Here is a 69,941-nt window from a genome sequence, read left to right as displayed (position 1 = left end):
ATATTTGCTTCTCTTTAGTACAGTGGAAACATTTCATAAAACAAATTCAACTTTTCTTCTTTCACTTTTGGAAACACATCTACCAACACTTCCTATCTTCATTTACTGATGAATAAGGAAGGACTGAAATGAAAAGAACTATGCGATACTTTTTTTCTCCCACTTTCTTTTTGAGTCACCATTTTCAGCTTAAGTGGTTGACTAATACAGAGAAGTAACAGTAAGGAAATATCATAGGGGTCCTTGGTCACTGATGTTTCTTAGAATGCCATTGCCTCCTTTCTGTGTTCGAAGCAAGTTCTGGTTGGAACAGAAAATGTAGCCTCTTGGGGCTACTATAAATCTCTCCAAATCCCCGTGGAGGAAACAGAAAACCTCATTGTGCTAAAGAGGAAACGAAGGCTAAGATAGTTATAGAATATAGCTTTGCTATTCTTGTTTGATTATCGATAGACACTGGAACCTGGGAATACTTCCCCTTTTATTTTAAATACATGTAAACTTAATCAAGCAGTAGACACACAACGATACAACCACACTCCACCTGTACAGAATAAGTAAGATGTTGGCTGGGGAGTTAAAAGATGACTTAAAGTCACACCTTAAAGCTCAGGAGAGACCACTTAAACAACTTAGTTTCTACTCCACGTACTATTTTGCACAGTCCTCTTTCTCCCTTATGTCCTCGTTGCCCCCCTCTTCTTCTGGAGCCCAGCTATTGATTTACTAAGAAGAAATCGGCAACCAGTTAACTCCTTGGACTTGATAAAGTTTAAACACTATTTACTCAGAAGTGTGCAGCTTAAGGGCACCGATTCTGGAGCTCAGTGAGTTGAACTCCAGGCTCGCCCACTTAATTTGTTTGGTAACTTGTAGGCAAAGTTATCTAAATCCCTGAGCTTCAGTGTCCCCATGGAAAACAGGAGGCATGGTAATTCCTACCTCATAGGGTTGAGATAATTAAATGAGTAAAATATGTATCAGTAGCATCTGGCAGTTGATCATTTCCTTATTCTAGAAACACTTCTTCATTTAGCTTCCAAGATACCACATTCTTCTGATTTTTCTCCTACCTCACTAGCCGCCTTTTCTGTTTTCTTTTGCTGGTAGATATATCAATTCAGTGAGAGAGGATGAATTATTTAGTAAATGGTACTTCCACTTTCATCCTCATCTTAAATCAAAACAAAAATTTTCAAATGGATTAAAAATTTAATGTGAAAATATTCATATTTTGTGGGAACCAATCTAGGTGACTATGTGAAAGATCTAGGGGCTGGACACATCTTCCCCATGACTGGAAATCTAGAAACCATTAAAGAAAAGATAGAATATTTGAATATGTAAATGTGGCCAAAGATGCTATAAACTAGGTCAAAATGCAAATGAAATATTTGGGAAAATATTTGGAATACAGAGAGAAAACAGAGGGTTAATATTTATAATCCTCAAAGATCTCTTATAAATTAAAACAAGTTGTCAAATACCCCAGTAGAGATGTAATTAAAAATCACGAACAAAGAATTCACAGGAGAGAAAATTCAGATAGGTAGCAAACATGGAAAGACTCTCAAAATCACTAGTGATCCAGACATGCAAATGAAAGTTAACACCAAGATATCATTTAATTACTCAGACAGATGAAATTAAAAAGCACAATAACACCTATTGCTGGTGGAGACACAGGGCAAAGGGTTCTACCATTCAGTAAAGGTAAAAATATGCATTGTTATAGCCTTTTGGTAATATAACATCTGGTAACAATATAAAAATTATAAATATAAAATGATAAACACATATTATAAGTACAATACATATAAATGGACCCAGAAATTTCACTCCAGAGAGTCTATTCCTTATAAATAAAAGCACTACTACTTAAAATATCTATGCAATCATGTTTACTGTAGCATGGTTGATTAGTAGAGAAACTCTAGAAGCATAATGCATGCCCATCATGCAATAGCCAGATTGAGGGATTTTATGCAGTCATTATGAAGAATGAGCTAGATATGCCTATTCCAGTTCAGTTTCATGAGGTAACCTGAGGAAAGCAAGATACCCAAGAGTGTGTAAAATAATCCAGTTTTTATAAAACAAACAATTACAAACTCCCAAGTGTGTATATGATTGATAGGTTCCTCATATGCTTATATGAGAAAGAAGAAATGGTGGGCTAGATTGTTAATAGGGGATGCCTAAGGCAAAAAGGGGAGTAAATGAGGAACGGGGAGTTAATAAGCAAAGAAGAAAAAACATTAAGGTAAAATGAAAGTATGTTGATACATATCGTCACATTTGTGCATTTATGCACATTTCTATATATTTACTTCTAAAAGTGAAATAAAATGACATCAAATGTGATAAAACAAAGTAAGATGGACTATATAAAGTTGTCCCTCCCACACCTTTTCTCTCCTCCCACCAATTTTCTGCCTCTTTTCTTTATTTTGATTTACTTATATAAGTAACTAGAGGCCCGGTGCACTAAATTTGTTCATGGGTAGGGTCCCTAGGCCTAATATGCAAATCGCCGATCAGGGCCCATTTGCAGGGTGACTGGTGGGGTGATCAGGAACCCTGCTGGCACCCACTTTGGTTGGCCTGGAGCCTGCGGGCTGGGGGTAGCTCCTGCATTGAGTGTCTGACTCCTAGTGGTCAGTGCGTGTCATAGCGACTGGTCGTTCCCCCGTTATTCTGCCATTTGGTCGATTTGCATATTAGGCTTTTATTATATAGGATGATTCTATATCATATATTGGTAGTTGCCTAGCCCAGAACTGGGAGTGGGGCTGGGGAAACTCACCTGTTGCATGTAATAGGCTGTGCTGACTTACTGGGAACATGCAGTAGGCCTTCCTTAGTGGTCCTGTAATCTATGCCCTAATTAAACAGGTGCCTTTTTTATAAATCTCATTTGAGAGTTCTGACTGGTCATTCTACATGGGATTTTCAGTCTGTACTCACATTTCATTCAGCAATCATCCTTATTTCCTTAGTGCCTATTGTATGCCAAACATTGGACTAGGCACTATGATTTGTATAAAAATAAATGATGCCCATGGCCAGTTCTTAAGAATATTTTGGCTTGAGGTGAGAGACAATCACTTAACATGTAAATTAAATGGGTAAATGCTAAAATAGAGGTATTTAACAAAGTGGGTGGGAGATGAAGGAGAGTGAGAGACCAGGGAATGCTTTAGAAGCATTGATAGCTGGACTGGCCGGGATGGCTGATGGAACAACACAAACAAACCTTGGAATCATAATGGTACCCCATGGCTTTGGGATATGGGGAGTTGTCCAATGTGTGTGGGTACAGAGCATGTGGACAGGCAACAATTGCAGGGTTGTTTGAGATCAGGTCATGGACAGCCCTGAATTCTATGATAAGGATTTAGAACAGGGACATAATATGATCTGACTCATGTATTTTAGGAACCTCAGTCTAGGTTAGTCTTTGGGATGAATTGAAGAATAGAGGGGATGCTGAAGGTGGACGTAAGCAAGGTTTAAACTTATACAGCAATCTCTGTGATAGACACGAGAGGTGATGAGATCCTGGACCAGGGCTGAAGAAATAGAAATGGACTAGGTAGGAAGAGGTGGATGAGTGGGATTTTGAAATAACTTAAAATAATTTGACAGTTGACAAAGGGATGAAGGGAAGTTTTGTTGGAAGTACATGAAATTTTTGGTCTGAATGAGTGGGAAGAAGCAGATGCTACTAACAAGTATAGGGAAGAGGAGGAGCAGATCTGTGGAAGATAAGGAGTTTTATGTGAGGTGCCAGTGGGGCAATCATTCACGCACTCCTTCATTTATTCCATTCAACAGGTAATAATTGAGTGGCTATTTTGTGCCAGTTATGATTTAGGGATGTAGAATTCAAAAAAGCAGAGAAAATTTCTGCCCTCAGGAGCTTGCACGGAGAAATAGACAATAAACTAGATAAATAAGTAAAACCTATGTTTTACAGGTGGTAAGTGCTATGGAGAACGATAAGGCAGGGAAAGGGAGTAGGGAATACAGAGGTCTGGGGTAGTGTGTGTTGCAGTTTTAAAGAGTGTGGTCAGGAAGATCTCACTGACATTAGAGAAAGATGTGAAAGAGTCGAGGATGTAAACCATGCATATGAAGGGAAATAGTGCTCCAAGCAGAGAACGGCAGGTACAAAGGCCTACAAGTGGGAATCTGCCAGGGAATGCTTTAGAAGCATTGATAGCTGGACTGGCTTATTTACTTCATTAATTTATAAGCTCTGATTATTAAAAATAATAGTATATTCAAAATTATCCTGGAAAATAGCCTATAGATAGGATCTTGTCTAATGAGAGTAAGCTTTGCCAGAATGCCAAGTCCAGCATTGGCAAAGATCCCACCTCCCTGTAATTTCTGTCAATTCCCCATGTGTTCCTTTGCACCTCTTGTTATTACCTTTGAAAGCAGGAGAATTAAGTTAGTCTGAGCAGTTACTAGGTAAGTGTAGATAGTTTTGTGTGGTTGCTGGGTGGCAAGCTCTGTGACACAAATATATACTCATAAATCAAGTTTGTCCAAAGCGTGGAGAATATCACCTCTTTATAGGAGCTCTATTTCACCAACCTGTTTTTCCATTTCTCTCTCCCACTCAACTACAGCAAAGCACCTGAGTGAATTCTCATGTATCATGATCAATAATCTCTTCCTTGCTCCTGGAAACATATCAATTTTTTTTCTGTTTGTTCCTGAGTACTTTTCACATGCAATAAACCCAGCTGACATATGGTTCCATTGACTAGGTGTGTGGAAGCTCAGTGACTGAGAGGACCTAAGGAAACTATTACTGAGGGTCAGGGCTAATAGTGTTTGCTCATAGAGTACATCAACAGCTTTAGTCTCTCTTTTTGGAGCAAGCAAACTAGTTAAATGTGAGTTACAGCCACAAAACCCATGGTCTTTTAGTTTCCTCATTGCTACCTCCTTTGTTAAGAGGAAGGTACTGGTTAAGAACATGTCAGTGGAAAAACCCTTCTTTGGTCCAAATCCTGTCTTATTATTTATAAGCTGTGTGATCATGAGCAAGTTGTCTTTGCTCCTTAACCTCAATTTTCTCATCTATCTCCCAGGGTTGTTTGTACAGGTTAAGACATAATACAGTGTCAGCAGCTGTAAAAAGTTTGGAAGAGGTTATATCTGCCAAAATAAAGTCACACCCACCAAAAAGAAAGTCCAACAGAGTTGCTTTTCTGTCGACCTAATTACTGAATTCAGAAAAAAAGGGGCTATAATTATTCATTACTTGGTAAGAGTCTTGAGTGAGTGAGTTCACGTTTATGTAATAGGAAACCACAGAAATCCCAGATTGAACAGACCTGGCCTTCTCTTAGTTCTTTAGCCCTGAAAGATCTTCTCTCATGCAGGAGGTTCATTGGATTACTTATTTTCACAATGTGAACTCAAGCCTGTGATCACGTAGCACCCAGTTCACTAACTGACAGGAAGTTAGGGTGTTTTAACTGCAGAAAAGCTAGAGTATAATTTCCAACAACTTCCTTTTGTAAGTGTCAGTATCCATGTCTAATAATTATGAAATTAATTTTCGTCTGTTCCCCCCAGAATGTAATGAGCTGTTAAATAATATTTAATCATTAGAAAAGGGGGAGAGAGGAATCCATTTTTCATTTTTTATTGAGTTATGCCCTTAAGTATTTCTTCTATTTTTTCCTCAGGAAAATTTCCTCATCCAATGCACAAGAGAAGTCACTACTCTTTTAATATAAAGGCTTTGGTCTGTTCAACTTGAGAATGTTGGTTTTTATTCTACAAATGGCTGGCGTGTGGTCAGAAGCTTCCCTGATCGAACTGACCTGCCTACCAGACAGCTGCATTTAAAGGGAACGTTTCTTCCTTCTGTTCATTTTGGCATCACGTGAGCAGGGTTTCTGAAACGCTGGTGGAAAAACAGTCTTCAGAGAAGGAGAGGTCCAGTATCTCATTCAAGATTCCACTGAAAATATTAAAGCCCTTTTGTCTTTTAATTCCCCCAAATGAAATGAGCAAAGAAGAGGCAGGACAGAAAACTCGAGAAATAATAACACTGCCTGAAGACTTTGAAATGTGACAAGGATTCTCCCCTGCATATTTGCTTGTGATGAGATTCCACTTAAGTTGTCTATTTGCCTCCTCATTGGCTGATGAGAAGAATAATTCAGTGTAAGTTTTGGTATGGAGGTGAATTTCAGCTTGGAAAAATTTTGGGGGAAAACTATTTAAATAACCAAATGTTAAACAAGAATCACCATCAAGTATGCAAAATTAAAAAAAAATCATCTATATATATAAAAGCCTAAGAGACTGATCGACTGGTTGGCCATTCGACCGGTCGCTATGATGCTCACTGACCACCAGGGGGAAGATGCTCAACACAGGAGCTGTCCCAAGCCCGCAGGCTTTAGGCCAGCCAAGGTGGGTGCCAGCGGGAGAGCCCCCTGATCTCCCTGCCGGTCGCCCCACAGATCGGCCCTGATCACTGGCCAGGCCTAGGGACCTCACCAGTGCACATCTTTTGTGCACTGGGACTCTAGTTATAACTATAATACCATTAAACCAAGATGATTTTTATCTGTGACATAAATGAATAATTTATTTTGGATGTATGTGCTACAACTTAGTTTTATGATTCCCCCTTCCTTCAATTTTGGAAATCTCTAGTACAAAAACAAGACATATTTGGTGAGGGGTGGCGGGGAGGCTTTGATTCAGGGTTAACCCACAAAACTGTCAAATTTCTGAAATTTGAATGTTCTTTTCTTTTCTCTTTGCCTATAGTATGCCATCTGCTTGGTGTATTTAACAAAACAAAGAAAAAGTCTCTTTCTACTGGAAAGCTTTCATTGTTTCACTAGATTTCAAATAACTTTACAAGTAAAAGATGGTGGACTTTGGTGCTTGTATTTCAGCCATCAGTGTATTTCAGCCATTTGGAATACACTACAGCTGAATATTAGTAAAAACAAACTAGTGAAATCTTTTGTATTTCCAGACGCTCATGTATGAGACAATCTCTTTAATCTCTGAATCTCATAATCCCCTTGTGCTTAGGAAAAATTAAAAGATCTAGCAATGACCAATTTAAACAAGGGATCATAAGAGTTGAATTCAAGGGGTAAGGGGAATAGTAGGCTATTATTTGAAATCTCATGGTGTGTCAATTGGCTTGTACTGAATAATGAAGCACTACACAACTTAGTGGTTTAAATCAGCACTCATTTATTTAGCTCATACTTCTTTGCAGGGGTAGTTTGAATGTGCTAGGCAATTTTCCTGGCTTAGGCTTACTCTCATGTATCTGTAGTCAGGTCTGCTTTTGGGGTTGGGGTGGTTCTTGGCTTGGGTGGTAGGGCTGACTGGACCACATGACTTTTATTATATAATAGTCTTGTTTGGGTTTCTTCACACGGTGGTGGTGGTAGTGGCATGAGAGGAAGCCCCAATACACAAGTGATTTTCAAGCCTTTGCTTGCATCAGGTTTGCTGACATCTCATTGGTCAAAGCACATCCCAAGGCCAACCTCAGAGTCAAGTTTGAGGTCATCCAAGCTTACATGACAAGGGGGGAGGTGGGGATATGAGTAAAGTGAGAGGAATCATGTGTAGCCAGTTTTCCAACTTAGTGCATATGGTTTACTAAGTAAGATCAACCTTGAACTAAATGGGAAACCTGTTGTATAATTTGGCACAAACTAAAAGCTATCATTTAAAAAATGTTTGGAGATGAGTCAAAGGCAGGCTTAATGTCAAATAATAGATATGTTCAGCTAAAATAAATGCTTTGCCCCAAAACTTTTGAGAATGCTTTTTGGATTATCAGACTACGTGGAATTCAGTCAGAGGGAGTTTCGAGCTCTCTCTGCTTGGAGTTATCCAGTTTGTATTAGAAAGTGTTGAGAATCTCTGTTTAGATTCTAGCACGGTTATCTTAGGCCAGTGGTTGGCAAACTCATTAGTCAACAGAGCCAAATATCAACAGTACAACGATTGAAATTTCTTTTGAGAGCCAAATTTTTTAAACTTAAACTATATAGGTAGGTACATTGTTATTAACTTAATTAGGGTACTCCTAAGCTGGCCTTTGCTAAAAACGTCCTCAATCTGATTGAGGTACATTCGCTGAGGTCAATCAACCCCTTCCAATTCTCCCATCCACACTCGTCTTGTATACTTGTTTCGTCTATCTCCTTTCGTTCATCCTCTCTATATGTCCAAACCATCTCAACATACCTTTCTCAATCCTCGACACGACATCTTCTTTCACTCCACAACGTTCCCTAAAATTAACTTAATAAACTTTACTTAAAGTTTTAAGTCAACTTTGCACTGTATGTGCTCGCCCGCATGTGGTATTTTGTGGAAGAGCCACACTCAAGGGGCCAAAGAGCCGCATGTGGCTCGTGAGCCGCGGTTTGCCGACCACTGTCTTAGGCAATTCAGTGAAATCCATCCAATCCTTTTTGTCTAGAATTTTAGTAAAATATGTATTTTTAGCTTATATGTTCTAAGTGTGTATATAATTATACCATAGATATATGACCTTAAGTGGGGTGGTAGTTGTAAGGGCAGCTAAAATAAGAGACTGCAATTCTAAAGGGTCGAGAATTGCTGATTCAGAGCTAAAAGGCAATTTTCATCACTGCCTAATCTGCTCAGATGATAGGATTCAAATGAAAAAAAATTCAATCACTATCCCGCTCCCATTCTACTTCAGCCCACTGTACCCAAAATATTACTTTAATACTTCAGAAAATTAAAAAGGTTTGAATTAATTTTGTTTTAAGGAAAGAAACTAATTTTGTTCTGATTATCAGTAATTAGCACCAATTGCTTCTCCACTTAGTATTTCAAGTAAAACTTTTTTTTTTTTTACCAGAAGAGTATGAAAAAATTTATTACTCACATGATGATGTTTTTGGGGAAGAGTAGGGTAGATCTCAGAGTAGGTCCCAAAATGACTGCGAGCCCAGGAAAAAGGAACTAGCTTGTGGTGTTCATGGTGGTTCCTGCGTGCTGTTGGTGGGAGCCGGCTGACGCTAGTTGAAGCTTGCTTGATTGGAGCTTCCCCCCTGCACCCAAGGATGGAGCACCTGGACTATCTCATCAGCTTTCCGAGGTGAAAGGTTAGGGAGGAGAGAAGGGTGAGTCCTAAAAGCTTTCCACATTCAAACATCAAAACTGGAATCAGGATCTTTATTGTAAGTGTTCCTTCAATAACAAGGGAAGGAACTAAGCACATACAAAATTTCCTCAAGGTGTTCATCATTTGATTGTAAGAGATTCTGAAGAAGATGAACTGAAAAAATAAGGTATAATTTTTCTGTAAACGTATCCGTGAATCTATACAAGTGTGAGCTGTTATTCAAATTATAAAATGAAACCTCTCCCAACTCACAGTCCAGAAAAATGCCAATCTTTTTATTTTTTTAAATATATTTTTATTGACTTCAGAGAGGAAGGGAGAGGGAGAGAGAGAGAGAAATATCAATGATGAGAGAGAATCATTGATTGGCTGCCTCCTGCCTGCCCCCTACTCGGGATCAAGCCCGCAACCCGGGCCTGTGCCCTTGACGGGAATCGAACCTGGGAACTTCAGTCTTCAGGCTGACGCTCTATGCACTGAGCCAAACCGGCTAGGGCTAAAAAGCCAATCTTAAGAGCTTTTTTTTTTTTTTTTTCTACAGTAAAACGTTCCTAAGTGACTCTTCCTTTGACTACTGCTCAGTGACCCTTTCCACCTCTTCTACGGAATTTGTCAATTTGCAAAGCTCTTTCATATTTCTCCTTGCTATCACATACTTGTTGGTCCAGAATCGGTTGTGATGTCAAGGATGAATAAAATGCCAGCTGCAGCCGAAACCGGTTTGGCTCAGTGGATAGAGCGTCGGCCTGCGGACTGAAAGGTCCCGGGTTCGATTCCGGTCAAGGGCATGTACCTTGGTTGTGGGCATATCCCCAGTAGGAGATGTGCAGGAGGCAGCTGATCGATGTTTCTCTCTCATCGATGTTTCTAACTCTCTATCTCTCTCCCTTCCTCTCTGTAAAAAATCAATAAAATATATTAAAAAAAAATGCCACCTGCAGCACCGCCTCCATAATTACCATCAGTTGAGAAGATGGGTTTGAAGTAGTGAAAGGTTTGAACTCGAGCCACTTTAGAGAGAAAAATATTTATCGAATGATGTTTCCACACTTTGTTGAACTCTTTGGATGTTTAAAAAACAGTAAAAGTCAACGTTGCCTGACTTGAAGGAATTTTCAGTCCATTATAAGACCTGCTTATGAAAATTAAGTAGGAAGAAAAGCTGTCCTGTGTAGCGGGAGTGGGGAAAGTGGAGCTTGAAATTAAGAGAAGAGCAACTCCTTCAAAATGAGTAGGAAAACCATCCTTTCTTCCAGCAGCTGGGACTTAGAGGAAGTGGGAGTCCTCAAAATGAGAGTGATTAAGGAACCGAGACCCGAAATCCTGGCTATCGGAGTCCTGAGCAAGGGCTACATCTGTAATTTATAGATTCTGCTTTGTGAGAGTCCTCTCCAATGTGTGAGGTCCTTAGGCACTAAGGACAGAAGGGGCAAGCCAGGGATGAACTGCCAGGGATGCCCAGGGGCCACAAGAAGAGTAGCTGATGGAATAGGGGGTCATACTGGGGAGAAATGGGAGCCAGTGGTGGGTACATAAATAGGGCTGGATTAAGGAGGGCCTTGACTATCCAAATGAGGATCTTGGATGTGACTTCTATACATTAAGGATTCAGGAATGTTTGAAAAAAAATATTTTTAAGATTAGAACACTGACTTTATAGTTATTTGGCTGAGGATAGGCAGTGAGTGCTTGAAGGGAGAGACTGTGCTTTTATGACCAGATGAGGGGAATTAGAAACCAGCTCATTACTTACATAGCAATGGCAGAAGTTACAATTTATTCTCTGTTGGCTTCCCAATTTTTCTGCAATCTTATTAATACTTGCAATTGCCTCAGTAATTCCTTTTGCCTATATGGTACAAATGGAAGGTTCAGATTCTTTAGTGAAACAGCACCAATTCCAAATTAGTGGTATCTGAATCGATAAAGCATTACATATGTTGAATAGTTCTCCTAGACCTCTGAAGAGCTAGAGAACAGAATTCAATTCTGCATGCCTATCTCCGGCAGTCTTAGCATTAATTAGGGTGCTGTTATTGTAGAAAAGGTAGCGTTATAGACGGAATTGTGCCCTCCCTATCCCCACCCCCCAGATAAAATCATATGTTAAAATCTTAACCCCAGTGTAACACTATTTGGAGACAGGCCCTTTAGGGGGGTAATTAAGGTTAAATAAGGTCATAAGGGTGGGGCCTTAATCTAATAGGGTTGGTGTCATTATAAGGAGAGGAGGAGACACCTGAGAGCTCTCTCAGTGTGAGTACGGAGGAAAGGCCATTGAGGACACCATGAGAAGGTGGCCCTCTACAAGCCAGGGAGAGAGATCTCAGCAGAAATGGAGTTTTCTGACATGTTGATCTGGGACTTCCAGCCTCCAGAACTGGGAGAAGATAAATTCCTGTTATTTAAGCCACCCAGTCTGTGACACAGTGGCCTACCCTTATCTGCAGTTTTGACTTCTGGGGTTTCAGTTACTTTGGGCCAATGGCATTTTGAAAATATAAAAATAAAAATCCCAGAAATAAACAATTCACAAGTTTTAAATTGTGTGCTGTTCTGAGTAGTGTGGTGAAATTCTCGTTCCCACTCTGTCCGCCTGGGATGTGAATCCCCCCTTTGTCCAGCATATCCTCCCTGCCCATCAGTCACTTAGCAGCCATCTAGTGATCAGACCGACTGCCCTGGCGTCGTAGCCCTTCTTTTACTTAATAATACTAGAGTAGTTTAAACTTTATCGCAGGTATGCATGCATAGGAAAAAGCACAGTTTATAGAGGGCTCAGTACTCATCGCAGTTTCAGGCCTCCGCTGGGGGTTTGGGACATAGCCACTTGGGTAAGGGGACTATTGTGCTTCATCCCCTAGCAAATTAATACAGGTAGTGACCCTCAAAATGAAGAACATTCGGGCATGTGGGCCGTAGCCTACAGCTGCTTAATTTGCCTTGTTGTAAATACTGAGTTGTAGGCATGGGAAGTACGTAGGGTTGCAGGTTCTGTTAGAATTACTATAAAGAGTGGGAGATCCCAGATCTTGACTTTGTCATCATTATGTCCATATAGCTGTCAAGTGTCAGGGGAAAATTTCTTCACAATACCTTGGCAAGGACTACTGTAAATTGTGGTCACGGGTGAGAAATTCATGAGGTAATTTCCCTGAGGAAATCTGCACTTTTGTGCTGATGGGAGTAATTATGCTTCTTAAAGCAGAGTATTGATTCACGGGCTCTAATTGAAGTTGGCAAGTGACTGATTTCTTGAAGGTAGCTGGGACTGACACATCTACTTGCATAGCAAGTAGATTTCCATTCGGTTGATGGGCATTATTTGATACTATGCCAACAAGCTCTTTATCTTGCACAAACCCGCGTTACAATGTCTATTTGCATAATGGTTGGTTTCCAGGCAGAATCAATATGATTTTGAAAGGTGATTCTCACCTATGTATCCTAGAACTCTTTTGGGTTTTCCATTCCTTTCCAAATCAATTTGTGTGATTCTAAGGTTAAAGCTGACCTGCCAGAAACTATGTATTTTTCCCACTGGATGAATAATAATTATAATAATTATAATAATAATAATGTCTCCACTCTTTCCTCCTAGAATGCTACCTGTTTTTTATTTCTTTGGCATGGGAAACAAATCTATTAATTCAAGCAGACCCTATTAAGACACCTTGTTTTCATGTTTTTTTAAAAATTATTTTAGTAGGAAAGTTACTACTTTTCAAGAGCAGTTCTGGTCATTTGGGACAGAAGCAATTCGGCCTCATCTTGCCCGACTGTAACCTGCAATTGGTGTTCTCTGTGTGACTCAGCCCACATGGTGGTTTTTCTCTCATGGAGCGTTTCACGGATCTTTCAGACATCCCTCCTGCTCCCCGGTCAGAGCCTTCAGCCACTCCCTGAAGTCGGCTTGTGGTCCCCTGGCTGAGCCCTGGAATGCCTGCTCTTGGCTGTGCCTGGCGGTCTCTTTGGTCTCTTTCCGTGGGGCTCGCCTCCTCTCTCCAGCAGAGCTCTGTGGGCAGGGCCCTCGGAAGTCGCTGAGGCTGACTCTCTTCTCCTGTGCCCGCTCCAGCCCTTCGGAAACACACTCCCTGGGCCCACTATGGGTGCGAGTGCAGCTTTCTCGAATGCGAGCCTTTTCTCCTGCCCCCGCAGTCAAATGCCACTCCACCCAGCCTCTGACATTCAGATTCTCCAGATAAGAACAGGTCCCAGTATCCGCACTCTCCACCCAGAGGTCAGGGGTTAACCTCTCCCGTGGCTGCACCAGGCAGACATTTTATTCAATTAAACACACAGTTTTTGAGGTCCACCAAGCCCCAGGTCATTATAAAGCATAAGACTGGGGTCAGTTAAACATAGATAATACTTACACCACACATTCTTTTAGGCACTTAGTCTGAAAGCTCTTAAAGGATATGCACATGAAGTGCCAAACTGCAGGGAACATATAAGAGAGTACAACTTGGCAAAGCATTCACATTAATAGTGCAGCATTGATTTTGGGTTTATTTAGTGCCACATCTAAGATAATGAGATTCTTAATTGGGCTTAGAATGAGATACACATAAATGAATGAATGAAATGCACCCACATTTTTATAAGTAACAATAAAAATTTGATAGAACAGTAACAGGTTTTTAAAAATTCTTTTAAAGTAAATTTTTTATTTTAGAATATTTTTAGATTCACAGAAGAGTTGCAAAGATAGTACAGATAGTTCTCACCTACTCTGTATCCTGTTTCTTCTACTGCTACTATTTTATATAAGTATGATACATTTGTCACAACTAGTGTATATATAGTGCATGTAATGCTAATGATACATTAACTAAAGTCAATGTTTTATTCAGATTTCCTTAGTTTTTAACCTATGTTTTTCCTGTCCCAAGATTCCATCCGAATACCACATTACATTTAGTCATCCATCATGTCTCCTTAGGCCCTTCTTGAATGTGACAGTTTCTCAGACTTTATTTATTTTTGATGACTTTGACAGGTTTGAGGAATATTGTAGAATGTTATTAAATTTTGATCTCCCTAATTAGACTGGGGATATGGGTTTTGGGAGGGAGACCACAGAGGTAAAATGCTATTCTCATCGCATCATATTAAGGGTACATGCTATCATTATGACTTGTCACTGTTGATGTTAACCCTTGAGCATCAGCTGGGGGAGTGTCTGTCAGGTTTCTTCACTGGTACAGTTACTCTTTTGTCCCCCTTTCCACACTGTACTCTTTGGCAGGAAGTCACTATACCCAGCCCACACATAAGCAATGGGGCATTATGCTCATCATTGACTATTTGGAATTCTGTGTGAGAGCTTTTCTATTCTATCTCATTTACTTATTTATTCAATTGTTTATATCATTTTGGAGTCACGGATATTTATTTTATTTTTGGACTATAATCTAATACTGCATTATTTATTTTGTTGCTAAAATTGTTCCAGCTTTGGCCATTGAGAGTTGTCAGTTGGCTCCTGTATCTCTTTGACATACTCCCATCATTGCGCTTTTTGAGCAGATCTTTGCTTTCTAAAACTACAAGATGCTTCAGGCTCATCTTGTATGTTCCCCGGTCCAGCCCTAGAATCAGCCATATGGGCTTCCATAAGGAGCCCAAATTCCCTTTATTAGAGAATATTAGAAACCAAGAGCTGGGCACTGGGTGTACTCCTTGCTATGGAGGACTAGTTGTATATTTAAACTCTGGAATTTCTGTGGCATCAGGAAAAGAAGTAAAAACAGTTGTAATGGTTGTGTGCATGTGATCTGTGTGGGTCAGAGATCAATGAAGAAACTTCCAGCAACACTGGTACCTGGAGACCACACAGAGAGAGGTTTTAAGTATTAAAGGTTGAGGACCTTCAAGGCAATCAGGATAGACTTCTGAACTGGGGGTAGAGACTTTTGTTTTGAGGAGAAGTAGGAAAAGTACCAACTTTCAAGAGCTGAATTTCCTGAGACTGTGAGGGCACAGAGGTGGGTGTTCCCAGCAGTGCTGAGGCCAAAGCATAGCGGCATTAGCATGAAAGTGCAAAAGAGATGTTGGAAGGCCAATGGACCTTAATCTCAGCAGGGCTGAAGTCAGCACAGTTTTGCTCCTGCTGTGATTGCGATGGCTCGAGGCAATTTCCTGACCTGATATCTTTACATTGTTCACCAAACTTTGCCTGTGATCTGCCTCTATGCATTGCTAAAGGGCAAATGTGTAACCAAACTGAATAAAAAGCAGGCTGAACCCGGACTCCTGGTTCCTCTTCATGAACAAGGTTTCCACTTGGTCCCCCAATGCCTTCAAAATTCATATTTCTTGTATAGTGTATTCATTGTGTGTTGTCGGCCCTCCTGCAAGTCGTCCTGAACCTGCCATGCAGGTGGCGGCACTGTGTCCTACTTGTATGTAGCATTTAAGAGATGGTAGGATCTTGGATGGGCACCTTGGTGGGCACTCTCCTACAACTGGAAACCTTGTGTTACCTTAGAAGCCCCATAGCAGAATGCTACCAGGAAAATATGACTGTGGAATAAGACACCTTCAATGGTCCATATAGTTTGGGAAAGGACAGTGCCTTAGAAGCCCCATAGCAGAATGCTACCAGGAAAATATAATGACTGTGGAATAAGACACCTCCAATGGTCCATATAGTTTGGGAAAGGACAGTGACCTGAGAATAGGGCTCTCTTTCATATTTTTCTGGAGTACAAAGCCCTGAGTTCATTTATGTTTCCGTGCATTCATTCCAAACAGCAACATTTATTTCTTCTTAAGAAGTAAAAAATGAGCCCTGGCTGGCGTTGCTCAGTGATCAGAGCTCAGCCCACACACCGAAGGGTCTCAGGTTCGATTTCTGATCAAGGGACACATACTTGGGTTGCAGGTTTGATCCTTGGCCCCAACTGGGGCACCTTCTGGAGGCAGCCAAATGATGTGTCCCTCTCACACTTCTCTCTCTCTCTCTCTCTCCCCCTTCCTCCCTTCCATCCTCTCTAAAAATCAATGGGAAAGAATATCATTGAGTGAAGTTTAACAACAACAACAAAAAGAAGTAAAAGCGAGTCAGCCTAAATTAGGAAGTGTGTCTGCACACTTGTGTTTCAGTTTCATGAGTTTCCTGTTTTCTATGTGCCTTTGTAAGAAATGTATCTTACAAACATCTAAGTCATGAATAAATGTGATTGCTAGAGCTTTCCCATGTTTAGCAGACTGAGATAAGGTCAGGAACTCAGGGTAACGAGAGATACTGAAATTGAGTGGAGTAATGTTCTGGTTACTGTTGCTGCATTAGAAATTACCCCATGTGTTAGGTCAAAACAGTCACTTTATTTGCTTACAATCTTATGGGCAAATACTGCAAGAAGGGTTGGGGCAGCAGTTTTTGCTTGAGGTGTCTCACACATTTGCTATTGGAGGTCAGCTAGGGCTGCAGTCATCTGAAGGCTCGAGACTCCTGGACGTACAATGGCTCACTCTCATAGCCGTTGACACTGGCCGTCAGCTGGGAGCTCATCTGAGGCTGCCAACTGGAGCACCGGACTGAGCTCTCAGCCTAGTAGTCTCAGGGAAGGCAGATTTCTTCCAGAGCAGCTGACTTCCTGCAGAGTGAGCATACCAACAGGCCTAGGTAGAAAACTGATGGTTGTTTCTGACCTGGCCTAGGAAGTCAGAGTGCACGTTGGTCCCACTCTTTTGGTTTCGGCAATCACAAACCCATCTAGATTCAAAGACAGAGGACATACATTCTGCCTCCAGATGGGAGCAGTATCAAATAGTTTGGGGACTATCTTTTAAAACTGCCACCAGCAACAAAGTGTTTTCAATTTTGAATGTATTTATTACCTCAGTCTATGTAAATGTGTCTGTCTAGCATTTGAATTTTGATTTTGAATATCACCGAAGAATTTGTACTTGTCCCATCTCTTTGAGGCATGGGCTAATGTTCAGGGATGAGTCATAAGAGAGACAAGGCAGTAGATGGCTTCGCTGTTATAACTTGGGGTGTGGACAGGGCAATGCAGTGCATGAGGCACGGTGAAGAACATGAGCTTTGGCATGAGAAAGCCCTGAGCCCTAGCTCTGACCCTTACTGGCTATGTGACCATGAGCAAGCTGCTTAACTTTTATGAGTTGACACTTTTTATCTATAAAATAAGGACAATTATAATCTTCATTTATTAATTTATTTATACAATTACTGAGCATCTATTTTGCACCAAATTTACAGCATTATAATGAGAATTATGCATGAGAAGCACTTGTGGTGCTTGAAAAAGGACTAGAACTCAGTGACATTTAAAATTATTATTATAAGCAGTAGTAGTACTTTGGAAGCATGATGTAGACAAGGAGGAAGATGAACCTGTGATTCAGCGGGAGACCCAGCCAGTAGACCAGAGGAACCAATATAAAGGTCTGTTACCAAGGTTGATCATATTCTGTGTTCAAGGAAGAAGTGCTGGTAGAGTCAAGCAACAATCAGAACCTCAGCTTCCACGGGCAGGTAGGAGGGGCTCACCCTACCGGCAGAGCATCCGCGCAGGGATCCTCAATCACACATGGGCATGAGGTGTTGCTCCCTGCACAGCCTATTAGGTACTCATTGGTGTTATGGGTTAAATTGTGCTCCCCTCAAGGTTCCTATGTTGAAGCCCCAAGCCCCACTACTTCAGACTGTGACTTTATTTGGTGATAGGGCTGTTAAAGAGGTGGTTAAGTTAATATGAGGTGATGAGGGTGGACCCTAATCCAACTTGACCGTGTCCTTATAAGCAGAGGAAATTTGGATGCACAGAGAGACACCAGGGAAAGACCATATGAGGACACAGCAAGAAGGCAAGCACGGAGAGAAGCCTCAGGAGAAACTAAACTTGCTGACATCTTGACCTTGGACTTTCAGGCTCCAGGACTGTGAGGAAACACATTCCTGTTTTTTAAGCCACCCAGTCTGAGATAGTTTGTGAGGGCAGTCCTAAAAATGAATGCTGACATTGGGCTGGGGATGTGAGGGACAGGTAGAATAAGGGAGGCAGGTAGGAAGCAAAAGAGAAGTCTGGGACTAAGAATTGGGGTCCTCAGGGTTATATTGCTGAGTGATCATTTTGGATCTCAGTAATTATATACATGCCTTAGTTATATATTTTCGAAAATAAGAGTAGCTCTTACTTATGTTGACATAGAAATTGTTGAATTTTGACATTCCTAGGAAAAATAGAAGGTGCTAAATTTCAAAATAAATAGTGCGATTTCTAACTTTCTAAATATGTATACACAGCCTCTTAGTGCCTTAGTCTTATCATCTCTTAAATGTGGAAGACTGAGGAAATATTCTCCACAGTCTTTTTTCGTTATATTATAATGTGACAGATGAGTCTGTTCACCTCTGCACACAGGAGATTGTAGATGTGTCTTATCATCTCTTAAATGTGGAAGACTGAGGAAATACTCTCCACAGTCTTTTTTCGTTATATCAGATGAAAATAATGTGACAGATGAGTCTGTTCACCTCCGCACACAGGAGACTGTAGATGCGTCCTGCAAATCAGCCACTGGGGGGCTCCCTCGATCAAAGCAGAACTTGTATTAAATGTGCCATACAGTTGCTGGACATGGTGTGTCTGACTGCTTAGCATTTTTCATCAAAACAGAACCCTTATTGCGTTGCATTATCTTATGCAGTTTTAGAGATTTTTCTGACTTCACTTCCTATCCCCTCCAATCCTCTCTCCACCCCCGACTCCCAGTTTTGCAGTTTACCAAAGCACCTTTTTTGAGTATTATGTCATTTAAGTCTCACAACAATCTGAGAAGTAAATATTTTCACTCCTGATTTTATGGATGGAGAAACGGAGGCTCCAAGAGATTAAACAACTTTCCCCAGTGTCACTCAATAATTTTGGAATGGATATTTAAGTCTAGTTTTTCTTACTCCATGTTCAGTATTCTTTTCAGTCTCTCTGAGTAAGTCCCATTTCTCTTTAAATGGGTTTGGGTGATAATTCTCTAGACTGAGTTATGTGATCCTATGTCATGCAGAGTGTGGTCCCTAGACCAGGAACATCAACATCACATGGGAACTTTTTAGAAATGCATAATCTCAGGTCTCACTCCAGACCTACCAAATCAGAAGTATGAGAAATACTGTTCTTTACTGCCTTTTAACACACTGTATTGAAAACCCTTCTTTAAATGATCTATTTCTTTCATTAGACTGAAATTTCAGTTAGGCAAGGAATCTGTATTGTCTAGTTTACCACTGAATATCTATGATCAAGCATAATTCCTGGCACATAGTAAATATTTGTTGAATGATAGATGAATGGATATCTGCTGGAGTAAGGGTTGTTTACTTAACCAAGTTGTTAAGTAACGAATGTGTTTAGAAGGGCTCAATGAAAGAGTATTGCTAACAGTGGAGACAAATCAAGTGTGGAATGAACACCTCTCATCCTATTGTTATTTCCTAGAGGAGATTTTCTGTCCAGTTGATTGTGGTTAACAGGGGTAGACAGTCTCCAACATAGAAAAAGCATTGGATTATTTGTCCAAGAAGATTACTCTTGCTGTCTACTATATACTCAAATTGTGTGAATTTGTGATCTGCTGTTGAAATTACTCCATGTTCCCCCTGGCAGTCTGAAACTTTGCTGTCTTTCCATTTTAAAAGGTCATATTCCAGTTAAATCAACTGATTTGTCTTCCCTCCACTTTTATCTCTAAAATCTCCCCACCCTCTCTTTCCCCTCGCTTTCCGTTCCTTCCCTAGTACCGACTCTCCCTTTCTCGCTCTCTGGCTTATTCCAACACCTGTATTCTTGGGCCTCATTCTTCCATCCTCTTCGATTCAAGGATGCTTCCAGAACTGCAGATCTGGTCATGTTCTCCTTTGGTTAAATCCTTGGGCAATTTTTTGCTGTCTCAGGATAAAGTTCAATGTCCTCAGTGAGGCGTTTAACCCTTCACAGTTGTGCCTGCCCAGCCAGCCTCCACACCTGCCATTCTCCTTCCCACCCCACACTCTGGCCACCACAGACCACTTCTCATTCCCCGAACACCATTTGGATCTCTGCATCTCCAGGTCTTTGTCCATGCTGTTTATCTGAATAAATTGTCAGCTTAGTGAACTCTTCTATCATGTTCTAGTTGAAATTTTCAGTGAAGGCTCCTTTCCCATCCTCCACAGAACTGTGCGTTTCTTCTTCTGTGCTTACATAGCACATTGTACACATTGTGCTCTGTTACGCAATGTATCACACTTTATTTCAATCGCTTACTTGTTTACTTGGCTTTCTCTTCCGATAGACCATATTTTTCGTAAGGGCTGGGGGTCTGTCTGACTCACAACACAATATGTTGCAAAGCTTCACACACAGATGTTAAGAAATGTTTGTTGATTACATGAACTTTATCTTCAAATTATTTCTTTTAGTAAATTCCACCCCCCCTGCTCGATTTTACTCATTTTTACTATTTGCTTCTAGTAAGAAAAAGCTCATCTCACTGGAAATGTGCCTACTTTCTGGAGTATATTCAGATCTAAAACATTTTTATAGGACTAAAGGAAATAATTCTATCCCCAGGATGGTTGTGACTGAGCTAAGCCTGGCAAAGTACATAGTGGTTGTTAATGTCACGACTTTGCTCCCCAAAGCCCTCAAAACACCCAGAGAGGCTGCAAGTGGAACTGGGAAAACCTGGTTCACAAACCATTTAGAGATGCTTGTTAGTGCTTGTCATGGATTGAATGTTGCATCTGCATCTCCCCCAAATTCATCTATTGAAACCCTCTCCTCCCAATGCAATGGTATTGGGAGGTGGGGCCTTTGGGAGATAATAATGATTACTTGAAGTCATGATGATGCAGTCCTCATGAGTGGGGTTAGTGCCCTTTTGAGAGTCAAAAGGGAGCTTGCTTCCTTGTGAGAATTCAAGAAGTCCGTGGTCTGCACCCAGAAGAGGGCTCTCACCAGAACTAACCAGGCTGGCAACCTGATCTCAGACTTCTAGCCTCCGAACTGTGAGAAATAAATTTCTGCTGTTTATAAGCCAACAAGTGTATGGTATTTTTTGTTATAGCATCCTGAACAAACTAAGACAGTGCTTTGATCTCTCTGCCCATCACTCCGCCTATGCTGGTCTTTTACTCTTTTTTGTTTATACCACTCAGCTGCCTTTTAATGTTACATGCTCTTTGTTTTTTTAAGTTCCCCCCCCCCCCCCCCCCCATTCCTTTCCCCCTCTTTTCCACTCCTAAGAAAAAAATAACAATAACCTCCAAACCACAACAACAAACAATCTATGACAGAATTGAAATCTTTGGGGTAAAAACTAAACGGAGAAATTTAGTTTCATGAAGGGAACAAAAGGGTATCAGGGAGTAATGGAAACTATGTACATTTCCACACTAGAAAGGTCAGTGGAAATGAAAAGATTTGAATCTGGTCCAACAGCACTTACTGTCCAGATGGAGCCGGTGTGCCTGTCCCAGACGCCCACAGCTCAGACACCTAGGGGCTCAGTGTGGTAGGGCTCCTTTGGTTGGAAGAAAGAACAATGCAGGTTACTTCAAGTGGTGGTGGTTGATTGTAATAATAACTGATAGAATAAGGGAGAAATGAATTTCTGGAATATTCTTACGGCTAAACCTCAAGGATCTGGAGCATAGTTGGGGAAGCAGAAGACCGTATGGGATTGTAAGAGGCAGCACCAGAGGACAGGAGACACTGTTAGTTTCTCAGCAGCAGAATTCATTCTTCTGCTTTGCCATGGACCCAGGCCAGATGCTCTTTTTGTTTCAGCCTCACTTTGCTTAACTTTCTACTGCTGCTTCCACTGGCGATGGAATGTCTCTTCACATATTTGTTGTTTAAATTCCTGAGTGGTAAGAATGCATCATTGCAACTAATCACCTTCTTTCTGGGAGGAGCTTTTGTACCTCATAGCACATGCCCAGCCTATAGATCTGGCTGTTCTTGGGCCACATGTCCAACTGCCTCAACCAATCACCAATCAGCTACGGGTAGGGGAGGGTGGGATATGTGTATGTGTGTGTGTTCGCGCGCATGTGCGCACGCGCGGGAGAGATGGTGTCACATGGAGCTACATGGTGGATTATACTTAAAGAACCACCTAGAGCTGCTTTTCTCAGCAGGAGCTGCCTTGGAACCCATTTAGAAGGAGTTTGTGGTCAGGAAGCCATTCTAAGGCAAGATCTCTTCCATACAGATGTATTTTGGAAACTCTGATCAAGATTTCTCCTAAGTATCACCAATGAGGCTGATATCTTCATATCCTCTTGTCCTTGGCTTTCTTGTGCTCATATCCTCTCTTCTGCTCTCCTTACTGGGGTTGAAAGCATTGTTTTTGTTTCTATGTACACGTGAGTGATTAGAAGGCAAAGTCAGGCCTTAGTTTTTAATTAATGAAAAACTGATAAATAAGAAATAATCAGGTAAAGTTGTCAGGTAAAAAACTGCATGCTGAAACATCATCATTCCTTTGGATGTTTTCAAAGGTTTATATGTCAACACCATTTGCATTATGGTAGTTCTTAGTGTTCTCTATACTAGTAAAGCATCTCTTTTCTGCCTCTTCCCCAAAAGTACAGAAAGAAAGAATGGCCCATGATTTAGCTTGCCGCCTCAGCTTTTCATAAAGTACTTCATATCTTTGAATCCATATTTTATTAGCATCTTTCTTACTGACTTAGTTGTTCTCCTTTGCCACCAACATCTAACGCAGGCTTGATCACTTACCTGAGTAGTTAGTTTATTCATTTACCAATCCCTTGTTAAATTGAGTGCTTAACCACAAACCAGAGCCACTTGGGGTCCCCGGTCTGCTTATTATTATTAGGCTGCTTATAAGTCTAAATTTCCCTTAGAGAACTGTTGCCATCATCATTCCTTTGGATGTGTTCAAATTAGTTTTTCTTAAATCATCCCTTGATGACGGTTGATATCATACAAACTGGAAAAATGTGTCCATATGACCTTATTTCTTGTGCCCATGTTGTTTTTACATTTTCTTTGAAGAACTGTCCATCTCCCTCATTCTTCTGAGTTTCTGGTATCACCTTCATTCCCCTAAGGTGCACATGTGCAAGATGCTCTCCTCTGCCTCCTTGAGCCTCACCCTCTTAAGCAAAAACAAAGTTTATCCAAATAGAAAATAAATATAATCAGCTTTCTACAAATCTGCTCTGAAGATCTGGGTCTCATAGTTTTTCACCTGGATTATCTGACCCCTTCCCTCCCCCTTTTCCCCTTACAGAGATCCCAGTGCCTGGTATAATGCCAAACTCATGGCAGATGCTTAATTTGTGCTGTGGATCCCAAACCATTCCCCATGTTATCTCCCAACCTCTCCTCTTTTTATTGCTGTATTCTTGCTTTCTTCATATCATTGTTCTTATACCTCTTTTTCAACTAAAACTTTTTATAATCCACTCAAGCTCATGGCATGTGGGCAATCAACATTTTTTGATGACCTAAAACTCTGCTGATACTATCTTTTAACTTCTTTGGCTGTTTCTTTTGTGTCATCACTGTCCTTATGCCTCTCTTTCATTTAAAGATTTTAAAATATTTGACAACTTCACTACCAAATGAGAAGGTACCCTCCTTACCCACTACAGAGTTCTGCTCCTAAAGTCTGTAATCAGTACGTTCCTTCCAATGGAGTCCAACAGACATATATCATGTAAATTGAATGCCATTCTGCATCACCCTTTATACTAGGTTCTAAGAGCTTCCAGGAATATTACAATATTTTCCTGAAACAATTCTCCCTTCAGAGTGATTCGCGTCTGTTCTGAGTGAAATAATTTCATACTGTGTGTGTGTGTGTGTGTGGCGGGGATGAGGTTGAAACCTGCTGTGTATTCTCCAGGGTAGGGTTTATGGGGAGACAGGAGGTTCCCTGAATAATTTAAGGGTGCAAGGAACATCCAATTTCTTTCTACCATTTGAAATATCCCCTCCTCCTACTGACAGGTGCTGGAGATTGCCCTTTAATTCTAAGTCTGGGGTGACTTAGGTGAGACTCAGGCCTTTCCATCCAATAAGGATATAAGTCAATCTTCTGAAGCATCACTGCCATGCATGCATTCCTCCTGGCTGATAGACACTTCCTGAGCCCCTTTTGATAATGATCTCTGCTAATGTCCTGGGAAACTCTTTAACCAATGTGGTGCCTGTATTTGTTGGCCTCTCACTTTGATATTGGGTAGATTCAAATCGTCCTTGAGACTTAAAACCCTCATGGCTTATAATCACAGTTCATAAGCAGCACTTTCACCATGTTCAGACTTTAAGTTCTCAAATCACCCCTAGCTGACACCTGAATTAACATTAGGCTTTGAGCATCCCATGTTGATGCTGATACTCCTGAGTTTCTTAATAGGGAGTCATATTGGCATTTGGGGTAGTGTGATTTTTAATTGAGTGGCCTGACTTCTTTTTTATTGCAGGATTTAGCCTCTTGGTCTCCTACCACAAAATGCTATTAGTGTTCTCTGTTGGGATAACTAAACATGCCCACACATATTCCCAAACACTGTTTAATGATCAGACTTTTCCCATCTCATTAGTCACTTTTCCCTATTTCCAGCTGATTATAGTCTACTAGAGGCCTGGTGCATGAAATTTATGCACTGCGGGGGGGCGGGGGGGAGCTCAGCCTGGCCTGTGCCCTCTCTCAGTCTGGGAGCCCTGCAATCGATTGCCCCTAAGAGGTAGGCCCTGCCCACCCAGCCAGGGCTCCAGGATGGATCATCCCTGCAGAGGGAGGCCCAGGCTACCCCCTGCAGCTGCTGCAAGGTAGCCTGGGCCTCCCTCTTTGGGGCAATTGTGGAGCCCCCTGCTGGCCGGTGGCCTGGGCCTGCCTCTACGGGGCGATCATGGAGCGATGGCTGGGCCCCTGACCAATCGCATCACACCCGCCTTGGCTGGCCTGGTGCCAGTGGGTGTCAAAGCGTGGTTGTCTGGACGGTTGTTCCACTGTTCAGCTGTTTGGTTGATTTGCATATTACACTGTTATTATTATAGACAATTTAGGCAGAGTGCCTTTTCATATGTAGCATATGGTGGCCCTTGAAAACCAAACCAAATGTGAACATGTTCTTATATACAATGGTTGTCATTTTCTCAGCTCTTTTAATAAAAAATTACCTTTACTTGTACTTTTATTGTAGTCATATGCTTCTTTTCACTAACTTTTCTGATGCTCTCACTACATTTGTAAATACTGTCTGTAACAAAGTTAAAATTTGTTGTTTGTTGAAGACCTTAAAAGCAAAGCAAACACAGCCAACACACATTAGCAGACTAAGACCAATGTGATAGTTGAAACTAAAATGCCTTGTGCTAGTAACCAGCACAGATGTTGGATCTCGCTCTCAAACTTACCTTGTATATAATTATCAGTTTGCAAACTGAAGTTCATTAGGTATAGGAGGCCTATACAGTATCCAAAGCAGATATGCTAATAGGGGTTCTTATTGCTACCAGTTATAATCAAAGTATCTACCAGGTCTACAAGGGTATGACTTATGTCCAAGAATTTCACTAAGTACACAAACCAGGAAGTCCTAATTTATTAGTTAATGGAGGTGATTAAAATTTCACCTCTGGAGTTTACTTTTAATCTGTTAATGTTTACACTGGAAAAACAGACATAGAAGGTTCTGTTACTTCACTCAAGCTTTCATGTAAAGGGGCAAGAGTGATCAATAGTAGCTAGCATAGCTCTATTGGTTAAATAAGTAAATCAAACAACAGATTTTTTTCAATGGGGTTGATTTATACAGGAAATATATAGAGATTCTTCTTAGTGAATGGCAGAGGTAGGTGTGAGAGAAATGCCTTTGATTGAGACTTATCTAGTAAATTGGAAATGAGTTGTAAGTAAAAATTAGTTATGCATCTCCCTTTTGCTTTTTATTTACTTAGACATTTAAAATTTAAAAACTCTTATCATTGCCAAGATATTATGTGGAGGATGATGAGGAAGCAAGTGAGTTCCTCATATAATTTCTAGATATTATAAATATTATGGTCATGATAAACACTGGATTTTCAGCTAATGCACAACCTCAGTCAATTCACCTGTAATTTAAGTCTCAACATCCTTATTGGTAGATCACCATGAGCTGGGAAGCCATTTGACTTGCCCAGTAATATTTGAGCCGCACATACAGAAACCCATATTCCCTTGTGGCAGAGACTGCCCATTGTCCCCTTGTATCCATCCTCTCCTTCTTTCTTTTATTATAAGGTTCTCATTTTTAGCAAGGCACATGTCTGCCCAGCTAGATCTTTACTCTTCTATTCTCTCTTACTACTTGGTGTGGCCTGATAATCAAGTTATTGCCAATGGAATGCAAGTACAAGTGGTGTGTACGACTTCTTTAGAAGGAAATTGTTTGCTCTCTTCCTGCCTATGGACTGGAGTGTGGGTGTGATGGGGAGTCAGCTTTGGCCATGCAGGTGAGGCCAAGCCCCGAGGGGAAGGCAGAACCACAGATGGAAGGAACATGAGACCCTGGGTGACTTTGTGGAGTACAGCCTTCTATTCACTCTGGCTTTCCTCCTATTTCTTGACCATCATGTGTGAGAGAGAGAAGCTATCTGGTCTGTGCTATTATGTTTGGGGGTCTCATCTTTAAGAGCAGCTTAACCTAAATCTTAACTAATAAAGGAAATTCATTTATATTCAATGAAAAGTTCCATTTCCTTTCCATGTGAAAGCATATGTTAGCTTTTTTTTTTTTTCTTTTTAAGTAGCTGGGAATTTAAAGAAATCAGCATTGCATCATGAGATTTTAGAAGTTTAGTTTTCTCACTGAGAGAAGATGGCACATTTACATTTTTCTCTTCCAGGGACATAATTTCATTCACATTAATAAATATTTATTGAGTGCCTGCTGTGTGTAAAACACAGTAGGAGTCCTGAGGGATACAGAGTTGAAAAAGACATAGTTCCTGTCCTGAAGAAACTCACAAACAAGCAGAAATACACAAACAAATGTACTACAAGATCAGTTGGCTACAGTAATAGAGATACAGGTGAGTTCTATGGGGGCAGAGAGCTGGGAGAGAGAACTTCCCCAGAGAAGGAAGCAGGGTCTCAGGAAGACTTGACAGAGAGATTGCATTTGAACTACATGATGAAGAATTTGTGGAAGAAGATGGGAGGGCACAGGGACAGGTTTCTGAAAAGCAGTGGGAAAAAATATTAGGGGAGCTCAGGAAACAAGGAAATATACAGACTTTTCTGGAGTTTGAGGTGGTAAAATATAACTTTAAAAGGTAGTTTGAGGCCACATCTGGAGGAGCCTTGAATATTATACTAAGGAATCTAAATTTATTTTATACTGATGGGAAAATAGTAGATGATTTTGAGTACGGCAGTTAAAAATCCATGGCACGCTCTAGGATAGTGATTCTTAGACTTTGGCATGCACAAGAATCTCCTGGAGGGTTTGTTAAAACAGATTGATGGGCTCCCCACTCAGAACTTCTGACTGAATAGGTCTTTGTGGGGCCCTGGATTTTGCATTTTGAACAAGTTCCCAGATGGTGCTAATGCTGCTGGTCCGGAGATGCCACTCTGAGAATCACTGTGCCAGGAAGATGTTATCTGGCAGTGTACAAGGGCCACAGGAAGTTTACTCTAGTGTCCAAGAGGCTTGAGCAAATTAACATGTGAGATTAAAGAAGAAGGGGTGGGCTCTAGCCGGTTTGGCTCAGTAGATAGAGCATTGGCCTGTGGACTTAAGGGTCCCAGGTTTGATTCTGATCAAGGGCATGTATGTAGTTGGTGGCAGGCTTAATCCCTGGCCCTGATTGGGGTGTGTGCAGGAGGCAACCAATCAATGTGTCTCTCTCACATCAATGTTTCTCTCTCTCTGTCTCTCCTCCTCTCTTCCACTCTCCTCTAAAAATCAATGGAAAAATATCCTCAGGTGAGGATTAAAAAAAAAGAAAAAAGAAAAAAGAAGGGTTGGGAGGGGGATAGAGTTAAGGGCTAAAATGTGGAGGTGGAGAGGGGGCAAATTAATGTGTTCTTGGCAAACAAAGTAAAAAGACGATCTGTGGAGACTGAAGAGATAAGGAGAGGCTGTGGGCGAAAGACAAGGAGCAGAGGTTTAGAATAGTCATTTTCTTAGGCGTATACAAGAATTTACAAACTTTCAGTCCTCTCTGTTATCACTGTCGATTTAGTGATGAGCTCCTCCACATGACTTAGAGTGGTCACTACAGGCCAGGGGAGGCTGAGTCAGGCCACAGTGTGGCCACATGTCCCCCCATCCAGCCTCCTGGCATGGATGCCATGGAGATTCTAGGAGACACAATTCCACACTTGTTTCTTGATGGGTGGCTTTTGCTATAAACATAAATTTTCAACTTTTAGTTTTCTTTTTCAATTGCACAATTGCATTAGTAACATTCTCCAATAAAGTTCTTCAGATAATATATCCCCTCATTTAAACACTGCACCCCATTCAGCTGCTGTCAAAGTTCCCCAAATTTGACATGTACTCTCACCTTAATCCTGCTGGAGTGAGAGAATGTATTTGAGGCTTAGCTGGGACACTTCAAATGGGAGGAGACCCCATGTGCCTTTCAGGTAATATAGCAACACAATGACTAACATAGATTTAGGTTATTTCTTATTTGCTTGTGTTTTATAGTCATAATCAAAGACATAGGAAATTATTCATTCTAGGTTCTTTTTAGAGAATGATGAAGCTTATATAACCAGGAACTGAAAAGGCATGCTATCTGTACTATTTATGCTTGAAAGGAGTGAGCTATGTAGTCACAGTAAAAGGTTTTGGCTCACGTCTGCAAGCAGTAGATGGCAGCACACCCCTTTTGTGTGCTTTGTGTAGTCATGCAATCCTCCTTGGAATCTGTAAGCATTTGGAGCGATAACCTTGGATTTAATGCCACATGAGGACCAATTATCAGAGATTTGATTTATAAGTAATAAGAAATTCTGCAAATAAAGATTTATTTTGACATTCTTTAATTGCAGGGTTCACTGAAATGGCTAATAAAAAGTATTTACTAGTTCACTTTATTACTACTTTTATGAAATATCTGTTTTTGTATGATCATGTTTATTTGAAATTATGTACCACAAACAGGACCGGAAGTAGAAAACAGCACACCAAATAACAAGCCTCAAACAGAACAGAACAAACAAAAAAACAAGACCACACATACTTACAAACTCTCTGAACCAACAATGTTCAAGAATTAACCCCGTCCACTCAGGAGGCTGGTCAAATTCATGCCTTTTGGTTTTTTACAATCTAAGTATGTTCTCGGCACCTAATGAGCTTTTTAAAAGCCAGCTTAAAGTCTTCATTAAAACTAGTGTAGAGCAGAGGGTTGATCAGAGAATTAACATAACCAAGCCATGTGAAAAAATCGGCCACTTCAGAAGACACGGTATAGATGCTCAGACCTACAATCAACTCTTTGATGAAAAATGGAAGCCATGACAAAATGAATGCACCCAAAATCAGTCCTAGGATGCGCGCTGCCTTGCGCTCCCTGGTACTAGAGATCTGCTGGCGCTCTCCCGGGTGATCTAGATCATTGTCAAAGGGAGGGATCCTGATGGAGGTGTGGAACTTTTCAAACTCTGTGGTAGGGTCTGAGGTGGAGAAGTCAGACACACAGAAAGTCTGTGTAAGTTTACAACTCGCAAATGAATTTTGGCTGTCTGTGCTTCTGTTGCTTAAGTGCCGGCTTGACCCTCTTTTCTGGTAAAGGCTCTTGGCTGCGTGGTAAATCCGGTAATAGAGAATCAGTATCAAAGTCAAGGGGATATAAAATGCCCCAAGAGTGGAGTAAATGGTGTAGATGACATGGTCATGCTGGATGGTGCACTGACTGGGGGGCGGGCTGAGTTGGCGGTGGCTCCTCCAGAACAGAGGGGGCATGGAGATGAAGATGGAGATCGTCCAGACAGTGAGGATCATCAGTCCTGCCCTCTTGGCGGTCCTCTTCCTGGCATACTCAACAGCATTGGTGATGGCCCAGTACCTGTCCAGGGCAATCACACAGAGATGGAGGATGGAGCAGGTGCAGCAGGTCATGTCCACACTCAGCCACACCTCGCAGATGAAGTACCCTAGCTTCCAGCTGTCCATGACAATGTACATGATGCTCAAGGGCATGACTAGCACTGCCACCAGGAGGTCTGTCACGGCCAGAGAACAGATCAGGTAGTTGGCAGGCTGGTGGAGCTTCTTGGTGGTGCAGATGGCCATAATCACGGCCAGGTTTAGCAACATGGTCAGGGTGGTGATGATGACCAGAGTCATGGAGATGAGCATCTTCTCAGTGATGGTCTTGGCTCTCCCAGCCACACTGGCTTCTGTGGTACAGTTAGTGATGTTCATGTTCTCCCCGTTCCAGTCGACCCTGTGGAGAAGCTGTTGGTTATTTTCCTTCAGCTGGAAACTACTTAGACTTGAATGTCCCTCATTTGTGGGGAGGTTGTAATTTCTTCAGCTATGTAGTCTCCTGTGTTCCATTTTGGGTGGGTAAAGGAAAGCACCACAGCATCTCTTCTGAATGGAGGGGTCCTGGAAAATAGTATGCTCCTGGTTAATGAATGAAAAAGCCATATTGTTTTTCCTGTAATATGTGATAATATGTTGGTATTAATAAAATGTTTACACAATTTTGACATAACTTTCTTTTCCCTCTCTGAATGTAAACTTCGTCTTCACATTATTCCTCAAAGGATACCTTTTTTGAGTACCCAAACTCTTTCTGATAAAGACATTACCAAATTTAAGTCTGTTTTCCACCTGATTTTCTTCCTCATTTATATTTATTCTTTTATACACAGTACACATTTATATATAAAAGGCTGTCTTTTACATTTGAAAAAATATGTTCACATTATATCATGCTTATTTGGGATCATTGCATTGAAAAATTATATTTGTTTGTAATAAGTATCCTTCAAACCAGATTTTATAGTTTCATAGCAAATATTCAACTCCAGAGATATTTTAGTGTCTCAGTGGGATTGCTCGATTTTGTCTAATTATTTCTGACATTTTATATATCTGACTGTGCACTTCTATGGAGAAAAGAGAGAAAAAAGCTTATCAGGTTACTTTGATGTTCGTGGCAAATTGTTCTCAGAGTAATACAGCAAACCGACTGTGAATCAGCATCATCGTGAAGCTTGAAGATCTCTGCATTTAAAAAATGTGTTGAGTTTTGGTGAATATTTCTGTCCTATTTCTTTCTTTCTTTCTATCTATCTATCTATATATCTATCTATCTATCTATCCATCCATCCATCCATCTCTATTTTTTTGGATAGCTGTGATTAAGTTGGGTAGTCAATGAGATAGTAACACTTACTGAATGCATAGCTGTAAGGGATTTTTAAAAAGTAAAGTTAAATATAAATGTATATTCACAAGACAATCAAAACCCACATAGAGATATTCACAGCTAATGGCTGCTGGTCAGAACACCAATCAAATAATTTGATTAGACTCTATGGGTTTAGGTCCAGGAAAACTGAAGAAAAACTGGTGTTTCATCTTTTTTTTTTTTAATTTGGAAATTGGGGGCCAGGTGAGAGCCCATCTCAAAAGGGTGTTTAATCATTTTTAAGATTGATGTAGATTAGGACTAACAGACACAATGATTTCAGGAAAAGATGAGGGCAGGAGCAGGTGAGGGGTGTGTGAATGGGAGTGAAAGTGGTGAGGTTCTTTGGGTGGAGTGGGGACGAGAAGTCACGGAGCAGGAATAAAAAATCTCTAGCCTAAGTGAAAAAGGTGTCATTTATCCTTTAGATATAGAAACGGAAAGAAAACAATGATGACTTCACTAAAGACCCAAAATAGGGCATTTGTTTTAAAGACAGTTTCTGTCTTTCTGCAGTTAAAAGAGAAACATTCTGCCTCTGTTTCCATTATGCTTTTACAGTGTTTTCTGCGGATGTACCCTCTTTCGGATGTCTTGTGTTTCTCTAGTTCTTCCAAGGGACTTGCTCTATCAACAATCCCCCTTTTCTTGTAAATTGGATGTGTTTTGTTTTTCCCACTGGTACCTTGCCCTCCTTTTATAATCAGTTTAAATGTGCATTTATGTTTGAGACCAGGCTTACACATTGAAAAAGTATGGGCTCTGGAATCAGACAGACCTGGCTTCTGATTGCAGTTGAGCCAACTGCCAGCTGCAAGCTACTTGGGGCAACCTCTCTCTATTTCCCCTGTGTCCCTATGTTTATTTCTCAATTTTGACCTCTTTCTCTTTAATAAAATTAAATAAAGTTTTTTTTCTCTGTAAATATTAATCTATAGTTATGTTTTTCTTGGGTTCTTGAGGTTTGCTGGGATGAATAGTTCTCAATTGAAAGGCTTTCCTACTGAGCCTGTAAGACTGAGTATAGAGAACAGCATGAATAAGGGACAGAAAACTTTAGAAATTTCTATTTGATAATAGAGGCAATTAAGAAATGTAATTATTTTGAAAGCATGCAGTAAAAATAATCAGAAATAACTCAGCCTCGTAGAACTTTTAAAAGCTGCTCTATTTTTCTGAGCTCTCATAACTTCTAATTATCATTTCTCTGATGACACCATTTTGTCCCTATTTTGTAACTATTTTTCATTTCCCCCTCAGCAGACTATACATTTCTGGAGGGTAGGATGTATGCCTGATTCATCTTTTTAACTGCCTCTAGATTGACATTGTTAGTTCTTTAATGTGACTTCCTGGTTAATTTTGTGCCCAAGCCTTGCAGAGTAGGAGTTAAGTTTTGTATCCTTGTGCTGTCAGTCCCCCAAACTTCTGCACACATCCAGCTTGCCATCTTTTATTTCATAATGACACATTCTTTTGAATGGTGGGGTGAGATAGATTGAACTGGGCCTTGGAGCTCTTCACTGCTTAAAGGTCAGGTAGGTAAGGATGGACCCGCAAAGAATAGCTACTGAGGTGGAAGAGAATGATGGTGGATCATTCAATTCCATGTGAAGAAAGTGTATCAAATAAGAAAGAGTGATCAAAGGCTGAATGTAGTTTCAAGGAAGAGTGGGAGGAGAGGAAATAGAGAGTGAATAAGAGCAAATTAAGAGTTTTACTCATAAGGGGAGCAGAAAAATAAGGTAGTAACTGTGGAGGAGATATGGGGTGCAGGTTGTTTTCATTGTTAAGACTGTCTTTTTTACCTAGGCTATTTACTATTTTCTTTGCTGCTGCACTCCATATCCTTTACATTGGGACAAAGAGCATTTTTGTAGTGAAATGTAAAAGAGGAAGCAGGAAAGCAGTAACAGAGGAGGCTGGTAGTCAGTCAGTGGGGCCTGGGGACCCCAAGTAAGTAGGATTTCTTGAGTAATTTAAGGGATCATATTGGGGGCAGTGAAGAGGCCAAAGAAACAGCCATACTAAAAAAATGATCTAACCTCAATTATCTTGGCTTCCTTTTAACCTTCTTAAGGAAATGACACATGGTTATAATCACTACCAAGTCCTTAGGTGGTAGTATGATTTCTAATTAGAACAGTGCTGGTTAAATAGTCCCTGAAAATCTCTTAAATCTCTTTAGCTTTTCATGTAGTAGGGGAGGAGGGACTATATTAACACTTAACTCAAGACACATTCTGCAGAACCAATACAAATGTTAACAAAAACACAGCAAACTTTTATTAGTCCATCAGAATGGAAAATTAACTGCAATGATCATAGTTAAAACAGACACAGCCTATCCGGAGTTGATGCAGGAACTTCTTGGAGGTTTGTGACTTTCAGTTTCTGCTCTAATTATGACATGGGAAATAGCAGTGTAGTCCAAAACCATATTTCAATGGTTTTTCATTAAAAAATGAGTAGGAGAGAATCACTCTAAACCAAATGGTTAGTGCATGCTGCTCCCATGAGCCAAGATACTCCAGAGCCTCTGGTGATACTGTCCAGTGACGGTCATAGCATCAGAGAGATGAGGGAGGCCATGAGCACAATCAACTCATTTTTTTTGTTTTGTTTGTGAAAATCTTCACCTGAGGATATTTTTCCATTGATTTTTTGAGAGAGTGGAAGGGAGGGAGGAGAAAAACAGAGAGAGAGAGAGAGAGAGAGAGAGAGAGAGAGATTGGTTGTTTCCTGCACGTGCCTAACCAGGGCTGGGATCAAACCCAAGTACATGCTCTTGACTGGGAATTAAACCTATGACCCTTTGGTTTGTGGGCCAATGGTCCATCCGTCATGCCAGCCAGGACTCAACTTACTTTTAATTTCACTATCTTATCTAGCCTTCTATTGGTTTTCAGTAACTATTAATAATTCACCATATTCTTTCCTCCCTTCTTTGGTTGTTTTCATTTTGCCCAAAGTTCTTTAAATCATTTTTAGACAAAATCTCCAATATGTGCCAACTTCTTTTTTTTGTTATTTCAGGAGTGACAGCTTGCCCTCATATTACTAATTTTATCTCTCTAATTGTTTGTTAAATTCACTTCCTCAGCCTTCATAAATATTTTTTTTTGTCTGTCCAAGCAAAGGAAGGGTGGATAGTAGAATGTTTCTCAATTTGATCTTCAGTGGGAGCAAAGGAAGATGTAAAGGAGATATTAGAGTGTGGGTTCTTTATTCTTATTTTCTTATTCATTTATTTAAATTGTGATTGGGACATAATGTGGTTGTTATGAGTTTATTATATTCATACTAATAGAAAAACGTTATCATTGTAAAGTTCAAACAGAGTACATATAGTTTAAGGAGATGTTTATATATTCTGGACAGAAGTCCACATATAAAAACATTTCTCAAAATGAAAAAAACAAACAATTCCTTTTGCAATTACTACCAAAAGAATAAACTACCTGGGAGTAAACTTAACAAAAATCATGAAAGACCTATATACTGAAAATTACAAAGGATTAAAAGAGATTGAAAAAGTCACAACAAAATGGAAAAATATTCCATGCTCATGGATTGGAAGAATCAACATAGTTAAAATGGCCATATTACCCAAAGCAATTTACAAATTTAATGCAATTCCCATAAAAATTCCAATGTCATTTTTTAAAGAAATAGAAAGAGAAAGCATCAGATTTGTATGGAACCACAAAAGACTCCAAATAGCCAAACAAATTCTGAGAAAAAGAAAGAAGCTGGAGGTCTCATGTTACCTAACTTCAACTTATACTACAGAGCTACCATAATCAAAACATGTGTCCTGACCAGAAATCAAACCCTGAGCCACACCGGCCAGGCAAGTTCTGTTAGTTTTTGAGTAATGTATTTTGAAGACTTGTTATTAGATACATACTCATTTAGAATTATGTCTTCTTGATGAATTGACCATTACATCATTATGTAATGTGTCCATTTGTCCCTTATAATATTCTGATGTTTATTTTGTATGATATTATGGTTTTCAGTAACTATTAATAATTCACCATATTCTTTTATCCCTTCTTTGGTTGTTTTCAATTTGCCCAAAGTTCTTTAAATCATTTTTAGACTAAATCTCCAATATGTGCCAACTTCTTTTTTTGTTATTTCAGGAGTGACAGCTTCCCCTCATATTACTAATTTTATCTCTCTAATTGTTTGTTAAATTCACTTCCTAGCCTTCATAAATATTTTTTTTTGTATGGTATATATTTTTTCTATCCTTCTACTTTTAGCCTATCTATGTCTTATAGACAGCTTCTAGTTAGGTCTTGCATTTTATCTGACCTGACATTCTCTTCCTTTTCATTAAGATACTTTGATCACTTAAACTTAATGTAATTATTGATATGCTTGGTTTTAATTCTATCATCTTTTTATTTTCTCTTCAAGTTTCTTTTTATGTCCTTAGTATTTTATAACTTTTAGCATAAAATTCTGCACATGTTATGTTAGATTTATACCTAAATATTTGATTTTCTTTGGAGTGAACGTAAATGGCATCGTGTTTTTAATTTCAGTTTCCACATGTTTATTTTTATAATATAGAAATGTAATTGATTTTGTGTGTTGATCTCATGTTATGCAACTTTGCTTAATTCACTTATTAATTATAGGACTTTTGGGGTAGATTCTTGGAGTTTTTTACATAGATGATCATGTCATTTGCAAATTGGAACACTTATTTCTTCTCTCTCATCAGAATGCCTTTTCTTGCCTTATTGAAGTAGCTAGACCTTCCAGTACTATGTTGATTACCAGTAGTGAGAGTAGTCATCTTTATCTTATATTCTATGTTGGGGAGAAAACATTTAGTTTTTCCTTATTAACAGAACAGGTGTCATTTTGGGGGAATGGAATGTAAGCAGAAGTGGTATGTGGCACTCTTAGGCCTTGTCTACAAAAACTTCTAATGTACCATCCCTATGCTCAATCTCTATTCATCAGTTGGGTGGGATGGAAGTGTCATGGGTCCCCTTCTGATCTGTATTAGATAGTGATATAAGTGAGAAATAACATTTTATTTTATTAAAGCACTAATATTTTGGAGTTTGTCAGTGAAAGCGGCTAATGTTATTTTATTTAAGTAACACATCAATTATCCTTTGAGTGAACAATCTTTGGAGGTTTGGTGTCACAATTTGAAAAAATGAAGATAATTTTACCTACCTTACGTATTTTAGAGAGAATAAAATGAGATAGCACTTGCCAAAGTACTTGCACATTTCCTGACACTTAAGTACTCAATAAACATGTGTTCAATCTATTGTTTGCTGAGCATGCTCATGTGTTGACATACCAATGGATATTTTATCTCCATATTGAACTAAGGAGTATTTACTTGTGTTTGAGTCTTTGAATGTTTAATCTAGACCTTTAAAATTTATTCTTCAGTGGTAAAAGTGATGAAATGTAATGCAAACCCAATATATATTGATCAAAATATTATGCACTTGTCAGCCCACTTGACATAGTTCCTTAGTAAACATTTGTAGTTGTCTTGTGAATTAGACTTTTAGAACATATGCCACAAATTATGCCCATGTTTTCTTTGGATCTTTTGGAAACACAATTGTATGTTTCTAAGCAAAGATGAGGAGAAAAAGGGCAAGTTATACAGGTAGTTCCCCTCATTGACATAAAGCTTATGTGGAAAGTAGATACATAACCCCTTACTCATAAATCAGCTCCATTCATTCAAAATGTCATTTTGAAGAGATTATTTAGAAGACAAATCCAGAAAAGGTGCCAAATGCAAGAAGGTGGTTGAGAATTCTTTAATGAGGCCACGGGATCTGTAGGTGTGATGGACGGAGTAGAGAGGTCGGGTAGGGAATGAAATCTTCAGAGTTAAATGCCTGAGGGGAAATAGAAAGTAATTTAGAGGACTGGGGGGGCATGAACTTGATACAATTTATTGGCCAAGTGATTTTAGTACTTTGGTGATGATAATATAAAGGTTGGATAGTATAATAACACTAGAAGCCCGCTGCATGAAGATTTGCGCAATAGGCCTTCCTTCCCCTGGCTGCTGGCACCGGTTTTCCTCCGGCACCCAGGACCCAGGCCTTTGGTCAGGCCACAGTGGAAAAGCCAAGCCTCTTCAGTCTTCAGCCCAGTTCCCGCCCCACCCTCCGCCCTCACTCCCCACCCACTGTCCTCATCCATAGGTGCACGATTTTTGTCCAGTTTCTTCCCGCATCTCCCATTCCCCTTTCCCCCCCAAGAATAGTCAGTCCATTCCCTTTCTATGTCCCTGATTCATTATAATCACCAGTTCATTCTGTACATCAGATTATTTATTCACTTGATTCTTAGATTCACTTGTTGATAGATGCATGTTTGTTGTTCACAATTTGTATCTTTACCTTTTTCTTCTTCCTCTTCTTAAAGGATACCTTTCAGCATTTCGTATAATACTGGTTTAGTGGTGATGAACTCCTTTAGCTTTTCCTTATCTGTGAAGCTCTTTATCTGACCTTCAATTCTGAATGATAGCTTTGCTGGATAAAGTATTCTTGGTTGTAGGTTCTTGGTATTCAGCACTTTGAATATTTCTTGCCATTCCCTTCTGGCCTGCCAAGTTTCTGTTGAGAAATCAGCTGACAGTCGTATGGGTATTCCCTTGTAGGTAATTGAGTCTCTTTCTCTTGCTGCTTTTAAGATTCTCTCTTTGTCTTTTGCTCTTGGCATTTTAATTATGATGTGTCTTGGTGTGGTCCTCTTTGGATTCCTTTTGTTTGGGGTTCTCTGCGCTTCTTGGACCTGTAAGTCCATTTCTTTCACCAGGTGGGGGAAGTTTTCTGCCATTATTTCTTCAAATAGGTTTTCAATATCTTGCTGTCTCTCATCTTCTGGCACCCCTATTATTCTGATGTTGGTACGCTTGAAGCTGTCCCAGAGGCTCCTTACACTATCTTCGTATTTTCGGATTCTTTTTTCATTTTGCTTTTCCGGTTGGGTGTTTTTTGCTTCTTCGCATTTCAAATCTTTGACTTGATTCTTGCGCTCCTCTGGTCTGCTATTGGGTGTCTGTATAATATTCTTTATTTCAGTCCGTGTATGCTTAATTTCTAGTTGGTTCTTTATCATAGCATCGAGGGTCTCATTAGTTTTCGTGACTCTCTCCTCAAGTTTATTGACAGCTTCTAGCACATTTTTGCAAGCCCTCAAAATTGCGATTTTTAGCTCTATATCCTCCATTTCTGTCATGTTTTTTTGTCTCCGCATTTTTTATGCTTTCTTGGTGCACCCCCTAGTGGTCTTTGTGCGCAGTCTTGTTCTAGTTGAGCCTTGATTGTTGTAGTTAATACTAGAGGGATTTGACCACCAGGCCGACTGGCTGTGTGAATCAGCTGTGTCTGCCGCGGAAAACTTCTGTCCTCTGGGGAGGTGCTAATCTAGCCTTTGCCTGAGGCGATCTGGCAAATGGCTCTGCGCAGGGCTTGGGCGGGGCGGGCTCAACAGGGCGGGCGGAGGGAGCCGTTATGGTGCCCTCAGTCCTGTTCCCAGAGGCTCTGCTTCTCAGAACCCCCGGAACCGCTGCAAACCTCGGAGGGAAAGCTGCCTTCCAACTGATGCCAGACACTCCCGCTTCTCCCGTTTGGGTCCGAGTCCCCAGCGATTCGCCCGTATCTGGAGCTCAGAGTCTGAGACTCCCCCCTGACCGAAAACGACAACCGCGCTCTCAGCCACCAGCCCGCTTTGCGCGCGCACCTCCGCACCTGAGTATTTTCCACACTGCGCCTCCTCTGAGCCTCGGTGTGCTGTTATTTTTCCTTCTAGTTGAAGAGTCTCTCCTCAGCCAGCCTTCCTGTGGTTCTGGGTGATGTCCGTTCCATCTTTTAGTTGTATTTTTGAAGTGGTTGTTTGCGGCAGCAGTCTCCGGTGTTTACCTATGCCGCCATCTTGCTCTACCCCAGTCTTCAGTCTTCAGTCTTTAGTCTTCACTCTGGCCAGAGTCTTCAGTCTTCACTCAGTGCCTGCGTATGCAAATTAACCGCCATCTTTGTTGGGTTAATTTGCATAGTCGCTCTGATTGGCTGGTGGGCATAGTGGAGTGACACCAATTTGCATGTTTCTCTTTTATTAGTGTAGATCTTAAATAACTCATAAAGATAATTTGAGGAATTTGTCTAAAACATATTTTTCATTTGAGTCCTTTCTACCATTAAACATAGTCCTTTTTGGATAGCCAACACACAGTTGTGTTTCTGTGTACTCTGGTCAACATATTGATTTGGACTTTTACCTTATCAATTTTGCTGACCTAAAGAGGAGGGCCTCAATTTTTGTCATGATCAGAACATATTCTGCTTCTCAGACTACTACACAAATAATACTTAGTTTGTTCAGTGAAGAACAAACATTGCTTTTTCTTTCATTCTACAGTCTGTTGTTGCCACTCCACCCCTGGCTGTTGAACTCATTTAGATTTCTAAACCCTTTAACTGTGCTACTTGGGTTTGGCAATTCATTAGCTATAAAATCCTGCCATGCTCCAGGCAGGAGCATACAATAAGATAAAATTGTAGTATAAACTTTTAAATTTTGGTATAATTTTAGATTTATAGAAACATTGTAAAGACAAATAGGGAGTTCTGTATACCCCTCACCTATTTCATCCATTGTTAATTTATTACATTATCATAGTACATTTATCAAAACTAAGAAAGCTGTATTGATTCATTACTAAATTCCAGACTATCTTTGGATTTGACTAGTTTTTCCATTAATGTCCTCTCTCTGTTTCAATCCATGGTATCCACATTGTAATTAGTTATTATATCTTCTCAGTGGCTTTTGGTCTGTGACGATTTCTCAATCTTTGCTCATTTTTCATGTCCTTAATGGTCTTGAGGATTACTGGCCAGGTATCCTGTAGAATATCACCCATCTTGGTTTGTCTGATGTTTTTCTCATGATTAGACTGGGGTATGGGTTTCTAGGAAAGAATACCGTGGAGGTAAAGTGCCCTTTTCATTACATCCCATCAGGAGTACATAACATCCATGACATCAATGGAGGTGTTAACCTTTGTCACTAGGTTAAGGGAGCATTTGCCAGGATTCTATTTTTCCCTTTCCCAACTGGGTTTTTTAGAGGTGAGTCAATAAGGCTAGCCCACCTTCAAGGGTGGGGGGTTAAGCTCCACCTCCTGGAGGGGGAAATATGTACATATATGATTTAGAATTTTTTTGTAAGGGATTTGTCTCTTCACCACTTAGTTACTTTCAATAATTTATATTTATCTGCACATACATTTATGATTCAGTCCCAAGGGGATAGTAGCTGCTAGTTTTGAGGAAATTACCTTTAGAAAAGTGCTGTTGATACCGATTTATATTATCTATTTATGTCAGTATGGACCCAGGGACATATATTTTATTCTTTGGGTTATAATCCAACACCACATTACTTGTTTATTGCTCAAATTGTTCCAGCTTTGGCCATCGGCCAGCTCCTGTTGCACCATCTCTTTTATGAGTCTGTTTTCCTTTGTCCCCTGGGGACAGGCTACATCTCTTTAAAAGGTGATGGGAAAAGCAATCCGTCTTGTGAAGTACAGATAAGGTTTTAGTCAATAGAGAGTCTATTGCAGGCAAATAAAGCCTTTCAATATGAAGGGCACCTGTAGAAGTGTTATTTGCTTTTGAGCCGAGAATAATAAAAAGTGAACTTTATGAAGTACCTGTCGCTTAAGCTAGCTGGTGCTTGAGGTTGTATTAGTAAATTTTTTAAAAAAAATGAAATAACTTTTAAAAAAAAACTCAGCTTAATGACACAACTAAAGTACTCAATTCTTTAGAGAAGATCTAGGCACCTTCCTGTGTGTGCATAGATTTTTCTTTGAAATCTGCAGTGTAATGTGCCTTTGTGGCAGACCCAGTGGAATGAGCATTTAAGCTGACTTCAGGGCTAAGGCTGCATACTGTGCTTCCACCTAGGGAAGCATTGTTATCTTAGATCACTTGGCACAGCCCCAGCTGCCTCTGAAAGTATGTCTTACAAAGGGAGGTTTGCAGGTATCTGCCTTTTTCTAAACACTATCTCTTGCTTCTCAAGCTGTGCCCTTGACCAGAATCAAACCTGGGACCCTTCAGTCTGAAGGCCACCTCTATCCACTGAGCCAAACTGGCTAGGGTGAAGTCTCATTTCATGTACCAGGGGTTGCACAAAATGATGTGTTGAATTTTCTAAAATTGCATATATGCTCAGTGTGAGATTTCTGTGAAAAAGGCAAGTGATTTTTGCTATGGGTATGCACCCTATGTGTTTGCTTTTTTTTGTCCTATATTTGTTTGTTTACTTTGTATTTGACTGTCTTGCTTCAAAAAGTAAATGTGGTTTGACTTTCCTATAGTTATATTGTCTGACTCCCAAATTTACAATATTTATTTTGTCAATTTTTGCCTCCTCTTCTTTTTTCCTTCCTCAATATTATGATTATTAAGGACACTAAGAGGACTTTTAAAGTTTATTTTTTATCTCTGATGAGCTTTTTTAGTTGCTAAGCTATTATCCACCAGTCCCTTCCAGGATATAGTTAATTAGATTTTACTAGTTTCCAGCAGTGTTGAAAGAGTCTATAGGGATTAGTAGCACTAATCAGAATTTTAAAGGGTACTGATATTTCTGTAAATATTATAGGATTATATTCATTTTTTCCTTCTCAAATTGCTACAGGTGAAGTAGTTCAGATATAATAGGAAAAGCAAATAATTTCGCCGCAATATAAACTCTGACTCGTGGGTCCTGGCTCCTGGAATGCTGGGCTGATTCAGAGGTGGTGTCTAGACTCAGCAGAAGACACTTATGACTTATTAGTGGTCAATAACGAGTAACAGGCCTAGATTGGTGCCTGAAAAGCTAAGAATTTTTACTTCCCTAGAATTAAAAAAAAAATCATTGTCCTTCCAAATGGCAGCAAAGATTGTGAGGACCATCATTTTGATTCAGTCTAATTTCAATCTCAGTTCTACCTAGAGAAAACCAAATTCTTCCAATCACCGTACTTGTGAATTCAAGCTCTTATCAGAAAATTGATAGGATTGTGCCACTTTTTTCTAGTTTCTGAGAAGCACAACAAGGTGGTGATATAACTTTTCTCCTTTCTACAACAGCACAAACAGTAAGTAGCAGCCCTCTAGACATTGGAAACTGTAAACATTATCAGAATTTGTTCTACAAAATGTGACAAATGCCACAATAAATTTTAACTAACAGTTTTTCCAATTCTTTAGATGTTTAGGAATAAACATGTTCAATAGGCATTTGTTGAATAGATAATGGCAGTTTTCTGGGGTAAAGACTATGTGAAGAAAAAGATTTCATATTTATCACACAAAGTAAGTGGGGCTGGCAGAAGGAGAAATGTACAGAGAAGAAATTTAATTTGTGATAAAAGTCAGAAGCATTCCAAGCCCATCTGATAAGAGCGTTCACCTTCCTTCCATCCCAACCCAACAACACACGGTTTTTGAAGTCAAGATCTGATTTAAAAGGTACCCCTTGTTGTATTGTTCACCATAGAATTTATAAGAAGTGAATGCACACACTCAATTTTATTCAATTCTTCAAACCTGGGTAGGCACTTACGATTGGAGTTAAAGGATGACTATGGTCCTTGCCCTTGAGGTGCTCACAGTTCACCAGGGAAGACAGACCTGATTTGTCTAACTCATAGCCGGAGTGAGGATCCCACCTCCCCCCATGACAACTGATCATTCCTGGCCGTAATTATAGCCTGACCCTGTCTACTGACTAGCCCAATTCAAGTTCTTTGACCTCACACACCTTCCCTCATTTCCTCTCCTCCTTTGAACCCTACTCTTTTTCCAAGGCACCCAAATCCTATCCCATTTGTGAGGTCTTTTCTGACATTCCTTTAGGTATTTTTTTGAAGATCTAAGACCAAGTCGAGACTTCAAAGGCCTCAGGCATTCTAAAAATATGTTGCTGTTCCTTCTACAGGTAATTAAAAATTCTAAACAATTTAAGTATGTATAAGGAAGTCCCACAAAGTTCTTAACATTTCTTTTGATTACCATTTTAATGCCTTTTCAGGACATGTCAAAGATCAAATTGTCTCAGAAGTTTTCTTTAGAGAAAAAAAGAGACAGAGAAGCCTCTATGTTTGGGGCTCCTACATTGGAACCCTTAAACACCTCCAGGCCTGTAGGCCTGTCTCATACACTGGAGTGAAAGCATTATCCTTGGTTCCTTAGTTCCAGCCCAGGAAGTGGCACACAATCGATGTTCAATAAGCATTTGTTGAATGATTACGTGAATAAATTGCAGTTAATTATTGTCACTTCACATGTGCTGTCTTTTATTATTAACACAGTATCCAGAACAAAACAGGTGTTAATAAATTGCTATGATTTGTCATTATTTTTCATCAGTGAAATATGAGCAAAAGCGATGGGTGTTACTTCTGGGCCGTGGCTTTAAAGAAGCAGAAGTGTTTTCCCCCATGCTTTCTTCTTTCATTGGCTGAACACAGAAGATTATGAGGCCTTGAACGGCAGGGCCAAAAGACAAACGAGTTTGTCTGAAATCACCATGTAGGGGAGAGCTAGCTGTCAATCAGTTCCTGAGATGGAACTTTATCTGAGCAAGAAATGAAATTCTTTTGTTCAAGCTACTGACATTTCAGGGATTTTTGTTACAATAGTTAGGGTTACTCTAACCTCTAACGAATTATAGTTAAGGCCCTGGCTGGGTAGCTCAGCTGGTTAGAGCATCATCCCCATATGCCAAGGTTGCGAGTTTGATGTTCGGCCAGGGCACATACAAGAATCAGCCAATAAATGCATAAATAAGTGGAACAACAAATTGATGTTTCTCTCTCTCCCTTCCTCTCTCTCTCTCTCTCTAAAATAAAATGAAATAAAATAAAATAAACAACAATTCAAAAAATTGTAATTAGGTGCTTAATCTAGTGTCCCTGTGTTTTCCTCTTTTTAAAAATTTTATCTTTACTGTTGAAAGTATTACAGGTGTCCCCTTCTCCCCCTCACTGACCCCCTCCAACCTGCTCCCACCCCATCCCTAGGCCTTCACTGCACTATTGTCTGTCCATGGTTTATGCATATCTATATATATAAAAGGCTAAGTGACTGACCATCCGTCCATCCGTCCATCCAACCGTCTAATTGACTGGCCGGTACATATGATGTGCACTGGCAATTTAAAAATATGTTTGCTTAGTGAGATAGGTGGGTTTATTTAGTCAGAAATAGATAGGAAAAGGATTGATGTGAAACATTTTCATACTATTGAAGTGCATTTCTTTGATGATTATTTAGTTTTTACTATACTCTGGTTACATTTTCATGGGCAATGAAATTATTCAGAACTATATGAATCTAATAATGAATACAACTATAAAACCAAGCAAACTCATTAGAAAACAAAATTGAGATGGGTAAGCTGAAAGGATGCTCTGGCTCTAGGAGGGTTAGTGGGAACAACATTTGTTGATTTGGAAAACAAATATTACACACTTAAATTGGACCCCTTAACCATCACAACAAATAGTGAAACAAACAAACAAAAAACAAGTAACATCTCAAGGGGTACTCAGAAAAATCTGTCCACAGAAAATAATAGATGAGATGGATGTCATTATTTGAAGTACTTACTAGTTTATTCAAAACTAAAGTGATTTTTTTTCTCATGATTATATGAGATATTGAAGCTACCTAACATTTTTCATTTTTTTTTTTACTTGATCAGGAAGCATTACAGCAGAAACAAAAGTCCCCAGTCTCAAAGACACACTAACAGTGTCTGGAATTGGTAGGATTTTGGAATCTTCTTAATTCCCATTCTACCCGACACCTCAAGTTCCACTATAATAAGTCACAGAAGCTCTTTCTATAATTGCAATTGAAGAGTTTATTGATGGGAGAATAACTGAAGAGAGCAGAGCCTACATGAGAGGTTAGAAACTAAACTCTAAATTCCCATAGTGAAATTGTTCAAAAGAACTTTAAAGAAATACAGTACAGTGAATCATTCAAGCTAGTCATTAAAAAACCCACAACATAAATTAGAGGAGAGACTTCCTCTAACTGCATTAGACTGATAAGACTGGTGATGTGCAGCCAAATTTATTCATACTCTGCAATTTGAGCCTGTTAATAAACAGTACGGTGAAAACTACATGAATGAGCACATATTAACTATGTGTATATCTTTAGTGGAAAATAAAGCAATAGGCAGTTTTATATTGGAATATTTGCTGAGTGAAGACCGATAAAAAGTACAAATAGGAGGATAATGTAGCATCTGCTCCTGATTCTGATATTCACCAAAGCAAAACACTAGTGCTTTGGGCACAACTGGCAACTATAAACTGAAGATGTTTTACCCTGTTATTCAAAACAATAAGTACTTATTGAATAATGGGAATGCACCAGAGTCAAACTCAAATTTTAAGTATGCTGATGTGAGCTGAAGTACAATTACAATCTTTTACTCTTTTCTATTTTGGTGTTCACTCCATCCCTTAACTTGGCTTGGGAAGAAATGGTTTGAATGATATGTTTTCAGCACATGTGGCAAGAAATGGGAAAAAGAATCCAGTTAAGGCATGAAAGCATTTTGAGAAGAGTTTCAAGAGTTTTGAAGTTTCAGTTTTCAGGAAGCTGGTCTGAGAGGAAGGTCTCCAGCGCAGGTAGCTTGAGTATGATGTGGGCTGCAGTCAGAGTACTGGGACTCAACACCTGCCTTTGCTACCTGCCAGTTCTTTGACTCTGAAAGAGGTACGAAGCCTACTGGTCCTCAGTTTTCCTCATTTGGCTGTTGGATATATTGGGAGTAGGATGGACTGACCCACTCACATTTTCCCCTGCAGTTTCCTGGACTCATAGGGGGTGGGGGGTATCTACATTACTCCCTGAAGACAGAAGCATCATTTTTGGTAACAATTTTCCACCCACTGACAACTTGTGAGCCATCAGTGAAACTGGGACACTCTTGACATTCACACCTGCTCCATCCCCTCAGCTCATAGACAAGCTGGGGCCTAAGTGAGGCCTGGAGCTCCCGCATTCAGGCTTTGTCAGTACAAGACCCCAGAGCATACCAGCCTGTTCCTGTCGGACCTCAAGTCTCTGTTCCAGCTTGCCAAGAATGGCAATGGGTGGCAAGGTCCAGGTGGTCATTCCTTGGTTATCTTCAGCTCAGGAGAGAGGGACAAAAACTGCAAGTTTTGTATCAGGTAGAAACTGAATTTGCTAACCCACTTTAATAAAGTAGATGACTTGACTCCTATGTGGACACTTGTGATTGTTGTCAGGAGTAAATGAGTTAACAGATGTTAAAGCCTGTAGATAGTACTTGGCACATAAATAAATGCTATTTAGGTGCTAGCTAGAATTATTATGATTATTGCTATTATTATTTTCAATTGATTAAATTGCAAAAGGTTGTGATTAGTATTCTCAAACTTCCAACATGATTCAGTACTACTACCTGAATCACAAGACTGTCCTAAGCATTAATCTAGCTATGTAATATTTATGGTCTTCATGTGATTACGTGGAGTGCTATTCTTTGCCAAGTTCTCTTGTCTCTCTTGAGTTCTCCAGGTTCATTTCAATCTCTTGGTCAAATAACACAGTTAAGCATTACAGCTGAATTAGTAAGTATTTTGTTGATTTCCCAGCATGAATAATTCATGGTAAAGACATTTCACAAACAGACCATCTCTTAACTCTCTATTGAAACAAAGCTGTCATGGTTCTGGGCTTATTATGCCTGTTGTGCTATTTTAAAAGATTTCAGAACATTTATGTAAGAACCCAAAATTGTGAATAGAATTTGGACAGATATCAATAGACTGTCTCATTGTTAACCCAACCTGGATTGAACTTTGTTTTAAATACTTGCTGGTTCTCTTTCTAAGACAAAGTACATTTGTTGAATGACCAGGATCATTTCTTGGTTTTAGTATTGTGTTATAGTCCTCACTGACCTTGTTCTAATTTATTAATTCAACACATATTTAGTGAGCACCTACTTTGTGCCAGTTACTGTTCCACTTGATGGGGAGAAGGTGTAAGTAAAACAGATAAGAAACTTTGCACCCCATAAGTTGATATCCTGCTCCTAGCAAATTTATTTAAAATGAAATATTGTGATTTTTGTTAGAGACAGATTTGACAATTCGTTTTATATAATTTCTAGGATACTATAAATTATGGGAAATGTTTTAAATGTATACACATATGTACTTTTTAAAAATATATATTTTATTGATTTTTTACAGGGAGGAAGGGAGAGGGATAGAGAGTTAGAAACACCGATGAGAGAGAAACATCGATCAGCTGCCTCCTGCACACCCGCTACTGGGGATGTGCCCGCAACCGAGGTACATGCCCTTGACCGGAATCGAACCTGGGACCCTTCAGCCTGCAGGCCGACACTCTATCCACTGAGCCAAACTGGTCAGGGCCATACGTATTCTTTATTCTTTTTTAAAAAAATTGATTTCAGAGAGGAAAAAAGAGAGAGAGAGGGATAGAAACATCAATGATGAGAACCAACGATCAGCTGCCTCCTGCATGCTCCCTACTGGGGATCAAACCGTGACCTCCTGGTTCATAGGTCAACCACTGAGCCACACGGGCAGGGCACCCTTCATTCTTTATTTGGAGGGTTTTTGAGTTATTTATTTATTTAATCAAATTAACTTAACAGCATTATTTGCATATTTATTGTTATAGTTTACCCTTGAACAACATGGGTTTGAATTGTGTGGATCCACTTATATGTGGAATTTTTTCAATAAATACTATAAATATATCTTTTCTTCCTTAATGAATTTCTTAATAACATTTTTTCTCTAGCTCACTTTATGTAAAAATAAGTGACTAATACATATAACATACAAAACATGTGTTAATCAATTGTTATCGATAAGGCTTCTGGTTAACAGTTAAGTTTTTGATGAGTCAAAAGCTATACATAGATCTTTGACTATGTAGTGGGTTGGTGTCCCCAATTCCTATGTTGTTCAGGGTCAACTGCAATCTCCTATTAAGACAAAAATAGATAATTGTTTTCAAAATAAATAATACCACTGATGTGTTTGATTCAATACGTTTAAGTAAGAGCTTTACATTTTCCCTAACAAAATTCAGTAACAAAAATCTCCTATCTTAGAAATTGAGGTATGGATATATATTTTGAACGAATATCTTTAAAGTTTGACCTGAAGAACCTAGTAATAATGATATGTATGTTCCTAAACTTAGCAACTCTCAAATCAACCTTTGTAGAAATTAATTATTTCTTAGGAAAAAATTTTCTTTCTAGGTGTTGCTAAGTTCAATTGAAGCAACAAAGAGTTACGTGTTAAGTTAGATCTGAAAATGGTTCTCTGTGTTACAAATTGTAAATGGCTCAAGTTGAAGACAGATGAAAGGGAAGGATATTCTTACTAATAGTTTAAGATCAAACCAAGCTTATTTATAGAAAACAAAAGATGAATTTCCACCATTTCTTTTACATATTATAAATGTTTCTGAATTTGCAATGCATTCTGCCATCCTTATTTAAGCTTCTCTTACATGGCACCTCTCTCTCTCTCTCTCTCTCTCTCTCTCTTTCTCTCTCTCTCTCCCTCCCTCCCTCCTTTCTCTTAATCACATAATACAGACTTCATACTAAAAGGTTTAGGGTGTGAAAATTGCATAGTAAGTAGACTATAATTAAATTATGTGGCCTGATAATGAGTCAGTAATATGCTATATTCCACATAGATTTGACTGGCTTTCATTCAAATTACCCAATTTCATCCTAGTATTTTTAGAACTTTGATATTTCATAATCTTTCTTTGTTCTGTTTAGTTTCCCGGGAGAAAGAGCTCAGGTGCTTTTAAATTCTGCACAGTCAGATTCCACACTAGTTTTCATAACCTTAAAAGCTGGGAGAGGAACAGGTAATTAAACTGAAGACACATATTAGGTCCACCAGTGGGACTGAGTACAGTGCATACTATGCTGCTCACCCCAAATCCCTTTTTAGAGCTGATCCATCCCTGGGTCCTGCCTCCCTCAGTCCTTTCCTCATATCCTGCAGGTGAATCTCCTGAGAGGATTCCCCAACCAAGCTTCTGCACACAGTTCTCCATTTCAGTCTGTTCCCAGGAGACCCAACCTATGACAGAAGGGGAGTGGTCTAGGACAGTGCCTCCAATCTTTCTGTGTTCTCCAAGACCAGTAAAGGTGTAAACTTTTTTAAAGCACATTTAGAGGGGAGATGTTTTCTAGAGAGAACTGAAGTAAGGAATAGGTTATTTGGACAGTTGGTTAATTGTGGTGGAAGGAGAGAAGAGGTAGATATTTATGGGGAAAATGTCTATAATTAAGAAGAGAGAAAAGAAATAAGAGCCTTAAAAAAAAAAAAAAGATGAACCAGCAACCTTTCGGTGCATTGGACGAAGCCCAACCAACTGAGCCACACCTGCCAGGGAAAGAAATAGGGCTTTTAATGCCTAAAGGCAAGCCTCTTCGAGGTGTCAGACACCCCTGTTAGTTGAGATCGCTGACGTGTGTGGCCATCTAGTTCTCATTCCTGATGGAGTGGTAGGTATTACAGGGACATGTGGAGGGGCTCAGGGTGTTGAGGCATCGACCAAGGGGAAAGCAAAATTAGGCAGAAAGCTTCATTTTCTATGAAAACAAATAAAATATTTGAGATGTAGTGGATATGTCTGATGAGTTTTGCTGGAGACACTAGGTAACAAGTACAAAGGCATCAGCTGTAGAATCTTAGGTTCAAATCCTGGTTCTATCACTTACTAGCTATTATCTTTGGTTAAGTTACTTGACTTATCTGAGACCATTAAATTTGACTTAATATCAAAGGACAGTTGTGAGAATTAACAAATGAGTGTAATACACTGAATATAGTGTGTAGTAGGTATTAAACACATAGGCAGTTTATTCATACCATGCAGGAATGTTGTACAAGCACCGGGTGACAGCTTGCATAGAATATTTCAACCCCAGAAGTGGCTGCACACTCCTTCCTTTGTTCTAGGACACAAGACGATACTAAGGCTATTCAGGAGAGTTTCTTCAATGCAGCTGAATGACAAAGTTCAGCTCTACTCTAGGGCACGAGTTATCCTCCTCGTTCCTCATAGCTTTGTAGAGTCACTACTTAGGCATGTAAATATTTACATGTGAAATGGTAAACATAATTTATGCAGTTCAGGGAAATGCCAAGGTTCAGGAGAGGCTATAAGTGTTAGACTCTCAAAAAGGCATGGGGGATTTGCTGCATTTTAATGTCATCTGCTGGTTTCTTTATCTAAAAAAAAAAAAGGAGATAGCCCTAGCCGGTTTGGCTCAGTGGATAGAGTGTCTACCTGTGAACTGAAGGGTCCTAGGTTCGATTCCGGCCAAGGGCACATTCCTGGGTTGTGGGCTCGATCCCCAGTAGGGGGCGTGCAGGAGGCAGCCGATCAATGATTCTCTCTCAATGATGTTTCTCTCTCTCTCTCTCCCTCTTCCTCTCTGAAATCAATAAAAAGATATATTTTAAAAGGCAGTGTCTTCCCATAAATAAAATTTTAAAAAAGGAAATATTTTAATTTAAAATAGAGTATTTAGCATTCTCTACATTAGCTAAAAGCCCTTTCAGGCTAAAGCAGCCAATAGGCAGCCAGACTGATGGTTCTTGGTAGGTATGATAATTAGGGGCATGCAGAGAACCACAAGATTCGAAAGCTGGAGGTGACTTCAGAGCCTTTGTTGCCTTGACCCCTTTTATGGAAATAAAAGAAGCTGAAGCACTGAGGAGACTTGCCCGAGTCTGGCAGTTTATTAATGAAAAGTCAGATCAGAACCAATGCCTCCAGACATAACGTCTAGAATGCTTTCCATGGCACCAGACAACCTACGCAATCAGTCTGAAGACGCAGACGTGAATGTGGTGGCATTTCGGATCTCTACACACATTTATTTGCACTCATCTACCCACACTCACAGATGCAATATATGCTCATAGCAACTCAAAAGACAAATGTGAATGTAATGTGAGCTAGGATGGTTGGAGATAGAATCAAAGCAAATTACCTCATTTACATAAACACTCTGCTCTTTGACACTGATAAAGTACTGCCAGGATTATGGAACTAGAAGAGGACTTTTGTCTGAGGGAAAAAGGATTGGCTTTACTGTCAGAACGTTAATGTTTATGAAATAGTTATTTGTTTATATTCAAAATGTTGTCAGCATGAAGTATGAGGACTAAAACTAACATTAACAAAATCGAAAGGATTCTAAAACATACCTCTCAGTAACAAAGCTGCTGGGGAACCAAATATTTCCCTTTTTAAAATTTTATTTATGGGAAGACACTGCTTTTTAAAAATATATATTTTTATTGATTTCAGAGAGAAAGAGGGAGAGAGAGATAGAAACATCAATGAGAGAGAATCATTGATCGGCTGCCTCCTGCACGCCCCCTATTGGGGATCGAGCCCGCAACCCAGGCATGTGCCCTTGGCCAGAATCAAAACTGGGACCCTTGGGTCCACAGGCAGACACTCTATCCACTGAGCAAAACTGGCTATGGCTATTTCCTTTTTTTTTTAAATCCTCACCCAAGAATATATTTTTATTATAATAATAATATTTTATTATTATAGAGAGGAAGAGAGTGAGAGAGCGAGAGAGAGAGATGGGGGGGAGGAACATTGATGTGAGAGAGAAACATCAACCCATTGCCTCCCATAGGTGTCCCAAATGGGGCTCCAACCCACAACCTAGGTATGTGCTCTGACTGGGAATCAAATCCACCACCTTTTGGTGTACAGGACGATACTCCAACCAACTGAGCCACTGACCAGGGCTCTCTATATTTTAATGAGAGTCCCTTCTGTGCTGTTATTTGGGCAGTGTCTGTGTTGGATGGTGTCTGTTTCCGGTCAGTCTTTCTCTAACTTTGGCCCTATTTGGGGTCAAAAGGGATTGCCCTCTTCAGACAGGACAATCCAGCTCCCTTTCCCATTGTGTGGCTTCGGTCAACGAGAGGCTCTGACAGTAACGGTCAGAGGATGTGGAAAGAGTGATGTTGGGGCACTTATGTTCTGGGCTCCTTGTCGGGCTGCAGTTTCAGCATCCCTCTTCCTAAGGTCATAGCTCCTGCTGGGTGCCCTGGTCCTACAGCTATGGCTCTCACAAGCCTAGCTTCTGGGAAAACTTCCTCCTCTAGGCTCTTCAGGCTTGGGAGTGAGAGCAATGGCTTTTACTGTTGTCAGTTCTAGGCTCCTTCACTACCCCTGTGATTTCCCTTAATCCTATCCACTCCTTTGTAAATATTGCTTTCATAAAAATCTCTTCAGTTATCCTTTTTGATTGTGCCTTGAGTTTCCTTCTAGGACTTTGATCCATTAGGCATGCACCTAATTACCACATGCACTGCAGTTAGTTTTCATAAATACAGTAAAGGCTTCAGTGGTTTCTTATGCACTTGCTTCCCACCAGACTGTAATAGACTCAGTTACATATATTACCACTTTGCCATTCTCCCTTATATCTGTCCATGCCAGAGCTCTTTAAATACATCTTCCTTGATTCCTTGGATCTCTTTTCCCTTTCATGGTAATTTCTCTGACCACCTACAGTTATTACTCAGTCCCCAGCAACAGTTTTAGCTTTTGAGTCATGATTTCTTTGTGAATGAGATGAAAATAAAAATCTTCTCCCCATAAAAGTATGTAAAAACATATACATAACAAATTTGTATATGATTTACTTTACTAAATTGGACATTGACTTTTGACTACAGAATAATTTATTCATGGAAACACATGTAAAACATAATGGTGACTTTCTAGAAATAATTGAAATAAATATAATTTGTGCAAATGAAAAAAAAAGCCTCCTACAAAGTAATATAAACATTAACTCTGCCCATATTAAGGCATCTGATGTTAAACTTGAATAAAAGGTTGACATAGCAACGTGAAAGTTATCTTAGGAAACAAATTGATATTGACATTTTTATTTTGATGGCAACTGGTGCTAAAAACTATGACTCAAAGGTGTTTTGTCAAAGATCATCAGAATTTTCCAAAACTCTTTTGGGTTGAATTATGTAGCATCATTTCCTTTGTCCTCGAATCAATGAGTTTACCTTTGCAAAGCTGGCATCATTGTTTCTCTCCCTATGCTAGAATAGAGTAATGGGTATTTTAAAGTGATCGAAACAGAAGGAATCTGCAGAAGAATTCTCCAGTGTTTCCAACTGTTTTCACATTTCTTTCTGCAGGGACACTGGGAAGCCTTTGTAACGCTTGGCTCTAACCTGTAAAAAAGCTCTTTTCCCAGCATTGCGAGCTTGGCCTGGATGTCTGCCTACAATCTCAGCTTTCAGACTGGAGCTTGGACATGGTTTGACCAACCTGGATGCTTCTGGCTGCAAATTCAAAAGCCCAGTGTAATGAAGAATGAAACAGTGAAGACGTTTATTATCTCACATAACAGAGAGTCAAGAACAGTTAGATTTGGAAGGTGGTTGACTCAGTAAGTCAATAATGTCATCATGGATCCAGATTTTCCCCATACTTTTGCTCTGCTTTCCTCAGTGTGACCGTGCTGAATTCAGGCTGGCTTCTCTTATGGTAGCACGACACTCCCCAGCACTATCTGATCCAACATACATTCCTGTTCACATCCTAAAAGAGAGAGAAAACTTTTCCTCAAGTATGACTGAGCCAATGTAGGCCACGTCACTTCTCTATTTACAAGAGGCAGTGCTGACTGCAGGGACAACTTGATCATGGGGTTGTTTTCCCTCAGACATTTGAGGAGGGGTCTGCCGGGGTTCTTGTCCCAGCATTAAGAAGGGCTCAGAAAATTTGGAGAAGGCTGTGCTTAGATTTAATAGGAGTCCAGAGACGAAGCATAATTTTGAAAGGCATTTGGGGGTTAGAGGAGCTTAGCTTAAAGGAAACTAAGATCTAAGTTCTAAGTTCTCCTAGTCTCAGGACCTCATGCTTTTTATTAACACAATTCCTGAGGTGATGAGGCAGAGATATACACTTCAAAGGGTATACACAAGCATTGTCAGAATGGGGGAATTAGCTTAAGGCTGTTCAGGTGTTTGGCCAGTAGGAGGCAATAACATGTAGATTAAGATGCCCTGAGCTGTCTGGCAGCCAACAATCATCCCTTTTCAGGTTTGGGGAGATGCCCTCAGCCATTCCCAACAGGTGACAACATGTGTGATGCAACCCTGTTGAGTCCCCAAGTTCCATCAACCTTCTGGTGAAACTCTTGAAATTATGACATCCTAGAATTGGCTTCCGGCAGGGTCTCCAAACAAAACCAGGGCTCTATGAGTAAGGAAGAAAGAAATGGGTGCTGGGAAGGTAAAGTTTTCTACTGATATTTTCAGTAGTATTTATAATCGCACCCATAGGAAGTATGTAGAAAGATTTACCTTAGCTAAAAAATACCTGTGAATTAAAGCAAACTATGAATTAACTATCAAGTTACTCTTTTTCTCTAAAACTTTTGCCTTAAGTTCTATGATGTTTCAAGAATACTTTTTGGAAATCCAGCAATCTTAGTAGTAGAAAAGAACTTCATATTCTGTTACATATTTTGAACCAAAACTGTTTAAAAGGCAATGGTTTAATACCTTGGCTTTGACAAGACCATGGCATTAGGCAAGGCATCTTTCTGGATGGTTGGTAGGGGATTGATTCTGAAACACTGGAATCATGAGTTACAGGATATGTAGTTTCATTCTTTATCAAAGCAGTAAAATTAGATGTGATGTTAAGAGTTGCCGGTGTTCCATTTATACATGTAATATCAGCATTTTTCCTGATTAAAGTTTTGGTCAGCCAGGACCTTCTCATTATTTTGCAGATGTTGATGCCTGTGTGGTTTCCAAATGTGACTCTCAAAATAGGGATTATTTAAAGGTGTCAGTAAGCAAATATGTAGACAAAATGTAGAAGTTGGCTGTGCCAAGCTTTTGGACGCCAGTTTTATTCAGTTGTGTGTTAAAGGAAGCATATGAAGTAACAGTTTCTCCATTACTCACTTAGACATATCAGTGATCTTATATCCCCCCCCCCCCACACACACACATCTATATTCATTTTGACAGCAGCACTGCTTTGGGACTGAGTGTAGGGTTAGCCACCAAACTGTTTCCATTAGATTTGGTGTCAGACTCTCCTGAATGCCCTTGACCACTCTCTTGTCACATTCCTCCCGTTTAGCCTCCTTCTATCTTTTCTTTCCTAGGTCTCCTCTTTGCATCTCTCTCCTTGCTACTTCTCCATTCCCACCTTTTCACTTTCTTATTTTCTCATCTCTTCTTCCTGTCTTCCATAATATCTTTCTTGTATTCCCCTTGTTGCTGCCATGATTCTTGTTGCATCAGAAGAATCTTTCCATCAAAGGTAATAGGCAGTGTTTTCCATTAGTATATTAACAATTTCCACAGAGGAATGAGTGAGAGTGATAATAGGCAGTGTTTTCCATTAGTATATTAACAATTTCATTTTCTTTTGCTAATTTTTGATCCACAGAGGAATGAGAGTGAGGAAACTCTCATGGTGAAGGAGACTGAGTGTGTGTACAATGTGACATTTTATAGTGAAAAACTGATAAACTTTCTCTTTTAAACAATGATTACACTGGTGACTGGTCTGGTGGGTAGAAAAGAAGGAATCCCTCTTCCTTGCATATGTTTCAAATATTCTAATAAAGTCATGGTCTGGCCAAGGGCTTTAAGATAGTAGACTGTCCCTAGACTCAATATTCTACCAGTATCTCTTTTCCTTATATTATTATTTTTTATTATTTGTAAATGAAGAGGGTGCCCATGTATGGGGCAGTCGAGTGGAGTGAGAAGGGTACACGTGTAGGATGGCCTGGGGTGGGGTACCAGGGCCTAAGCAGCAGGAAGAGGGCATCCACAGGGCATCAGCAGCCTTGCATGGAGGAGTCAGACAATGTTTACATATGGGGAGGGTGCCTTGGCATGGAATTTCAGTAACTGAACAGGGTGGGGAGGACATCAATGTATGGTAATGGTCTGAGTGGCATGAGAAGGACATCTATGTGGGAGAGTGGGTAGTTTCAAAGATATGAGACTGGTTACAAATAGGGGGAAGTGCTTAAATAAGTAACTATATTAAGGTTCATGGGAGCCAGGTTTCTCACTGTTGGACAAGGAATTACAAATATGGAAAGGGAAAAAACTGGAATGAACTCAATAGAGTTGGAAGATTTATGTGTGAACACTTGTTTTCATAAAGTAGATATCTTTTAAATTATAGATGTCAGTGTGTGGAGATATATATATAATTCCCCCTCCCCAAAGAAGACTAATCTCTGTCCACTGAGTTGTCCTGGCATCAGGGACACTCCAAAAGCAATAAGAACTCCTAAGGCTCAGACTTTGGCTTCTAAGTCCCATTCTTTTTTTATCCTCTCTCAAGGATATTTTTTCCATTGATTTTTTTTTTAGAGAGAGCAGAAAGGTGGGGCGAGAGGGAGAGAGCAAGAGAGAGAAACATTGATGTGAGAGAGACACATAGATTGGTTGCCTCCCACACGTGCCCCTACCACCAGGCTGGCAATGGAACCTACAGCCAAGGTACATGCCCTTGACTTGGAATCTCAAGTGATCCTTCGGTACTTAGGCCAATGCTCTAACCACTGTGCAAAACTGCCCAGGGCCTTTTAATTATTTTCTTAAGATAACTCCTCAAAATGTAATTGAGTGAGTCAAATGCTAAATATTCCAGGAAATATTGGAAAACTGCCCTACAGAAGTAATACACAACCACCACCCCCCATAAAAAGGGGTACCAGAACCTTGAAAAAGTTGGTCACTTCACCAACTTTTGTTTTTTTTAATGCTCAAAGTATATCTTCAAATATTCTGCTTGGCCTTTAAACCCTGCATAGCAGAAAATATAAAGGGTGGAAAAATGCATGAAAAAAATTGAATACATTTTACTAATAATTTAAACAGCATTAACTTATGAACAGAATGAATAATGCTTTAGCCATCACACTATTTTAAGATGATGGTAATTGAAACATGAGATTATTCAAGTGGTATAAAATTTTATAGCTAATGAAATTTTCACTAACTAAAGGAGATAAGGTTTTTTTTTTCTTTTTAATTGATTTCAGTGAGAAAGGGAGAGGGAGAGATAAAAACATCAACGATGACAATCATTGATTGGCTGCCTCCTGCACGCATTCTACTGGGGATCCAGTCAGCAACCCAGACATGTACCCTGTCCTAGGACTTGAACTGTGACATCCTGGTTCATGGGTCAATGCTCAACCACTGAGTAACACTGGCCAGGCAAGATTGTTTTTAATCATTGTATAATAAAAGTTATAATGCTATCCTATATAATAAAAGGTTAATATGCAAATTGACCAAACAGTGGAACGCCTGGTCACTATGACATGCACTGACCACCAGGGGGTAGACGCTCAATGCAGGAGGAGTGCCGCTCAGCTAGAAGCTGGGCTCATGGCAGGCGAGCACAGCAGTGGTGGCAGGAACCTCTCCTGACTCCATGGCAGCACTAAGGATGTCTGCTGGAGAGTGGGCCTCAGCCGGCAGTCAGACATCCCCTGAGGGCTCCTGGTCTGTGAGAGGGCACAGGCCAGGCTGAGGGACCCCCCACACCCCGCCGAGTGCACGAATTTTCATGCACCGGGCCTCTAGTAGTAAAATAATGATGCAGTAGAATACAAAAATTTCTTATACTCTGCTGACATTAATCACTCTGCTTCTTGGATTATCTGTTTTGAGGATTACATGAAGTGAAATTTTAAAACACTTTAATATGGTTTCTGTTCCTGTCGAGCACAATAATAATCTTTATCACCCAATCAACATATGCTCAGACAATCCACACTCATTTTGGTGCCACTGTAGGCAAAATACAATTAGAAAAAAAAATTTACTGCTGAGCACATCATAGAACAGGGTTCCCAAACACTTATAAATAACTTCAGATTATCCACTACTTTGCCTTCGCTCATTAGCAGAGACAATTGGAAGCAAAATAAAAACAATTCTATTTGCAAAAATCAGAGTAAACTCTCATAGCGAGGATGCCTTCCTTTCAGAGTTGAGAGAGTTCTATGTGGTTTTTATAATCCACAAGATTCTGAAGGGCAGGAGAAAGGGGCAAAATAATCAGTTTTAAGAATAAGTATTTGTTAGGTGTACTTATTATTATTAGTCTGTGTGTGTGTGTGTGTGTGTGTGTGTATGTGTGTGTGTGTTCTAATAAAGCTTATTTAAAACCAAAAAAACAGGCAGCAGGTTAGATTTGGCTTATGGGCTGTATTTGCCACCCACTACCCTCCACGACACTTAGGAGATGACCTGGCTTCCAGAGGGAACCATGGCCCACTCTGCTCCTCTGTCAATGGAAACCACCCAAGGGGCTAGCATGGTGCTGAGAGTTGCCCATGTGGGCAGAACAGGACACCGAGTGGGAAAGTTTCTGACCGAGTGGTGGGTGCAGGACCCAAAGTGTGAGGGCTGTTCTGAAATAGGCTGATCCTTCCTCATAAGAAGCACCAATTGCTTCAGTCCAGATCAGGCCCAACTGGCCTAATTCTACCACATATGGTCCCCAGGAGCTCCTGTGCTTTGGCTTGACCACCAGCCCCTCCGTGGTGATGATCCATTTGTAGCTCTTCAGAGATCCCAGTGCTTTTCTGATTCCTGGCTCCAGGGCCCTCAGGTGAAGAAATTTTTCTCCTCCTCCAGCAACTGTAGCACCTCTAGCCCTTTGAGTTGTGTGCGCCCTGGCCTGCCCCTCACGGGTCTGACCAGCCCTCTTCTTGGCCTGTGCCCTTTCCCCGGCCTATGGCTGCTCCTGCTCCCGCACCTCCTGACATAGCTGGTGCTGATTCTCTGCGTGGTTCCAGGCCATCAGCTCCCAGAGCTCAGTGGCATCTTCCAGGGCATTGCAGCCAGCCAGGACCTGGGCCTGGCCTCTTGCAACCCCCACCCCAAGCCTGCACCCCCTTGCATGAACTCCAGCCTGGTGGTGCTGCAGTAACACTAGGTCAGCACCTGGAACTCCACAGGTTCCACCGTGGGTGGGTTCCCACGCACATGGACTTGGCCTTCCAGTAGTAGCACCTCTAGCCCTTTGAGTTGTGTGCGCCCTGGCCTTCCAGTAGTGGGGGCCAGTGGCCGGCTGGAGAGCTGTGCCCCAGGCCCTATTATCATTACTTTTATATTGAACCTCAAAGTAGGAATTATAGTTACCATTTCACAGATGAGAAAAACAAGGATTTGACCCAGATGAGTCCTGAATTTGAATCCAGACTCTGGTTATCAATACATGGAAGCAATTGTTATTTTAGGATCTAAATAAAAGAACTTTATCAGATTGCTTATTCTTTTTTTTTCCTTCTGTAATTATTCAGTGCTGCTGTGCTCCAGGTGTGTGCCAGGAATACAATAGCATTAAGATACAGTCTCTGCCCTTAAGAAGCTTAACCTTTAGGAGCTTTTAAGAAGTTGCCCTTGGGAGTGACAGGAAATCCAATTTAAAGTGACGAGAAAAAATAGAGAATTTGTTAGCTCACATAACATTAAACAGTTCAGGGAAAGATTAGTTTCAGATTTGACTCAGGGCTTCAAGTGATGTTCGTTCGTTCTCTCTCTCTCTCTCTCTCTCTCCCCATTTCTCCTCTGCTCCTTCAATTTCGGTCCACTCTGCATCCTTGTGTTGTAAGATGATTTCTGGTGTGAGTTGTCATTCAGGATCCTCAGCCCAAGTTTCACTGTGTCCTGTTCGCTGTCCCAGGGCACACACCATTCTTGAACTAATCACTAAGGCTTGGAGAAGGAGTGGTGCTAAGTGGCTTTGCTCTTGATCTTGTGTGGGACCTCTGGGTGGAGTCAACGGCACCAGACTCACAGGAGTTTATTTAAGCGAAGGGGCAGTCCCTGGAGAGAAACTGAGTTACTAGGAGAAAGAGAAATAGAAGCTGGGAGCATATGAAACTAGACTATTAGACTCTATACCAGCCGTGGGCAAACTACGGCCCGCTTGAAATGAATAAAACTAAAAAAAAAAAAAAAAGACCATACCCTTTTATGTAATGATGTTTACTTTGAATTTATATTAGTTCACACAAACACTCCATCCATGCTTTTGTTCCGGCCCTCCGGTCCAGTTTAAGAACCCATTGTGGCCCTCGAGTCAAAAAGTTTGCCCACCCCTGCTCTATACTGTACAGAGTCCTGCAGAGACGCAGAGGAAGAGTTCCTTACTCACTCTTGGCCAGATCAGGGAAGACCCCCAGCGAATAATGCTCAGGCTGGAACCTAAAGACAAGTAGGAGATAACCCACCCCTGGGCAGGAGGGTAAACAGAGGCCAGATCAGAGAGGTCCTGGAGTTCACATGCTGGAATTTGGACTTTATCATGAGAGCAACTGGAATAGGTCTGTTCCCATCACCTTCTGAATCACTAAAGCATTTGTTTTGGAATCTTTCCTATGTTTTCCCTCATATTTTTATCTTAACTTTTCTCGGTTCCTATTTGCTGTCTTACTTTAGCGAGGCACTCTGCCCGTTTCCTACATGTTACTTTTTCTGGGTTACTTGTCACACACATCTACTTGGATTTAGTAGGTTGTATCTAGCATCAGCTCTGGTGAATTGGCTCAGGGGAATTTCTTGATCCCTAAACTGAATAATGGCTTTAACAAAGCACTACTTTCTATAAGGGAACTTAATATATGACAGAGGTGGCACTTCATATTGTGGGGGAAAAGTGAATTATTCATGAATGGGGTGGGGCCACTTAGTAACCATCAAGATAAAACCCAAAGTTAGATTCTTACCTCACACAAAATAAATATCAGGTAGATCAATAATTTGCAAATAAAACCATAGTACCAAATAAAAATGAGGGAATTTCTTTTAGAAATAATCTTGTATTAACAAAGAGCTTCATAAATATGAAAAAAATCACTTAAGATTAATTAATTCAATAATTTAATAAACCAGACAATTGTGTAAGGCAAATATCATTAACAAAGCCAAAAGACAAATGACATACTAGAAAAAATATAGGGTGTCCCCCAGAAATGTATACATAAAGGCAGTGTTTACTAAACTACATTTCATTTTCAAAATTGAGCTATCAGCTGTTAAAGTGTGTATACATTTTTTTGGGACACTCTGTATTTGCAATGCAGATTACCTAAGGACTAATTTTTATTAATATTAAAAGAGTTCTCCTAAATCAATCAGAAAAAGAATAGCTACCCCAAAAGAAAAACTGAGAGAGGATATAAAGAGTCAAGATATAAAAATACTGCTTTATAAACTATGAAAAAATGCTCAGTCTCATAATTAGAAGGCAAATTAAACTACCATGAGATCCTGTTTTTCACTTAATCAGTCTATCAAACATCAAAAATTTCGATAACACATTGTGTTAGTGACAGTGGGGAAATAGGTACTCCAATACATTTCTGCTGGAATTTCAATCAATAGAGATTTTCCAGAAGGGAGTTTGGCATCAGCTATCAAAATGACCAATTCATGGGCACTTTGCCCCAGCAAACCCACTTATAGGAAACTAGAGGCCTGGTACACAAAATTCGTGTACAGGTAGGGTCCCTAGTGGCTGCCAGCTGCCAGCCAGGGCCTCCCTTCACAGGCTGCCTTCCTTTGTTCCACGCCGCCCCCCTAGTGGTCAGTGCATGTCATAGTGAGTGATCAAATTCCCGGTTGGATGAACTCCCAAGGGGATGCTTTGCATATTAGGCTTTTATATACATAGATTTATATATATATATGTATTTGCAGAGTTGTTTCAACAAGGCTATTTATTAAGTCATTTATCACTGTAATAATAGAAATTTGTAAAAACAAAGAAACAAACAACAAAAAAAACCCTAAATATTTTTAAAGAGTAGGTTCATTAAATAAATTATGGTATATTTATGCCTGAAATATGATGCAACCAGATAGATTAATAATTTACAAATAAAAACCATAGCACCAAATGAAAATGAGGGAAATATGATCCAACCACTAAAAATAATAATGCAGCATGAAATAATCTCCAAAGTATATCATCAGAGAAAGAAGTGGGGTACACAACAATGCATAGAGTATGACACCACCTGTGTAAACTGTAGCTAGTGTGTGAATTTGGTATCTCTGGAAGGATACAGAAGAAATTGGTTACAATCACCCGTGCCAGGCAGGGAAACTAGAGGCTGAAAGGCAGAGGTGGGAAGTGCCATAATTTCGTGCCTGTGTTGCCTATCTGAGAAATCTCTCTCCTCCCTCAAAGTGCAGCGGCCCTTTGATGCTCCAATAGGCCAGCTGACTCCTCCCATGGTTTTGGTCTTCTCCTGAAATAAAATGATCTCTCTTTAACATTCACATCTTCCAGAGACTGTAGGCTAAGCTATCTAACGAGATATGTATATAAAACCCTCTGTAAAGGATAAAGCACTGAACAGCAGTAAGGAATAACTGTTACGAGTACTAGTGTAATATCTTGAACGATGCCAATTTGACAAGCAAAGCAAGGACAAGTTGGAGTAAAAACATACGTTTCCCTGATCCTCCATAGACCTAAGCTTTCTCCTCTTCTGTATATTTAATCTTTGCTTGTCAAAGGAGGAACCACATCTTTCTAAAGTTGAGTACATTGCTTAGCTCATGGTGGGTGTTTAACGAAGGTTAAATAATAATCATAATCATCGCTATTTATGGATCACTGCACCATTTGATAATGCTTTTCCTCTATTGAATCACACATTTTAGCAAGCCATTTTAAAACATATTCCTAACTAAATTAAGGTGCAATAACTCACAGTGAGAACTGATAGTTACATAAAAAGGAGAACGGGCACAGAACCAATGATTTAAACCGCAACTTCCCAGTTCCTCCTTGGTGGCATTTATAATGGTGCCCTTTTGAAATGTCTTCTCTTCTTCCAAATACCTTATTATCATTGTGATAGACTGGCTAGAGGGTATAGTCCTCCTGTTTGCCGTTTTCCCCCTTCCCTTTGCTTTTATATTTTGTGCTCTGGCATGGGGGAAGGGCGTCATCACAGGGACGAACCACCTAATGTTAACCTTTAATTTTCCCTTCTCTTTAACTGGGGCCCTGGTTTCCTAGTGCTCCTGCTCACTCTGCTGTGTCACTCCTCAGCTATGGCACCTGTGGGCAAGGGGGCGAGTTCAGTTACCTCGGAGGTCCTTCCCAATTCAGAAGCTCCATGTTCCTCCAAAAAAAGAGGCACATTTTATGTGCCTGTGGGTGTTAAGAATGATATCTGTTCATTAAGCTTGAATACAATATTAATCCTTTAAAAAGGTAAAAATTCTCTAGGTCCTTTAAGAATACATCGGTGGAGCTGCGTTTCAGAAATCCCAGCGTAAAGAAAATGCACATTCATATCTGCAAGCCTTCACATCTACCATAGTCCCCCCTTACCCATGGGGGTATGTTCCTAGATCCCCAGTGGATGCCTGAAACGGCAAATAGTACTGAGTCCTACATATACTATGTTTCTTTTTCATATATATAATACCTATGATAAAGCTTAATTTATAAATTAGGCACAGTAAAAGATTAACAATACCTAATAATAAAATAGAACCATTATAGCGATATACTGTAATAAAAGTTATATGAATGTGGTCTCTCTTTCAAAATGTACTCACCTTTTCATTTAAAGAAAGTACTTTCTGGCTTCTCTTGGGCATATCTCAATTGCCAGCATCACATCCTAGCACTTTGGGGCTGTTGGTAAGTTAAATACGGGTGACTTGAACACAAGCACTGCAATAGTATGACGGCTGACCTGATACTAAGACGCTACTAAGTGCAGGTAGGCAGCGTGTACAGGGTGGACGATTCCCATCCTAGGCGGGATGGAGCAGGCCGCGTGAGATTTCATCATGATACGCAGAAAGGCAAGGACTTTAAAACTTAGGAATTGTTTATTTCTGAAATTTTCTATTTAATATTTTCTGAGAGGAGTTGACCATGGGTACTGTAACCCAGAAAGCAAAATCAGAGATCAGGGGGACTGATTGTATTGGTCATCCTACCTGGAATGCCTTTCCTCTGCCTGGCAAACTCCTCCTCAGCATTCAGAACTCAACAGGAACACACATCATCTCCTTCCCGAGTCCCCAGCGAGGGTGTGAGTAGCTCTCTTCCAGCTCCCATACTGCCTGACCACGCTGAAGCACTTCTCTCCAGCTCTATTATCTGCTTTTGTGACTGTACTTCCCATAGGACTGTGAGTTCCTTATCAGTAAGAGTGTTTCCTATTCATCTTTGAATCCCCAGTGGCTAGAACATAGAAAATGCTCAACAAGTGCTTCCTGAAGGAATAAATGAATAAATTATTGGAAGTAAGGAGCCTTGGGTTTCAGTCCCAGCTCTGCGGCTAATGTGTGGTCCTGAGCAACTTGGTCAACTATTCCAGGCTTCACTTTCCTCAAATATAAAGTGAAAGGTAGGGGACCCACAGTACTGAGTCCCTCAAGTCAGGATTGGTCTGGAAGGCTGCATATGGGGTAGGGAGTGGGTGCAGTGAAGGGGAAACTGACCTACAGAGGCAACAGAAACAAGGCAGAAGGTGATATTAATCGAGCAGATTTAGTTGTAAAGCAACTGACTGAACAACACAATCTGGAAGTGGATGAGGCAAAGTAAATTCAGAGAATATGTCTCTAATGATGTCTCTTTTATGTAATTTCTTTAGTGGTACTATATTGATTTCCTTTATTAACTTGTCAATTGTTATTTTATGTGGAAGTTATAATGTCTACAAATGAATGATTATTCATAATTGCAGATCATTAAAAATCTAAGGACACTAAAATTAATAAACATCAGTTATTTGTGAAGGTTTATTTGACTGCTGTTTTTTATTTTTTTCAATACTGTGAATCACTATTTTAAGAGAATTTGTTAAGCTATTTCAAAGACATTTATTAAAATTGTAACTTACTACTGTTCTAAAGAGAAGTCAAAGTAATACAGTGCAATCAGACCATGTACTCATTTAACTTAGACCAATCTAACTACCCATGTTTGGGGGGGAAAAAAAAAGGCAGAGGTAAGAAGAAATAATTTAAATCCTGCAAACAGTTCTGTTATATCCCAAAACTGCCGGAGGCCATCCGTGCAAGGGGCTTGGCCCCCCCGTCGCTGCCATGGCTGCCTCTGCTTCGGCCCCGTCCAGAAGGTCGTCTGAAAGGACTTCCAGTCTAATAAGCATATTACGCTTTTATTATTATAGGTAATTAGTATTTAATAAATCCTCAAATGCCAAAATGTTCTAAAATTGTTTAAGCCTAAGGACTGAAAATTAAAGACTGGACATCAAGGAGAACTTTCTTCAAGACCCAACTCTGCCATAAAAAGGCAGGGCTTTTATTACAAGGTTATTCTCTGTGGTATGACTGCTCTGAGTCACACTGTGGATGAGCCTACCATGTCCATGAACATGGGATGCTACAATGTCCAGTAGCTCCTTGGACTGAAGAAGACTGAATGCTGCTTGGATGGGTCTGTAAAAATCACTCTTCTTCTGCTAGACATTTTCTATAAGCTTTCAGTCCTTTTCCTGAATAATCAGAGTTAAATTACGTCTGGCAATAGGATCTGGGTCTATGACTTTGACCACTTCTAAGACACATGTCTTAAGAGCTTATTAAGAGCTATATTTTCCTCAATACAAATTTCTTTGAGCTAATTCAGGGGTGGGCAAACTTTTTGACTCGAGGGCCACAATGGGTTCTTAAACTGGACCGGAGGGCCGGAACAAAAGCATGGATGGAGTGTTTGTGTGAACTAATATAAATTCAAAGTAAACATCATTACATAAAAGGGTACGGTCTTTTTTTTTTTTAGTTTTATTCATTTCAAACGGGCGGGATCCGGCCCGCGGGCCGTAGTTTGCCCACGGCTGCTATAGAGGCATGCTTATAGGATCAAATGGTATAAATACATATGTAACGAGAGAAAAAGAGAGAACCTGGCTATGCTGATCAACTGAACGCTGTCTCTGTGTCATTCCTTCTTCGTCGACTCCATTGACACCTTTGGGAACCCCTGGACCTGCTGGGGCTGGACCCCAACACAAAACGAGCTTATGACTCTCCTCACATCTCCCTGTGTCTCTCCCCCCAGAGCATCTTGCAATGCTGAATGTGATTCTTGTGTTTATGACTTACACCACATACTTATGCATATTTATTACTGAATATAGTTATAGTATAAACCTGCATCTATTCATATACACAGTATTGTATGGGCAACATGCATGCATTTTACAAATAGCTGTAACTTGTAAATTGATTTTTGTTGTGTCTGGCTATTAGTGCACCACCCCGAGATACTGTTCTAATGCATATAGTTTATTCCTACTGATGAGTTTAGCAGCTTTCTTCATTATTTGGCTTTTAGAGCTGGAGGGCTGGATATTGTCAGAAAACCACCCCTAGCATGCATTGCCCAGGTCAGGTGCCTCTCCTCTGCACCCCACGCCCCTAGTGCACACTTCTCTTCTAGGATTGTCTAAATTATGCCCTGGACTGCACAGCAACTTTTGCTTGTTCATTTGTTTCACCCCTAAGGCTATGAGGGACTTGACAAGAGTCTGTCCCTTGTGTTTGCAGTGCCGGCATAATGTTTGGCATAGAATAGGTGCTCAGCAAGCCTTTATAGGATAAATGATTGTATTAATCTCTGCATATCTGTGTCTGAGCAGTCTCACAGATAGTTAAGATAATTTGCATCCCATTCCTGTCATTTCAGACCAGGCAACTTCAGGCAAATAGTTCTTTAATTTTTTCCTTAGGTGATCCAGGTTTGGAGACCACACAGCCACATTTTACAAACCGTTTCATCGTTTACCACTAAGAATTTCTTAATGTGCAAACAGACTCTCACCTGCTCTATACTCCCTCCTTTGCTCATTCTGTGTGGACAAGTAAAAGGTCCTGGTCTATGGGGAAAATGCTCCCAGGAAGGCCGTTCTTACTTGGAAGATTAGCCTCGGGAATTAAAGGCAAAATAGAAGCACAGGGCACGGGTTGCCAACGTATTCTTTCTTCATGACCGATGTTAGCCTCTGTACAGTTTTTGATGGTGGTGGTACCCTTCCACATAGATGTATTCATGTCCATGCATCTGTTTTCCCACACATTTTTAGTGTTGGCAGATCATGTATGAGGCTGAGTCATGGACCCAGAATACACCTTTGGAAAGGAGTAAAGAAACCTACCAAGGGACATGTTCACACACCCTCCACAGGTAGGTGCCACACACACCGTTTTATATGTAATGTGTCTTCGTTCTTAATTCCAGGCACTTACATCATATTCATATTTTTTTTTTATCAGTCTGACATTTCCCTCAATACCAGTCATCACCATGTATGCCTGAGGCTTGATCTTGTACCACCCGTTCATGCATTTCTTACTGATCTTCCCGGCTGTAGATGTCAGCCTTTGCTATGACAGCAGAGTCATAAGCAGCGGAGTGCTAAGGGAATGTGGAGTAATTAGAGCACTCTGATTGAAAGGGCTACTCAGATGAAGTTCTACAAAGGAGCTGAATTTAGCCCAGTTTAAAAATGTGGAATATGCCTTGTCTTCACTCGCCACTCATTACCGACAAGAATATATACAATGATGCATATATAGGGTGTCCCAAAAAATGTATGCACACTTTAACAGCTGACAGCCTAATTTTGAAAATGAAATGTATTTTAATAAACACCACCTTTATAATTACTCAAAGTGTGCATATACTTTTTATGGGGGACATCCTATATTTTGTGTGTGTGGGTACATTACAAAACCCCAAGGTACAATAAAGGTCACGGTCACTGCTCAAAGCCATGACCTCATCCCTCTTCTGCTCAGCACACTGCTGTTTCTCCATCCAGGGTCAGAGCTTCTTAACAGCCATGGAGACACGTCTGGCTACCAATTGTGCTCTGACGCACTTGGCAAAAGCTGGGCAGGGAAGTGAATCATTAAATCCGCTGATAAGGAGAAGAACATTAATTAGAATAACCAGATGCTCAGGAAAAGAGTAATAAAATTTTACCCCGAGTTTGGGCAAATTAAACTCATATAATTGATTTTAGTCACACTTTGGTTGCATCTAAGTGGGATGTGAAAGAATGGGAAAGAGTTAATGTCTGGTAGAATAATAAACTTAGAAAAAGTATTCTCTTTAATTTCACACGTGACCATGCATTCACTCATTTCGCATTGTAATTAGGTCTGACTTTTAATTGTAAAGGCATGAAGAGAGAATTTTAAAACAGATGCAAAAACCCAGTCGACTTCCATAGCAACAAGAGATTTCCTGAATCGAGTGAGCAACAAGAATATTAAAACAGAAAAACCGACTCCCCAGGTATTGGAAACTGATTTGAAACCAAACTATTAAAGAATATAATAGGATCTGGAAATATGACCAGATTCTCTTGATAGTTTCTAGCTTCATTTTTATCACTGGCACAGTATTATTTTCTATTTATAATTAGATAAACATGCAGTTTATGTGTAAAGCAATTCAGAACCTGCATTCTGACTCACCATTGTGGGAAAAATAAATGTTTTAAAATATGGTTTTTTAAATTACTCAAGTGGTAGAAAGACAATCAACAGCAGCAATAGCGGATATGAAAAGGCACAGAGGGTTAGCTTTCAGCATGAAGAGAGGGGCTTGGGGCCCTTATGGCCAGTCGAGAATCTGAGATTAGATATCCCATGAAATTGTAGGGTTGGGAGCGAATCAGAGAGGAAACTGAGGTTTAAAGATCAAGTGACTTGTCCCAAATTACCCAGAGAGGTGTTAAACCTGTTGGAATTCTGTTCCTCTATCCACCGAGCCAAACCGGTTAGGGCTTGATTTCTGTTCCTCTAATGCAGTGATGGCGAACCTATGACACGCGTGTCAGAGGTGACACGTGAACTCTGTTTTTTGGTTGATTTTTCTTTGTTAAATGGCATTTAAATATATAAAATAAATATCAAAAATATAAGTATTTGTTTTACTATGGTTGCAAATATCAAAAAATTTCTATATGTGATACGGCACCAGAGTTAAGTTAGGGTTTTTCAAAATGCTGAGACGCTGAGCTCAAAAGGTTCGCCATCACTGTTCTAATGCCCAGTCCAGCCTCCCTTGCAGAGGCCCCCACTTCCCTGGACTGGCTGTCCCTGATCGACCCTCTTGTCACCT

At 40.1% G+C, this 69,941-nt stretch overlaps 1 protein-coding gene across 1 annotated transcript; it reads right to left on the bottom strand.

Moving 5' to 3' along the window:
* Positions 1–29,287: 29,287 nt before the first annotated feature.
* On the bottom strand, positions 29,288–30,822 carry HTR1E (5-hydroxytryptamine (serotonin) receptor 1E, G protein-coupled). Its single transcript, XM_005858195.2, has one exon. The coding sequence runs from the start codon at positions 30,597–30,599 to the stop codon at positions 29,502–29,504; it is 1,098 nt and encodes a 365-aa protein (XP_005858257.1). The 5' UTR covers positions 30,600–30,822; the 3' UTR covers positions 29,288–29,501.
* Positions 30,823–69,941: the final 39,119 nt, after the last annotated feature.

This window comes from Myotis brandtii, unplaced genomic scaffold (assembly GCF_000412655.1).
Source record: "Myotis brandtii unplaced genomic scaffold, ASM41265v1 scaffold1160, whole genome shotgun sequence".
In the NCBI taxonomy this organism is placed as follows: Eukaryota; Metazoa; Chordata; class Mammalia; order Chiroptera; family Vespertilionidae; genus Myotis; species Myotis brandtii.
The sequence above is the reverse complement of the archived record's forward strand: the minus strand, read 5'-3'. Positions and strand labels throughout refer to the sequence as shown.

Excerpts from the sequence above, each read along its gene's own strand:
- HTR1E (XM_005858195.2), bottom strand. The coding sequence starts at position 30,599 with ATGAACATCACTAACTGTACCACAGAAGCCAGTGTGGCTGGGAGAGCC.